The sequence below is a fragment of the Prionailurus viverrinus genome, chromosome A3, assembly GCF_022837055.1.
Source record: "Prionailurus viverrinus isolate Anna chromosome A3, UM_Priviv_1.0, whole genome shotgun sequence".
NCBI lineage: Eukaryota > Metazoa > Chordata > Mammalia > Carnivora > Felidae > Prionailurus > Prionailurus viverrinus.
The window spans coordinates 86,311,820-86,383,908 of NC_062563.1; the positions used below are offsets into that span (position 1 = coordinate 86,311,820).

Here is a 72,089-nt window from a genome sequence, read left to right on the forward strand (position 1 = left end):
ATGTTACACAAAACAACAAACACTTATTTCTCTACATTTCTGTGGCTCAGAAATCTGGGCGTGGCTTAGCTGGGAGCCTCTGGGTTAGGATCTCTCACAAGAAAAGCTGTCATATAGGGCTGGGTTTGTCTCGATGCTATCATTCGTGTGACTGGTTGCAGGCCTTAGGTCCCCACTGGCGATTGGCCAGTGACATCAGTTCCAGGAGTGGTTGGGGGTCATCATAGAAGCTGCTTACCACAGCCCTCCGTGTTCTCTTTTGAAATTGCCACAGCTATTCTCGCAGATAAACTTTAGAATCAAATTTCCAAATTCAATACAGAATCTAAAAGATTCTGTAAAAATCTGAAAGACTGTTAATTGGAGTACACCACATTATAATTCATCTTGGGGACTGCTAACATATTTACAAAATTCAGTCTCATCCAGAAACATACCAGCCCCTCTACCTATTTTGTTCTTCTTTTATGACCTTTAGTATTAGAGTTTTTCTTAATAGGCCTTGCATATTTCCTGTCACTCCTTTCTTTCTTTCTTTCTTTCTTTCTTTCTTTCTTTCTTTCTTTCTATGTTTATTTATTTTTGAGAGAGACAGAGCATGAGCATGGGAGGGGCAGAGAGAGAGGGAGACAGACACAGAATCTGAAGCAGGCTCCAGGCTTTGAGCTGTCAGCACCGAGCCCAATGCGGGGCTCAAACTCATGACCTGAGCCAAAGTGGGACACTTAACCGACTGAGCCACTCAGGTGCCCCTATTTCTAAGTACTTCATAATTATTGTTGCCTCTGTGAGTGGAATATTTTTTTTCTTTGCCTTTTCTTCATTGGTTATTGCTATCGCCATAAATATGAAAACAACTCCATTTCCTGTGCTGCTCTTTTATCAGACCAATCTAATGGACTGTCTTATTAGTTTTAATATTTCTTTCAACATATTCTAGAGATTTTCTAGTCAAACAATGATATAATCTACCAGCTATATATATTTGTATTTCATTAATTTTTCTTGCTGTATTGAATTAGCTAGAACTTCCAGGATAGAACTGGTAGTAGAAGTGACAGCCAGAATCCTTATCTTGTTCCTGATTTTTTTTTATGTTTATTTATTTTTGAGAGAGACAGAGACAGAATGGGAGTGGGTTAGGGGCAGAGAGAGAGGGAGACACAGAATCCGAAACAGGCTCCAGGCTCTGAGCTGTCAGCACAGAGCCCGACGTGGGGCTCGAACTCATGAGCTGTGAGGTCATGACGTGAGCCAAAGTCGGATGCTCAACTGACTGAGCCACCCAGGCGCCCCTCTTGTTCCTGATTTTAATGGGAGTGCTTCTAATGTTTCACCATGAGGTATGGAACCTGCTGCCATTATAGAAAAAAAAATCACAGCATTAGAATTTTACAAATGGAGCTTTTGTCTCTTATCTAAAGAATTGTACAGAGGAAGAAATGAAGCAAATAAAAACAATAGCTTGGTCCTTTATGCATTAAAACCACAGGGTCTTTTTTTATAATGTAAGCATAATCTAAGAGCTCATCAAGAATTGCCTCAAGGGACAGGAAACCATCAAAACCTTAGAGGAGAAAGCAGGAAAAGACCTCTCTGACCTCAGCCGTAGCAATTTCTTACTTGACACATCCCCAAAGGCAAGGGAATTAAAAGCAAAAATGAACTATTGGGACCTCATGAAGATAAAAAGCTTCTGCACAGCAAAGGAAGCAATCAACAAAACTAAAAGGCAACCAACGGAATGGGAAAAGCTATTTGCAAATGACATATCGGACAAAGGGCTAGTATCCAAAATCTATAAAGAGCTCACCAAACTCCACACCTGAAAAACAAATAATCCAGTGAAGAAATGGGCAGAAAACATGAATAGACACTTCTCCAAAGAAGACAACCAGATGGCCAACAGGCACATGAAAAGATGCTCAACGTCGCTCCTCATCAGGGAAATACAAATCAAAACCACACTCAGATATCACCTCACGCCAGTCAGAGTGGCCAAAATGAACAAATCAGGAGACTATAGATGCTGGAGAGGATGTGGAGAAACAGGAACCCTCTTGCATTGTTGGTGGGAATGCACACTGGTGCAGCCGCTCTGGAAAACAGTGTGGAGGTTCCTCAAAAAATTAAAAATAGACCTACCCTATGACCCAGCAGTAGCACTGCTAGGAATTTACCCAAGGGATACAGGAGTACTGATGCATAGGGGCACTTGTACCCCAATGTTTATAGCAGCACTCTCAACAATAGCCAAATTATGGTAAGAGCCTAAATGTCCATCAACTGATGAATGGATAAAGAAATTGTGGTTTATATACACAATGGAATACTACGTGGCAATGAGAAAGAATGAAATATGGCCCTTTGTAGTAATGTGGTTGGAACTGGAGAGTGTTATGCTAAGTGAAATAAGCCATACAGAGAAAGACAGATACCATGTTTTCACTCTTATGTGGATCCTGAGAAACTTAACAGAAACCCATGGGGAAGGGGAAGGGGGAAAAAAAAAAAGAGGTTAGAATGGGAGAGAGCCAAAGCATAAGAGACTGTTAAAAACTGAGAACAAACTGAGGGTTGATGGGGGGTGGGAGGGAGAGGAGGGTGGGTGATGGGTATTGAGGAGGGCACCTTTTGGGATGAGCACTGGCTGTTGTATGGAAACCAATTTGACAATAAATTTCATATATTGGAAAAATAAATAAATAAAAACTGAGAACAAACTGAGGGTTGATGGGGGGTGGGAGGGAGGGGAGGGTGGGTAATGGGTATTGAAGAGGGCATTTTTTGGGATGAGCACTGGGTGTTGTATGGAAACCAATTTAACAATAAATTTCATAAAAAAAAGAAAGATAAAATTACATAAATAGAAGCTCTCTAGAGTGCAATAAATTTTTGTTTAAACATTTTTAATTAAAAAAAAAAGAATTGCCTCAAGGTAAGCAAGGAGAAGAGGGGTCTTATGACATCAAGTGGGAAAGAGAAGACACATGGCACTCAAAGGGGGGGTGCTTGGGTGGCTCAGTTGGTTAAGCATGGGACTTCGGCTCAGGTCATAATCTCATGGTTTGTGAGTTTGAGCCCCTCATGGGGCTCTGTGCTGACAGCTCAGAGAATGGAGCCTGCTTGGGATTCTGTGTCTCCCTCTCCCTTTGCCCATCCCCAGGTCACTCTCTGTATCTCTCTCAAAAATAAATAAACATTAAAAAAAAAAAAAGGTCATTGATAACATACATGATATTTATCCAGGGAAGTATTTGAGAGGCACCACAACATCTTTTCTAAGGGAGTCAAACATGGAAGATCTATAAAGAGATCCCAGAGTTGGTCCATAGGAGTAAAATATTAAGTAATCCTTTGAGATGTTAACATTTAGAATATGTGACATGATATTTTATTGATTACTGGGTCTGCTTTCTTCTGCAAATAGGTTTCTAGTTAAATAAGTTTACTTTTATTCATACCTTATAAAGAATTTTTTTTTAAAGAATGGTTTTGAATATATCAAATTTTTTAGCATCTACAACATATATTTCTTTGCCATTCATGTGTTAATGTAATGAACTGCATAATATATTTCTAATACTGCACTATGCTTGTATTCCTGGAATAAATCCCTGCTGATGATTCTCCTGCTGCATTCTATTTTGGTAATGTTTATGAAAAGTTTTTGATCTTTGTTCATAAGGGTGATGGGCAAATATTTGGGGAGAATTCCCTCATCTGTTCCTCAACAGTTCAATGGACTTTTTGCATAAATCTGGGTTTGGCACCTTTACAAGAGGAGATCTTTAACTACTTTCTCATTTATCTATAATTACTGTGATTTACACCTCTTCTTGAGTCAATTTTTGTAATTTCCATAAAATCAGACATTTCAAATTTAGAAAAATTTACTTTCATATCATAAAAATCTCCTATACAACCATATTGACATCCTTTTTTTGATTGCTAAAGCTACTCTTTACAACTGATCTGTTTATTTCCTTCAGAGGTTTCATGCCTTTGAAACTTTGCTGTAGTAATAGTGGATGGAGTTTGTGGTGATCTGAGTATGATTGTTGTTTTTGTTTTCCTACCACTACCTGGCTATTTACTTTCTTCTTCTTCTTCTTTTTAATGTTTATTTATCTTTGAGAGAGAGGGGGCCATAGGGAGGGGCAGAGACAGAAGGAAACAGAGGATCTGAAGCAGGCTCCGTGCTGACAGTGCAGAGCCATATGCAGGGCTCGAACTCACGAACTGTGAGATCATGACCTGAGCTGAAGTGGGACGCTTAACCGACTGAACCACCCAGGTGCCCCTATTTGCTTTATTCTGTTTGCTTTGGCTACCACCCTGAATCACTGGCCACTAAAATGGCGGGTTGGAATGGGGGAAATGTTCTAATATCAAGATACCAAGATCATCCTGGTTCCAGAACTTCTAAGCCTCAAACACATATCGTGCCATGAATAGTTCACTGCTCTCAAAATGAGAATCATTACAATAGGGGCCAGTGTGGCACCAGGTGGGGAAGGTAAGCCATAATGTTATCTGGTCTCTTTTCTTCCCCTGATTCAAGGAGCACAAGTATAAAAAGCACTGTTAAGGATTGAGCTGTGTCCCCCCAAATTCATATGTTGAAATCCTAATTCCCAGTCCCTCAGAATGTGCCCTTGTTTGGAAACAGGGCCATTGCAAATGTAATTAGTTAAGATGAGGTAATGCTGGAGTAGAGTGGGCCCCTATCCAATAAGACTAATATCCTTATTAAAAGATTTCATGCTTATTAAAAAATTGGGGCACAGACAAGCACACAAGGAGACCACCATGTGAAGATGAATGCAGAGTTTGGGTGATGCTTCTACAAGCCAAAGAATGTCAAAGATTTCCAGCAAACCACCAGAAGTGGGGAGAGACATGGAACCGGTTCTTCCTCACGGCTCTCAGCAGGAACCAGCTCTAACTACACTTTGATCTTGGATTTCTAGCCTCTAAGATATAGAAGACAATATACGTTAAGACAAAAATTTCTGTGTTTTTTTTTTAATTTTTTTTCAACGTTTATTTATTTTTGGGACAGAGAGAGACAGAGCATGAACGGGGGAGGGGCAGAGAGAGAGGGAGACACAGAATCGGAAACAGGCTCCAGGCTCTGAGCCATCAGCCCAGAGCCTGACGAGGGGCTCGAACTCATGGACCGAGAGATCGTGACCTGGCTGAAGTCAGACGCTTAACCGACTGCGCCACCCAGGCCCCCCATCTGTTTTTTAAAGTACTCAGGTGGTGTTTGTTACAGCAGCCCTAGCAAACTGACACAAGCACTGAGCTCAATGGTGTCTCTAGGAGTATCTCTGGATACTCCAGCATTCCATGAGTCTGGTCTTTGTGAACCGTTACAGGCTATATTAATCAGCCTTTGCTGCAATAATGGTGCAATAACTCCAAAACTCAGCAGCTTAAACCACAAACATTTATGCTTCACTCATGGGTCTGTGGCTGTGGCTTTGTTAAATGCTGCTGAGCTGTGTTGGACTTGGCTCCAGCATGTGGGAAAGATCCAGGTCTGCTCTGTCTTCTCATTTTGGGACCAAGATTGAAAGGGTTTCCAGCACACTGTCAGGGCTTTTCTCATGGGCATTCCCATCATCCGTTAGGACAGTGGAGGAAGAGTTTAGCCACACAATCATCTTGCCTCTTTAAAACCAGGGCAGAACGGATAAAGAAGATGTGGTTTATATATATAATGGAATACTACTTGGCAATGAGAAAGAATGAAATCCATGCCATTTGCAGCAACATGGATGGAACTGGAAGGTATTATGCTGAGTGAAATAAGTCGGTCAGAGAAAGACAGATATCATATGTTTTCACTCATATGGATCTTGAGAAACTTAACAGAAGACCATGGGTGAAGGGAAGGGTGAAAAAAATAGTTACAAACAGAGAGGGAGGGAGGCAAACCATAAGAGACTCTTAAATACAGAGAACAAACTGAGGGTGGATGGGGGTGGGGTGGGGGAGAGGGGAAAATAGGTGATGGACATTGATTGAGGCAGACACTTGTTGGGATGAGCACTGGGTGTTGTTTATAAGCGATGAACCACGGGAATCTACTCCCAAAACCAAGAGCACACTTCACACACCTTATCTTAGCCAATTTGACAATAAATTGTATTAAACAACAACAACAACTAAATGGAGGAAAAAAAAGTTTGCTCTTACAAGCCTCAAAAAAATTTTAAATAAATAAAACCAGGGCAGTTCACTAGTACTACTGAATCTTCCATACAGCCTTTCTGTGCCTCCCCACCACCCATTCCAAGAAGTCCTTCCCTCCCGCAAGCCGAATGCCCATCCATTTCCTGCCTGGGTATGACTGAATTGCAGAATAACTGAATTATTGTCTTGTCCTCTTGGGTTCCGAGAGACAGTCTCCCTGGAGGGAAATAATCTGAGTTGGAAATTCTACCAAAGCACGGATTGCTCAGTTTTCCATCTAGTTTCTTTGATATGTATACATAGAGAGTATTCTAACAAACCACATATACCATTAGAATGTTAAATTAATGTCCTGGCGGGGTGCCTGGGTGGCTCAGTTGGTTGAGCGTCTGACTCTTGATTTCGGCTCAGGTCATGATCTCATGGTTTGTGGGTTTGAGCCCTGGGTCAGCTCTACGTTGGCAGTGTGGAGCCGCCTTGGGATTCTCTCTCTCCCTCTCTCTGCTCCTCTCCTGCTTGTGTGTGCGCGCTCTCTCTCTCTCTCTCTGTCAAAATAAATAAACCCTTTAAAAAAATAATGTTCAGGGGCGCCTGGGTGGCGCAGTCGGTTAAGCGTCCGACTTCAGCCAGGTCACGATCTCGCGGTCCGTGAGTTCGAGCCCCGCGTCGGGCTCTGGGCTGATGGCTCAGAGCCTGGAGCCTGTTTCCGATTCTGTGTCTCCCTCTCTCTCTGCCCCTCCCCCGTTCATGCTCTGTCTCTCTCTGTCCCAAAAATAAATAAACGTTGAAAAAAAAAATTAAAAAAAAAAAATAATGTTCTGACACTGAGGCAGGTACTTTGAACATTTGTGACTTTATAGTCTATCCTATTTGTTAAAATATACATTAACATACAGTAATATCACATTAATGATTTTGTATATGGTTATTTTAAAACACTCTATATTTAGGAAAATATCTATACCAAATTGCTAATAATGGGATTAGGGATAAAGGTAAATGTGAGAGGTTTTGCTATCTATACTTAATATGGTTTAAAAGCTTAAAAAGATTTTATTTAATGTTTATTTATTTTTGAGATAGAGACAGAGAGTGAGCGGAGGAGGGGCAGAGAGAGAGGGAAACACAGAATCTGAAGTAGGCTCCAGGCTCTGAGCTGTCAGCACAGAGCCCGGCATGGGGTTTGAACCCACAAACCATGAGATCATGACCTGAGCTGAAGTCGAACGCTTAACCGACTGAGCCACCCAGGCGCCCCAGTTTAAAAAACTTTTAATGGCAACACATGTTACATTTGTGATCAGACAGAACTTAAAGACGTTAAAAATATATACTTCATGTACTATTCCTAATTAAACATTATATATTATATATATATATATATAATCAGTAGCTGAATTTATATAAATATATATATATGTATATATATATATATATATATATATATATATATATATATATCTCCTCTTGTTATTGAGAAGAGTATTTGATTTGAGGGAGGGAGAGAGAGATTGAGACAGACAGCAGGTACAAGTGAGCACAAGCCCAAGACACATGCCTGAGCATAGGTGAGGTGATGTCATCAATGGGGAAAGGCTGATGTGGAGGCCAGGGAGTCAAAGAGAAGGTGCTGCCATACAAGGTGGCATTTCTGTCTGAGCACCTTCAACTCTTCTAAAACCCTGCTTTACTAAGTGGTAGCTTCCATTCTACTTCAGCTGCTCTACAGAAAGTCCTAGTCCCTTGTCTCCATATTTGTCCTCCTCTCATTGCCCCCTCCCCCAATGTGCTTTAGGTTAATCAACATTAAAAGTGGTTTCATTAGGTCCGTTGGGTCACCACAGTCTGGCCTTTGGCTGAGGATAAAGTGCTTCTGGGGCTTTGCCATGCATATCACTTGTCTCCCACTGTCTAACACACACACACACACACACACACACACACACACACACACACAACTTGGATATGGTCTGAATATAAGACAGTGTTGTAACTCTTTCAATAAACCATGCAAAAGATTGATCACACATTTTTAGGTGTAATTTGAGTTCAACCTTCTCCTGTGGGTTTCTCTATAGGTATAGGGGACACAGAACTCTGACACTTGACCTTACTTCGAATGACATCATCTTCTTGGCCCTGTGCCTGGGTCTGTTCCTGGCTGCAGCTCAAGTAAATGTCAGGCAGAACTAAAATCAGAAGAGGAGAAAATGGTTATGTGAGATCAACTGAATAACCCATATTTATTACAAAGCAACTTGACACAATGCAGTAGAGGCTGAGGAATCTCAGAAAGTTCAAGATTCTTCCAAAGTTAGAGAGTTTATTTCACTTTTGAAATTCAGCTACTGATTCCATTTCAATTTTTACAGTTTGCGATCTTGGCTTATTTGATAGGCAAAATGGTACCTTATTGTTTTAAGATAACATTTCTTTTTGTGAATTACCTATTTGTGTATCTGTCCATTATTCCTCTGAAGTACTGGTGTTTTTCTTATTACACCATAATAGTACTTCATATATTAAGAATGTTGACCTTTTGTTTGCAATATTTACCATAAATATTTTCCCTGGTTTGACATTTATATTTTAGCTTTGTTTATGATTTTTCGGACTTTCAAATGTTTTGAGTTTTAATGTAGAAATAAATACCTATTCATCTTTTCCTTTGGGATATCATCTATTGTGTTTTTTGTTTTGTTTTGTTTTGTTTTTGCTTAATAAAGCCTTTACTACTCTGAAATCAGATAAATTTTTATCAGTTTTTTTTAGTTTAAAATTTTTTGAATTCAACTCTTTAATTCTTCCATATTGCATTTTAGAATGTAGTATGAGATAAAGATCTAAATTAATCATTTCCCCTAAGAGTTGAATCTATTCATTATTATTGATTAATTCACTCTTTTCTCACTTATAAAATTTAAAGTGTCATGTAAATAATATAGTTTCATTCTAAAAAATCAGAAAATAAAAATAATTGAAATAAAGGGAAAAAACTTATATTTTCTTTTTACTCTGACTTGAATGTTAGCAATTTACTTTGATCCTCCAGATATTTTCTATATATTTCCCCTCCAAATGGAATCATATTGCAATATGGTTTTGTAACTTGATGTTTTTCCATTCAGTAATATATCATGACTATCTCTCCATGTCAATCAATATACTTTTACAGCACTATGTCCTAATTAACTTTTCATTGAAATGTGCTAGACATTCAGAAAAGTGCATATTTCATAAGTGTACATAAGTGTATAGCTGGATGAATTTTTACCAACTGAACACAGCCATGTATCCATCTACCAGAACAAGAAAAAGAATATCACTGGCCCCCCAAAAGCCCTCCAAATGGCTCCTTCCAGTGATATCCCTTCCCTGAGAGTAACCATTATCCTTCTATCCTGACTTCTAACAGCATAGATTCATTTCACAGCCCCATTTTTGATAGCTACCTAGTATTCTGTCACGCATAAATGTATCATAACATGCTTGTTTTGAGTTAAATTGTGACCCCCCAAAAGATAGGTTGAAATGCTAACCCCCAGTATGTGATGTAATTTGGAAGTAGGGCCTTTGCTGATGTAATCAAGTAAAGATGAAGTCAGTAGATGGGTCCTAAACCAGTATGACTAGTGTCCTTATGAGACGGACATGCTGTATGAAGACAGAGACACACAGGGAGAAGAGCATGTGAGGACAGAGGTAGAGACAGGAGCGACATGGCTTAAGCCAAAGTTACCAAGGGTTGTGGGCCGCCAGCAGAAGCTGGGGACAGGGTAGGAATGATCCCACCCATAGTCTCAGAAGAAGCTGGCCCTGTTGACACCTTGATATCAGACTTTAGCTTCTGGCACAGTGAGAGAATAAATTTCTGTTGTTTTAAGACACCTAGATTTTTGGTAGCCCTAGGAAACTCATAGACACTTAATTTTGATGGAGTTGGAGTCTTTTAACATTTTATTATTTTTATACTATTATGAATATTCCTTTAATTTTTTTCTTAGAAGAAACTACAAAAGTGAACTCTGTTTCAAAGAATATTAATAGGGATTAAAAAAAATATTTTTTTAGAGACAGAGAGAGAGTGAGTGCATGCACAAGCAGGGGAGAGGGGCAGAGGGGAGAGAGAGAGAGAGAGAGAGAGAGAGAGAGAGAGAGAGAATCTCAAACAGGCTCCATGCTCAGCATAGAGCCTGACTTGGGGCTCGATCCCATGATCCTGGAATCATGACCTGAGCCAAAATCAAGAGTAAGATGCTCAACTGACCGAGTCACACAGGCACCCCTAATAGGGAATATTAGTAAGACAGTGGCTATGAACCATCAAAGCACTCTCTTTAAGTGTTGTATTTGGTGATATGGTTGATACGGACTGCTTCCTTTGTAACGTGTTCTCATGTAACTCCAGTTTCACCAGGATTCCCTAACTTGTGGGTACAACTGGCTCACATAACAATATAACTGACTCCATCTGCATAAAGCAGAAAATCCCAGACTCTTATTTCTAGAAGTCTCTGGGGTGGGGAGGTTCTTGAATAATCCTCTCCCATGCTTCCCCTCTTGCCCAAACCCTCAACACATCCACCCATAAAGACTTTGGGGGCCTGGCTTTGCTACTCTCTTGAAAGGGCACCATGTTAATGGAAAAGACCCATTTCAGGGTCTCAGAACCTGCATGGTGTCAGGCCATTATGACATTCTATGTGGCACTCATTGCTTTAGAACCAGGCCACATTTCTCCAACAAGGAGAGAAGGCTCTTCTCCCCACTCCATATCAGGGGTCCCAAGCCAGCACTACCAAAGTCCCCTGTTTTCCAGAGTCCCATTGCCTTTAGCCCTGTCACCCTGGGGCTTAGTCAGGAAGACCAGAATCTGAGTCGGATACCATGCATCAGCTCCATCCCTGCCCTCAGCTCTCCCCTCTCCATCCCCATGTGAAATATGCCAGATTGGTGAGTCCACTGAGTTATCAGACTTCATGTCAAGACATATCCAGATCTCAAGTGGGGATTACTTATGCTCAAACCCATTGTGTGCTGTCTTCTTGAAACTCCATAGTCTTTTATTTTATTTTATTTTATTTTATTTTATTTTATTTTATTTTTTTCCATAGTATTTTAATGTTAATAAGTCAAATTTCCCCTTATTACTCTTCTTTTTTTTAAAAAAAATCCATGTATGCTATTACCTGTTTATTCTTTCAGATAAATATAGGGATAGTTTTGTCAATCATTAAGAAATTGTTAGCAAAGGTGTTAAACCAATGAAATTAATGAAAGAATTGACATCTTTGAAGTGTTTGGGTTTCCATCAAGCATGAGGTCATGTCTCTGTATCTATCTGAATCTTCCTTCACATCTCCTCCAGAGGGATTTGGGGAGGTGGAGAGGAATGGCAAAGAGCAGTCCAAATGACCCGCTGAGTGGGCTTTGGTAAGCCCATCAAACACTGCTTGGCCTGAGTGCTACAGAGGTAATTGGAAAAGGAAGCAGATGGGTTCTGAGCCAGCTCTGGCTATCTTCCAGGAATCCTTGATTTTTTTGTGTGGCGATGGATGAGAGTGTGTGCAGAGAGAACAAATCTGATGAAAGCAGAAAATAAGCTGATTTGGTAAATTTGCCAGCCAGGGGGAATTGTGACTGGAGCCAAGGACCCATGGTGCCAAGGATCATGGAGAGAGGGGCAAATGAAGACAGGTAGCAATAGGTGTTGTGAGTGTGGCTGCCAGAGATGGAGGGCGGGACTAAAAGTCAAACTTGGATTCCAGTCTGGACTCTGAAATCAGCCCTCTCTGTTCTCTTCAGTGAGTGGGCTCCCTCCTGAGCATTGCTCGACCTAAGACTGCTCACTGAGCTCACTGAGGCCTTCTTGAGCTGAGTTTCTATGTGGTATTTACTAGAGCATCACAGGAGTTGCATGACTGAAAAATGCCCCAAGATGTTACAAATGTCCACGTCTAAACCGAAGGACACAAGTATAGACGAAAATGATGAAAAATTGAGAATTCGGAGTGTGCTTGGGATGATTCCTGCCAGTGGAATAGGAAAGAAAAGAAATCTAAAGTAGCCTAAAGACATTATTTAGGGCTGAGGGTTATCTCCAAAGAAAGTGCTTTATAAATGAGTTCTTTGATCTTGTTTGGTGAGGGTCCCTGGGAAGGCAAATTCTCTCAGATATTATGGCTTCCTTTGTAGGTAGGATGAGGCCAGGTACTTTTGCCCCTCCTGACAGTAGACATCACAGGAAAAATTTTCCAGTCTATTGGCATTCTTGGGGCTAAAGTAACCCTGGTTTAACTCTGTCATAGAGATAAAATGTTAATATAGGGCATCTGGTGGATGTCTGCTTCTCAGATGGAAGGGAGATCTGTTGAAGTCTTTGGCAGAAACTGGCACGTAAGGATCCGGTTCTCCAAGAGAGTGCGAAACATGACATGCCAGACTGTATCTACTTCTGTTATTCCATTTCTTTCTGTTATTCCATTGGTCTTGGGCCAGTAAATCATCCTACTTATGCCTCCAACTTCACAGGTCTTGCAGGACCTCCCTACTCTGAAGTTCAAAAATTTCTTCATTGTGGCTAGCCTCCTTGGTTGCCTCAGGTACCATCTTTTGTCAGGTCTTTGAAAGGAAAAATTCTAAGTTCTATATGGCAGCCGGTCCCTAAACGGCCTCCAAATCAGTCCCCGGTGATCCCTCTTGATATTCACACACTTGAGTGGTCCCTTCCCATATTGTACCAGGGTTATTGTTGTTGGTGGTGAATTATATATAACAGAAGCATCGGGGAGAGTCAGCGACCACGTTGTGAGGTCACTCAGGCAGCCTACGCTAGGTTCACATGATGAGGAACCAAAGTCTCCAGCAATAGCCAGGGAAAAACTGAGGCCTGACAACAACCTCATGAGTGAGCTTGGGAGTGAATCCTCCCTGCAGCTGAGGCTTCGGATGAGACTGCAGCGTGGCTGACAGCTTGACTCCGATCTCATGAGAGACCCTGAGCCTGGATCCACCTAGCTTAAGCCATTTGGAGACTCCTGACCCTCAGAAACTCTGTGAGATAATACATGTTTGTTATTTTGTGGTGCTGAGTTTCCGGGTAATTTGCTTTGCAGCAATAGATAACTGTGGGCTTTGCTTTTTATTTTTGAGTAGAAATAAATAACATCAAGAAGACATTTGCTTATATGGAATGACCGCATATGCTGTGTGGAATGACAAATCAATATTTGTCTATCTTGTACCAGGCTCTCTTCTGGGTCCCTAGATCCCCAAATTTATTTGATAGTAAGAATCACCTAATTTGTAGAATTATCTGGGTTTGGGGTGTGACCAAAGAATCAGTATGTTTAGCACCCCACATAATTCTACATCAGGCAAGTCTGAGAAGTATTGCAGGAAAGGATTCAAAAATGAACAAGACATAGCCCTTCTTCAGGTAACAGTGTAAGGTGGAAAGCAAATTGGTTGGTTAAGATCTCATGGAGCAAGGTACAGAAAGAATCACAGAGTGATAGTAACAGCTGACATTTATCAGGAGCCTGCTAAGCATCAGGCATTGTGCCAAATACTTTACCTGTTTTATCTTATTTACTCTTCACAACAACCTTATGCAATAGGAGCTATTGTCATCTGTAATTTACAAATGGGAGAACTAAGCTTTGGTTACCACACTGCCCAGGGTCACACAGCTCCTCTGTACAGAGCTAGGTGGAAAAAAAGCAGCTGATTCCATATGCGATGCTCTTAACAGCTATCATGTTCCGTGTCCCAGGGGACAGGAGACTTGGAGTTGTGAAAGGGCTGTGACATCTTTGTGAATGATAGGAGTTTTGTGCAAATGATAGGAGAAGGTGTTCAGAGAGGGATATATAGGCCAGGGGAAGATACCGCATGAAGTGCTGGAACCTGCTAGTGACTTCCTGGTGTAAGCTCAACTCATTTTGTAAATGGAGAAAGGTACCCTCAGAAAGGTTTTGTGACTTGCCTGAGGTTTGAAAGTAGCAAAGAGGAGTAGAGATCCAGAACCTGAACTCCCCCTTTCCATTGTGGATAATTGGAGGCCAAACTGGGATTGACCTTAGATGCCTTGCTAAGGAGGTCTGAACTATTCTGTAGATCATTTTAACCATTTTAAGTGGATAGTTCAATGACATTAAGCACATCCATACTCAAAACTTTTTCATCATCTCAAACAAAAACTCTGTATCCACTAAACAATAACTGCCCATTCCTCCTCCCCTGGTACATAACATTCTACTTTCTGACTCTATGGATTTGCCTGTTTGAGCTACCTCATATACGTGGAATCATATAATATTTGTGTTTTTTTGTGTGTCTGGCTTATTTCATGTAACATGTTTTCAAGATTCCCCCATACTGTAGCATGAATTGATACTTTATTCCTTTCTCCTCATTTTTTATTGTGGTAAAATACACGTAGTACTTACTATCTTAACCATTTTGAAGTGTACAGTTCAGTGAATTAAGCACATTCACATTATTGTGCAACCATCACCACCATCCATCTACAGAACTCTTTTCGTCTTGCAAAACGGAAACTCTGTGTCCATTTAGTGATAGTTACCCCTTCCCTTATCCCTCCCACCCCTGGCGACCAACTGCCATTCTTCTTTCTGTCTCTATGATTTTGACTACTCTAGGTACCTGATATAAGTGGAATGATACAGTATTTGTCTTTTTGTGCCTGGCTTATTTCACTTAGCACAATGTCATCAAGATTCATCCATGTTGTAGCATGTGTCAGGACTTCCTTCCTTTTGAAGGCTGACTTATATCCCACTGTATGTATATATCACATTTTGTTTATGCATTCATCTGTTGATGCATATTTGAATAATGCTGCTATAAACGTAGGTGTACAAATAGTTCTTTGAGAGACTGCTTTCAATGACTTTGGGTATATATCCAGAAGTGAAATTGCTGATGACATAATTCTATTTTTTAACTTTTGAGGAACTGCCATAATGTTTTCCACAGTGGCTCTATCGTTTTGCATTCCCACCAACAGTGCACCAGGGGTCCAATTCTTCCACATCCTCACCAACACTTGTACTTCTTTCCTTTTTTGAAGGATGAGAACTATTCTAAGTTGTGTATATATCACGTTTAAAAAGACCTGTTCATCAGTTGATGAACCTTGGGGTCTTTTGGGTATTGTGAATAATACTGCTATGAACATTGGTGTGCAAGTATCTGGGTTCCTGCTTTCAATTTTTTTTTTTAAGTGGAATTGCTGGATCATAGGGTAATTCTATATTTAACTTATTGAGAAATCTAGACTTGAGGGAGATCTGTGCTCTGTTAAGTTGGTTCTGGTCATCCTAGCCTTCCTCTGAACAGATATCCCTGGTGGGCGGGGGACTTCTCCTTCTCTCTAGCATCCACACTGTCCCCATCCCCTCACTTCATTGCTTTCTGGAAGTTCGTTCTCTGAGCTTCTTTTACACAAAGGTCCAAGCTGCTGAAATGAAGCTGACCCTGGCGTCCAGCTGGGCTTGCCCGAGGGAGCGGGGTTTGGGTCGGTCCCAGCGTGGGGAGCGAGGGCGGTGCTGTGGGCGGGAGGGGAGCCTCCTCTGGGTTCTTTGAAATCCCACCAGCTAAGCCGGCCGTGTCCGCCCTCCGGCGGCGGCCGGGGCTGACCAGGTGAGCCGGCGGACAAGTCCCGTGCCCCGGGGGCGGGCACAGCGGGCGGGTGGTACTTCGCTCGGACTCGCGCTGAGCCCAGCTTTGAGCGCCAGCGCCCCCGTTCCTGCCCGCGGCGGTCGTTCTGGAGCCTGAGCCTGGGGAGCGCGCGCCGCCCGGCGCCCGGCTCCCTCCCGCGTGTCCTCGCTGCCGGCTGCCGCCTCTGCTTCCCCGACACTCCGGCCCGGCCGCGACTCCAGGGTCGCCAGCCGCGCGCCCGCGCAGCGACCCCGACGTGTCCGGCTCCCCGGCCCGAGCACGCCTCTTCTAATCAGCCGCCGGTGCCCAGGGCGCCCCGCGGCCACCGGGGGCGGGGAGCGCCAGTGCGGGGCGGGCCCGGGCCGGGGGTGGCCCTGCCGCGGGGCTTGCGTTCCTGGGGTCTGCGGCGGCGCGCGAGCGTAACTCCCGCCCGGGCAGGGAGCGAACCCGGAGAAGAGGAGGAAGAGCGGGGACCGCTCCGGTGTCTGCGGGCCTCTGGGCGCAGGGGCTCTTGTCTTCGTCCCCGGATAAAAAACCGCACCTGGTCCGCCCGCCGGGATGCCGCAGGTAGGGAGCGCGCCCTCCCGGAGAGATGCTCTGAGGACCCCACGCGGCTAGCGCGGCCACCGGGTGCGGGGGGTGGGGCGCTTTTTGAGTGGGGAGGAGGCTTTTCCAGAGACTCGCTTTCGCGCTCATTTCCTCAGGGGAGCCGGGCGGGTTACCCATCCCTCTGCCCTTGGAGTAGCCTCCGCGACTCCGAGGAGAAAGCTGGGAGCCCCAGCGGGCTTCTCGGCAGGGGCTGCAGAGAGGCTTCCAGCCTTGGGCAGGGTCTGGCCGCGGGGCGAGCGCTAAACCACAGGGCCCCCAGAGGACACTGGGTGGGAACGGAAGGGAATTCGTCTTTGAGAGGTGAGAACACAAGAAAAAAGAGCGCTGGACAATTTCTCCCCTAGTGTTAAATTTCCCAACACCCCCGGTGCCCCAAGAAGTTTTTATTACCTTTTGTTTTGAAAACCTGACTTGGAGCCTTCCAGGTACATGCTCGGAGGGTACCCCTCCGGGAGCAGGCGTGGGGGGAGGGGGGGCGTGCCTCCGAGATACACAGGGCCTGCAAGGAGTGAGGACTGTCTCACCAGGATTGCAGCTGTACCTGTCCAGACCCCAAGACTTGGCCCCCTCTGACCTTTCAGACCACGGTTGTGCTTCTCACACCTGACAGGGACAAAGGGCAGGGACTGAGAAGGACAGAACTGATGGCTCAGAGGAAGGGATACAAGGGGGAGAAAAATGGGGGTGAGGAGTTGGGGGAGAGAGGCAGGTAGTGGCTGGGCCTCATCGGGGTGCAGAGGGATTTTAATGCGGGTTCCCCAAAGACAAGCTCTGGCTACGTTGCTGCTGAGGAGTGCGGGCAGCAAGATGTCCTGAGGGGTGCAGGGGGCTGCTATGTGTCTTTTGTTCCAGGAACCTCAGGTTTTCCATACTTTCCTGCCCTCTCCAGACTCCAGCCCTCTTATATCCCAGCAACTTGGTCTGATGTTTTCAGGCTCTGGGAGGGAGTAGGACTGCAGGGAGAGGGCAAGGGTCCCTCTTGGGCTTTGGTCTCCAGCAGTGCAGCTAACCACACTCCCACCCCCTTTATGTGATGTGGTGGGGTCATCTGGGTCAGGATTTCCCTCCCCTTCCTTGAAGCTGACTGAGGAGGCCTGAGCACTCCAGAGTAATTCTTTGCAGTCCTAGGGTGTAACAGCCTCCCTCTCTAGGGAGCTCTGCACTTTACAGATGTTATTGATCTGCTGCCTGGAGGATGTTGAAACTCTGAGTGTTTAAGCTCTTTACCTCAGGACACACAACCAGCCAAGGAAGGATTTTGCTCCAAAGCCCCCTTTCTAAGCCACTCAGCGACTAGGCTGTGACTTCAACCCTGCAGCCTCTGCCTGGGGACAAGCCTTGGTAAATGCTGTGCCTGTCTGCCAGGGTCATAGCAGACTTGGATGTGGGGACAGGAAACCTAGTGAGGAGAGGGAAAGGGGGCTACTAGATAGGTTCTGGGATTTTGCCAGAGGAAGTGTTCTGCCAGAGGAGGGAGACCAGCTCGTGGGGAGCAGACAGGGTTGTCTCAGACAGGGTTGCTGATACTCAGAATAATTTCTTTTAAGTCACAGAATGGGACAATTTCACAAAGTTCAAGCTATTAGGACAGGGAGTGACATTTGGAGCAGGTCACTTGCATTCTCTATAGCTTCCCCACCCTCAACTTAGGTCCTTGAGCAAAATTGCAACATTTCAGATCTTCAGTGGAAATGAAATAAACTGAACCAGTGCCTGGTTGTCTCTATAGCAATCCAGCCTTCCCTGTATGAGTGAGTATGTGGTTTTTATTCATTTGTTCTCTCTCCCTGGTTCCTTTATTTCCACTCCATCACTCAATGTTCATTCTGAGCAGGTGGCTAATGGGTCTGCTTGGGTTACAGGATGGCTTTACATTTGGCCAAGTTCACTCATATATGTAGCCAACTGTTTGTATGTCTTTCAAAGGCTTAGGATGGAGCTTGGATACTGTACCCCAAGGATGCTGGCAAAGACACTCTGACTCATTAAGGGAGAACTGAGTGTGAGCAGAGAGGGGAGACAGCCTCCCACACATCATCCCAGAGGAATTCTAAGCAGTGTTGTTCAGAGCACTACTTGGCCAGATGGAGATCACCACGGGGGTCATGGATGAGAACACCACCAACACCTCCACCAACTTCCTTTCTGTGCTTCCCCCCCACGGAGCCCAAGCTGCTTCCTTCCCATTCAACTTCAGCTATGGTGACTATGATATGCCTTTGGATGAAGATGAGGATGTGACCAATTCCAGGACTTTCTTTGCTGCCAAGATCGTCATTGGCATGGCCCTAGTGGGCATCATGCTGGTCTGTGGCATTGGCAACTTCATCTTCATTGCCGCCCTGGCCCGCTATAAGAAGCTGCGCAACCTTACCAACCTGCTCATTGCCAACCTGGCCATTTCTGATTTCCTGGTGGCCATTGTCTGCTGCCCCTTTGAGATGGATTACTATGTGGTGCGCCAGCTGTCCTGGGAACATGGCCATGTCATGTGTGCCTCTGTCAACTACCTGCGCACCGTTTCTCTCTACGTCTCCACCAATGCCCTGCTGGCCATCGCCATTGACAGGTGAGTAAGAGGGTGCTGGAGACAACAAGGAAAGGAACATCGGAATTGTGCTTTCCTTTACTGTAGGTGTGGGTTGAAGAGAGGTGTCTGTATTCCTATAGGTGTGGATGCGTGGAGGTTCAAAAGTTGGTCCATTGACTGTAAGGAGAGTTCTAGTTTTCCAGCTGTGAGCAGGCACAGGTAGCAGAGCTCCCTAGAGTTGGGCAGGGGGAAGGGCCTGTGGTCCCTCTGCTATGGACGTGCTCCTAGATGTATCCTAGATATTCAAGGTCTAGAGGTACATAGGTAAGAAGAAATGTGGAGGCTCAAGTTTAAGTTCCAGGCAAGTACTTCTTGAGTCAAGTTGGGAATTTTGAGGAAGATTGTCTCTACTAAACCGTGAGCACCCTCGACCACAACCCCAAACACCAATTTTTCTTTCTTTTTTTTTTAATTTAAATCCAAGTTAGTTAACATATAGTGTAATAATTATTTCAGGACTAGAACTTAGTGATTCATCACGTACATATAACACCCAGTGCTCATCCCAACAAGTGCCCTCCTTAATGTCCATCACCCATTTAGCCCATCCCCCACCCAACACCCCACCAGCAACTCCACACATGGTTTGTTCTCTGTATTTTAGAGCCTCTTACGGTTTGTCTCCTTCTCTGTTTTTATCTTATTTTTGCTTTTCTTCTCTTAGGTTCATCTGTTTTGTTTCTTAAATTCCACATATGAGTGAAATCATACGGTACTTGTCTTTCTCTGACTGACTTATTTCACTTAGCATAATACACTCTAGTTCCATCCATGTTGTTGCAAACCGGTTTATTTTAAAATAAGATTGACAGATTTGATTTGAAAAAAAAAAGGAAAGAAAGAAAAAGAGAACAAATGTCTACTTGTTCTTTTTGGTTGTTGCATTAATCACTTTGCTCCTTTACATATGTTTGCATGCGACAATGTAGAAGATCTATTTCTAATGATGGGAAATAAACGCAATAAGAGCAGTCTATGAAAATCTTTCTTCTGTTATGTTCAGTCTTTTCATTTAGGACAATCATCTGTGCCAATGAACCAGGGTAGTTTTTGTTCCCTCAGGAAAAACTTTGCAAGCTCCTCTGCCCAAAGTTGACTCTCATTCCAGAGCACCTTGGTACAGTCCAGAGCCAGTTACCTGGAGGGTCAGGGCCTCCGTGTACTTGGATCTGAACAGCACGTCTCTCTCCCTTAACCCAGAGAGCCTGGAGCACAGATGCTTAACCTGTTTCATGGCCTCAGGGCTCTGGTGGAGTCTAGCCTGCCCCCGCAATCAGGACATCCCAGGCAGTGTTCCTGGGAGGAACACAGCAGATAGAACCTGTTTTCTGAAGCCAAAGTCAGAATAACCAGAGATTGGATAACCTGGAAACAGGCCACTCTCCAGGGGAGATTGAGAAGGAACCTGGCTTTAAAAGCATTGTGAGCTGGGGCCTCAGCCTCTTTTCTCCCAGGAGGAATGTCAAGGAGTTAGCAGCTTAAAGAGCCCTGGCTCTGTCACCTGTAGAAGGTACTCAGAGTTGTCACCCCTGCAGAGGGCTACTTTGGCCAGGGTCCTCCACAGCAGTCTGGAAGCCCCACGGTATTTTATCCACCCAGGGACAGACCTTGGGTGAATCAGGAGGGGCCCAGTCAAACAGCTCTAAGTGCCCTTTAGAGCTGTCAAGGAAGAGCTCCAGGAACCCTGTCTCTGACCTTTCTGAAAGTAGAAGCTGAAAGCATAGAGGACCCTTTCCTGAAGTTTCACTCCGGCAAGACATATTTGCAGAGCGGGTGCTCTCAGCCACTAAAAATGGGGTATGGTAGTGTTTGTTCCCTGGGCAGGGCAGGCTCCCACTCCTGGGTGCCATCCATTTTACGATGTATGGTGCCACTTGTCAAAAGGGGTAACACTGCAGAAGGGAGTAGCTTCAAGGGGGACAGGAGCCAGGATAAATTAAGGGGTACTAGGTTCTTCTGAACATGTAAGAGGTAATATCTGTGTGAATCAATCAACCTTGTTCTATTGAACTTTTTCACATTAATACACTACTTTTATATCAAACTCAGCTGTCTGGAATCCTACAGGCACTTCTCGTGCACTGTGAGTTTATGTAATGTAATTTAGATACAATAAGAAAGATTAATTGGAGAACATGCTTTGTATCTTGGGACTGCGATGGTTTACAGTGGGGTTGTGATTAGAAACTTGAACCCAGACACTGGGGGAAAGCAGTGTTGCCTGCACAGGCCATCCAGTGGCCTTGACCAACTAACCAGCTGCTCCAAGGTGTGAAGTTCCCTTACTGATGTTTTGATCTTTGCTTCCCACTATTTTTATGTGTTTTTACCATTTAATTTCAGTTTTGCAGTGCAGGACTTCACTGATTTTTGTCTGGCCTCATGTGTTGTTCAGGATTTGATCAGTGATTTTCATGTTCTATTTGGTTAGTTTTGGGTAACTCGTTTTTTTAAAAGTATTTTTCAGTGTTTAGTTATTTTTGAGAGAGAGAGAGAGAGAGAGACAGAGTGCGAACTGGGTAGGGGCAGAGAGAGAGAGAGAGAGAGAGAGAGAGAGAGACGTAGAATCCGAAGCAGGCTCCAGGCTCCGAGCTGTCAGCACAGGGCCCGACGCGGGGCTGGAACTCACGAACCATGACATCATGACCTGAGCCAAAGTTGGACATTTAATCGACTGAGCCACTCAGGCACCCCCTTGAGCAACTCATATTTATCTCGATATACCAAATACACTACAGTTATAAAAATACCTTTGTTTTTATTTAATGAAATTACAGGGGTAGCGTTAGTGGTTATTTTGCTGGGTTTAAACTCCTGCTGCAGCACCTATTAACCCTAGAACCTCATGTTAGCTCTTTAACATCTCTCTGCCTCAATTTTCTCACGTATACAAAGGGAATAATAAGAAAACCTAATGTATTGGGTTGCTTTGAGGATTAAGTGAAATAATATATAATTGTTTAGAACAAGGCATAAGCCAGAGTAAGCACCAAATAAACAGTGGATAGTATAATTCTTAAATTAATCCTTAAAGGAACAACAACAACAAAACAAACCCAGGTAAACTAATGAATATTTTCGATTGGCTGACCTCTTCATTTTCACTGAAGTGGTTGTTTTATGACGTGATATTAAAAAACATGATAAAAGTTTCTAAGACATGCAGCTATGAAGATATGGCACAACAGAACTATTTATCTTCTATCTTCTCTATGTCTGTGACTAGCTCCATGGCTCTCCCTCTGCGCTAGCACAGCTTCTTTATAGGACCTGCTAATGCTCGTGGCTACCTCCTCCCTGTTCACTCAGGCCTGGCTGTCAGAGCCTCCTCTTGGGCTCCTTGCCTCAGTGTCTCTCAGCTCTGCCCCTCTGCCAAAGCTCCACCCCTCACAATCCATGCTAAACATTCATTCATTCAAATGGAGCATTGTTGTAGAGCAGCTATGATGTGACAGATACCATTCCAAGCACTGGGGATATGACAGTGCATAAGAAAAATAAGCCCCTTGCCTTGGAGAGAGGTAACAGTCAGGCACACAAAGAAGGCAATTTCAGAGCGTTACAAATACTCCGAACAAAAAAGACAAACATGAGAACATCGAGAATGATGCAGGGTGGGAGTTACTCCAGGTACGTAGGAAATGTGTCTCTGAGGAGAAGACATTTGAAGGGAACTCTGGAAGAAAAAGAAAAAAAAAAAAAAGCCAGCCTTGGGAAGATAGGGAAAACGCATTCCAGACAAAGGAAATTATCAGTGCAAAGGCCCCAAGACAGGAACAAACATGAAGTGTTCTAAGAACAGAGAAAAGGCTCCTGTGGCCTGAGGGAAGAAAGCAAGACTGCAGCTAAATTAATCTTGTGCTTGTCTCCCCACTCTTGCTCGAAAGACCTCTCCTAACTCCATTGTCTGCAAAATGTGGCTCGAACCTCTTCACCTGCACTTTCAACCTTTTATTATTGAGCCTCAGACGGCCTCCCAGTCTCAGGCTAGGTAAACACATTTGTGTCCTGTTTCCAAAAGAGGTTGCAGTCTTTTTGAGAATTGTCACGATGACTCATTCCATTCCTATTCATCCGGTGCCAAGCACTTGCTGAGAGTGAAGTTTTACTGGAATCCTTGGTGCCCGAATTCACTGACATCAAAAAGTTACAACAAAAGTAAGAGGTGATCCCTGCTCTCGAGGAGCTTGCCATCTGGAGGGGGTGGGGGACGGTGGATAACACTTAGGAAACAACATAAAGTAAGGGACAAATTTTAAATAAGATTTACCTGGGTGCCTGGGTGGCTCAGTCGGGTAAGTATCCGACCTTGGTTCAGGTCATGACCTCATCATTTGTGAGTTCCAGCCCCGTGTTGGGCTCTGTGCTGACAGCTCAGAGCCTGGAGCCTGCCTCAGATTCTGTGTTTCCCTCTGTCTCTGCCCCTCCCCTGCTCATGCTCTCTCTCTCTCTCTTAAAAATAAACGTTAAAAAAAATTTTTTTTAATGGGATTTACAGAAGCATGAGGTCATTGTATACTGGAGTAGGTGGCGGAGGCTTCCAGGAGGAGGTGAACATTTAACTGGCCTTAAACAAGTGGTAATCAGCAAAGGACAGGAAAAGTTTTCCAGGAGGGTAGTGGGGCAGTGTTTGCAAAAGATAAGGTGGGAATGCTTGAGGTATGAGGTCCCTTGGGGAGATCTAAGGGACCCTTGGGGACAAGGAATATAAGCCGAGTAGAGATCACAAAAGATAGGTTCAAATTTCAGAAGATCTCAAAATCTACATATAGGAAGTCAAACCTGATAAAGCAGGGAGCTGAAAAAGATTATCAGAGGACTGTGTCCCCCAAGGTCTGGGTTTCCCCTTAGATGTGGAGACACATGCACTGGCCTTGATGTGAACCCATAGATCTCAGAGCATGTGGGATACTGGGTGACACTCCCTTCTTTATCCAAAATCCAGGGGAAATGGCCGGTCAGCCTGCCCACTGACCACTCTTCTGTTCTGCTGCCTGGGGCCAGCTAAGGCTTGAGTACTTGTGCTCAGCTTTAGGAAATCACAAAGCCTCCCCAGTGAGTTCACTGATGGGGCTGACCAGCCCGAGGAGTGGGTCCTGAATTCCCTGACCGTTTCATGACTGGCCTAGAAGCTGCTGTAAATACCATTTCTGTGTTTGATCTGGGGTTGGGTCCTGGGCACAGAGGGAGCCCAAATATTCTTTGCTTAATCACCAAGCTCACCATCATCACACAATCACTGCCTGGATATTTCTTTGTCCAGCAGCCTTTATTCTTTGTTCTCTGGGAAATGTTGGCTCTAAGTGGATCTGGACCTGAGCCATTATAATGGTAGACACAGGGCAAGCCAAGGGCATATGCATAAGCAGAGAAAGTAGCTGCCAGTTGCCTGACTTCTTCTTGGAACATCAATAAGCAGAAACCAACTGTGATGGAGAGAAAAGAGGAAAAGGATGCGACGATTCTGCTAGGATGCTAGGAAAAAGGGGTATTGCTTGCTCTGATTGGAAAGGGAGGGGACAAATGTCATATTAGAGACCCTCCTGGATTTGGAGCAAGATATGGATGAGCCTGGACCATGGTTCTGTCAATTTCTAGCTCTGTGGCCTTTGGCAGGTTATTTAACTTCTGCAAACTTCAGTTTGCTCATCTGTGAAATGGCCATCTTTGCTGTATTACCTGTTCAATAGACTTGGGGATATGTAATGAGAAAGTTGATTTGAAAATGCTCTGTAAATTACAAGCTGTTTTACAAACATAAGCAAGTATTACTAATGTTAGAGTTCTGGAGTTCTGATCCTAGCACAAGCCAAGACTGGTGGCAATCCTTGAAACAGTTTTTTTGCAATTTTCCTTTTGGTAAATGTATTTGGAAGGACTCTTGCACAGCTCCTGGTTCTAACCCTGGGAATGGAGTTGGGGCGAAGGCAGGGAAAGCCAAGATGAAATAAACATCTGATGGGGAGTCACAGATTACCCTGAAGATTAATTTTTATGTAAAAATAGATTCAATGAAATAAAAAGTAGCAGAGAACTTGAAAATGAAGTATTTGCCAATAACAGGTAAAAAAAGTTGCTGTGTATACAGAATAGCTTTGAAAAAATACATTTTATTTTATTTTTTTAAGTTTATTTATTTATTTTGAGAGCGAGAGCGAGCGAGCCAGCGTGCTCACGCGCACACGCCAGTATGTGGAGGAGAGGTGGAGAGAGGAGAGAGAGAATTCCCAGGCAGGCTCTGTGCTGACAGCATGGGCTTGTACCTACAAACTATGAGATCATGATCTGAGCCAAAATCAAGAGTTGGACGCTTAATTGACTGAGCCACCAGGTGCCCCTGAAAAAATACATTTTTTAGGCTGCTAACCATCTCTTGTATGTTAGTAGCCTGTGGTTGTTTATGTGCAGTTAATGCCAGCAGACCAAGTCTGAGGACCCAGAAGGGGTCCTGCAGTACCAGCCAAGGGGGTCCCTGGCTGCACATGGGACAGGAAGCAAATGTGAGCCAGAAGGAGGTGAAAGAGTTTACTGAAGGTTTACAGAGAATGCAGGTACAGAGTGGGAGACTCAGAAAGGAAAGGAAAGAGAGTCTTTCCTTTGTTTAGGGTCTGGGGTTTTTACTGGGGATGGTGGTCTGCTGGACGTGCCCTGTCAGGCATCATGGAACTGGTTAGAACAAAGACCAAGGCCCAGGTGTTATTCGAATGATGCATCGGGATGTTTAGAGCCAGTGGTCTGGAATATGTATATGATGGCTTCGCCAGGTCATTCTCACCTGGTCCTTCCTTAGGTGCTATCTAGTCTGAAGAAATCATTAATTCCTTGTCCCTTACAAGGAGGACATGCACTCTTTGCATTCTGAGGCACATGTAAAGTGGGGGTGCAGTGTCTAGCAAGAATAGAAGCAAGAAAAGGAGCAAAAAGCAGATTTTTATGGAGTCTTTCAATTTCCCTACCTCATAGTGTCTAATTAGAGCCTCGTAGTATCCCTGTGAGGTTGGCAAGGCCGGTGATATTTCCATATTACAGATGAGGAAATTGAGCCCACAGAGCTAAGAAAAAGGACTCAAATCACATAAAAAGTTTGTGGCAAAGCTGGGACTGGATTCATGGTCTTCTGCTAGATCGGCATTCTTTCCTATTTGTTCATTGAAAAAAACACTCTGACCTTGAAACATCACAAAGACTTAGGAAATTGTTATTGGGAAAGGAAGGAATAGAATTAATATAGTGAAAATTCATATGGTTAACAAGTATAAATATGGAAATATTCTTTGACAAAGTAATCAATAGAACATGGCAGGGCAGATAAAGAGGGAGAGAGTGAGTGAGAGCAAAGGTGCTAAACTCTTAGTTTTTGTCATGAGTCTGAGCAAGTTTGGTGCACTTAATATAGCAGGAGCACTGTGGTCTTTATGAAGGGTCCATGCATGTGCATTGACAGAAGCATTGCCAACACCCTGCAGACATTCGCATTCCACCCTTCAGCACCTGGGAGATCGGCAAGAGGCCAGAGATTTCTGTTGGTGGCACAGCATGTCAGGCAGCCCACTAGGTGTCCAGAGGGTGGACACAACCCATCCAACTTCATCTGACATCTCTTGAAGAGAGCAGGAATCTCACTCCTGTAAACTCTCCAAATGACACTCAATGGAGTTGGCTGCCTATGTTGGGGGGAGGAGGGACAGACACATCAGGAATATAATCAGGAAAAAAATAGGAATGAACCTCCTCTTCCAATCAAAATCCTAAGAATGATGACCTAAAAGGGATTAGTTTCAAAGGAAATAAAGTTGGTCTGGCTTTCCTTCAGCCTTCTCTCACATTTGCTCTTGGCTCTACCTGGGATAAGCTATGGACACGTGAGAATGTGTTTATTTCCAGCATTATTTATCACTCCCTCCCACTTCACTCCTCATCTTTCTCCTTCTCCAACTGCTACCCCCTGCCAGACAGGGAAAGCCTTCCAGGAAACCAGAGCTCTCTGCATAAGTATGTGCTCTCTCTCTGGGAAGGAGGCTTTCATACCACACAAATGACTCACATCCCCCAGAAAGTGCTCTTTCTTCGTTCCTGGACCACTGTGGCAACAGCAGTGTGGTTTTTTGGGAAAGAACAAAAGCAATATCTTTCACTGTCTAGTGCTTTGTGGTTGAAAAAAAAAAACAACATTCATGTATATTCTTGATTGATTTTTCACATCTACCATGAGATAGGGTTAAATGTTTTCTATCAAGGGTCCTGTGGTATATGACCTTGAGAGAGTCAGTCATCTGTCTCCAGGCTCCATTTTTACACCTGGAAAATAAGGTAAATGGTCACATGCTTTTCTTTTACCTTTGAAGCAAAATTTTTAAAAATGTAGGTTGAAGACTTTGCCCACTGCTTCCACTGGAAAGGGCAAGATCTCCCGACAACTCTTTGGAATTATCAGGCCCTCTTAGCTCTAAAAACTATGGGCTAATTAGGAGGAGTAATCTTGGAAACAAGAAAGACCTGGGAATAGTGCCAGGCCAGAAACCAACGGGAGGCATTATTACTACTTTGAATAATAGTTAGTATTTATTGAGTATATATCATGTCTAAACCTGTGCCAAAAATTGTGCATCTATTAGCACAAACAAAAGCTTTTGTAGGTAATGAAACCGAGACTCAGAATGATTGAACAAAATTTGCCCAAGGTTGTGATAGCTAGTAAGGGGGTAGAACCGGGGTTTGCACTCAAGTCTGCCTTTCTGGAAAAGCTCACATGGTTGTTTTTCCTCCACATGTGCCATTCGGTGGCACCTTCTCATGTTGCAAAAACAATATCACCACCCAGCACTACCTCATTACAGTGGTTGAACCCATTTGTGTTCTTGTACTAGATATCTGGCCATCGTCCACCCGCTGAGACCCAGGATGAAGTATCAAACAGCCACTGGCTTGATTGCCCTGGTGTGGATGGTGTCCATCCTCATCGCCATCCCTTCAGCCTACTTCACAACCGAAACGGTCCTCATCATTGTCAAGAGCCAAGAGAAGATCTTCTGTGGCCAGATCTGGCCGGTGGACCAGCAGATCTACTACAAGTCCTACTTCCTCTTCATCTTTGGCATCGAGTTTGTGGGCCCCGTGGTCACGATGACCCTGTGCTACGCCAGGATCTCCCGGGAGCTCTGGTTCAAGGAGGTCCCAGGCTTCCAGACGGAGCAGATCCGGAAGCGGCTGCGCTGCCGCAGGAAGACGGTGCTGGTGCTCATGTGCATCCTCACTGCCTACGTGCTGTGCTGGGCTCCCTTCTATGGCTTCACCATCGTGCGCGACTTTTTCCCCACCGTGTTCGTCAAGGAGAAGCACTACCTCACGGCCTTCTACGTCGTGGAGTGCATCGCCATGAGCAACAGCATGATCAACACCCTGTGCTTCGTGACCGTCAAGAACAACACCATCAAGTACTTCAAGAAGATCATGCTGCTCCATTGGAAGTCTTCTTACAATGGGAGTAAGTCCAGCGCGGATCTTGATCTTAAAACCACAGGGGTGCCGGCAACTGAAGAGGTGGACTGCATCAGACTAAAATAACTGGATGGACCTTTCAAAGTTTAAACAAAGACAGACCTTTGGGACACTGACCAGTGCTAGATACAGACTATCAACCAAGAACTCTTGGTTTTCGGCAGAAGGCAGAGGTAACGGACAGCTTAGTGAACACTGTGTTCAAGGAGCTCAGAATTTATAAAACTGATGTGACTAGATACCATCTCCAGTGGCCAACAGTAACTGAATGTCTAATGTATGCAAAGAGTAGGCACTGGTGAAATGCATATATGTTGACAACATTTAATTGGCAAAAAGAAATAAGGATTCAGCCAAGACAAATGTTGGGGCATAGCCTGAAATGAGAGGCTTTCCAGAAGGGAACCCAATTAGGCATCTAGGACTGTGGTACACGTGTTTGTAGGGTGAGGGTCTCTCTGACCATCTTGAGTACTCATCAGATGCTGATGTAGTCCATCTCTAGGACTGTTCTTGGTCTTGAGTTCACTCCTAATATTTGAATACAAACACAGGCTCCTAGTTCTTTCTTCATCCCTTCTTTTCTCATCCCTGGTCCCTATTCTCACTGTGAGGAACTTTATGTGCACGTACATGGACACCTCAATATGCATGACCAAGTTCTGTCCAAGCCCTCCTCCCCAACACTGCTCCATGGCTATCCCTCAACTGTGCCCACACATGGTGAGGCTCATCATCAGGAGAAGCCACACACCCTGAAAGCCTTTTGGCCAGGCTATTAAAGGGTTCTGGGTATTTTGACTTGCTCCAGGGAAGGCCTGGGCTCAGGATGAGTGTGTTCCCTTGGCTCCATGGACTTCTCACTCCATGGGGAGGAGTGCAGCTGAAGGACCACTGAAAGCCTGTTGGGTTCAGGGAAGGAGCTCAGGTTTTCTGGGTCTAAAGATGATACTGCTTCTACCTCTTAGTTATACTGGCTTGGACCAATTAGGCTTCTCCTTAAGTCCTTCTCTTCCTTCTCATGTATCCATGCTTGTGAAGCATAGAATCTTTGAAAGTAGACACACCTCATGGATGTGGCTGTCAGCCATTTTTCCATTTCCACCAGCTGTCACCCTCATTATTATGGTTTGAGGGCAAGATGTATTTGTCACTGGTGCTTGAAGCCCATCATAGTTATTAATTCTTCGGATTAAGACTTGTTTCTCTTTTAAAACGGATGTACTCTTGGGACAGATGACCTGCGCATTTCTACCCCTCGGTATAAACGAAGCCATGTGATCCAGTGGCAGATGGTGAAGGTTGGTGGTACAGCCCTGGGCACCCAGGAAAGAAAGGGATGTACAAATGGTTGGTGGGGGGCCAACAAGGAGATTCAGTGGCTCCACAGGCTATTGAGGGCTCATCCTACTTTCCAACATACCCTCATTGTTTGGTATTCTGAATTTTGGAATTTGGACTTTTGGAACCAGAAGATTTGATCCAGCCTTGGCTCTGTCACCTGTGTGACCCTGGGTAAAGCTTCTCAGAGGGGACAAAGATAATACTTGTGATAACTACTGATGAGGTGGTTGTGAAGAACCAATGAACTAACATGTGGGTAAAGTCTTTTCAGCCACACCAGTAATCAGAAGAATGGACCAACAACTGTGTATAGTGTGCCTGACAAAGAAAAACTTGTCACTTTGGCTTATGTATCTGGAAACCTTACCATCTCCCCTTTTCATTACTCTTTGTGTGAATTATTCCTTTACCTCTCTTAGCCGTGCTATATGAGTTAGGTTCCTAACAACACCCTTGGTACAACAAGGCAGTGAAACTTGATGGTGAAAGTGTAACAGGAAATGGCAGAGTGTCTGCAGTCAGATGAGCTCAGGGTTTTAGAAACTTCAGAATCAGAACATCTTTGTAATTGTGGAAGTATTGTGACCATGTTCCTATGCCTGTTCCCAGCCAGCATGAATCTGGGCAACGTGATATTTGTTTCTCAACCTTTTGTTAGTCTCGTGAGTGTATATAGCTAAAGAGTAAACTTGTCTTTTCCCTCTCAAATAATTCTAGAGCAGCACATCTATGAGGCTATTTAACTGACACTTGTATGGCATTTCCTTCCAAATATAGTCAACTCTTCATTTTTGCCAGCAAAGTTCATTTTTTTAATAGTTACCTTATTTCCCTGGAAGACATATTTCAAAACCCTCTTTATTTTTTTCCTATTTGTCATCCAGCAGACTCACTCTACAGCTGAATCAGAGTACTCTCAGAGAATAAAAACTAAAACATTAGCCTAAATCCAACATACCTTGGAAGGCAATTTTTATTTCTTACAAAATTACATATTACACTCTAAAATCAGGAAAGTTAGCTTTGGACCAAAAAATAATAAAATGACATAATTAGTTGTGGTTATGTTCACCTTTTCCATTAGGATTGCTAAATAAGAGTTGACAATAAAATAAGAGTTTTTTGGGGCACCTGGGTGGCTCAGTCGGTTAAGTGTCCAACTTTGGCTCAGGTCATGATCTCGCAGTTCGTGAGTTTAAGCCCCACATCGAGCTCCGTGTTGATAGCTCAGAGCCTGGAGCCTGCTTTGGATTCTGTGTCTCCCTCTCTGCCCCTCCCCCACTCAAGCTCTGTCTCTCTTTCAAAAATAAATAAGCATTAAAATTTTTTTTTAAAAATAGGAGCTTTTTATATGTTAAAACCAAACCTCTTTTTGCTTTTCAGCCTCAAATGTGTCAATTTTTCATTTGTTTAACTATCTGTAGTATTTCTAGATGTTGTGTCTGCTTGTGACTTTATGGTGAGTGGAAGCGTTGTGCTGTGATCAAGTGAAATAAAAAAAAAAAAACCCGTACATATATAATCATCGACCATAGTGTGCCTGTAATTTTCATCCCTCTTCCTCCTCCTTTTCTGAATCATACTGTGATGTTTCTTTGAGCACTGAATAGATGCTGATTCCGTGATCACAGGAATTGTGAGAACAGTGCTAACTCATACTCTTTTTGCCTTTGAACTTCTCTGTCCTAAAGAAATTTCACTGATTTATATCTTCTTCCTATAAGTCTGCTCTGGTAAAACCATTAATGCTTTCCAGCATCTGAATGCCAAGACTTGAAATCTGAGGACCTGTTTATGCCTGTTACATAAGCTAAGGCTAACCCTTTGGGTAGCCTTAATGTCTGCACATGCAAAATGAACCAGGAGATGAAAGTGAGACTCCACACCATGTTCACATCAGTGGCTGAGTGGTAGCCTGTTCAGCTGGTGGTGTCTCCAAAACCTGGTGGTGAGCCCAACAAGGTGACGCTGGTGTTTATGTGTTTTTTTTGCTGTTCTTTACACACTTTCGATATGCGAAGAGATGGGCACATTGTCATATACAGAAGGATAAAGACATGATTTTGTAAAATCAAACCATTTCCTTAACTAAAGCAAAGGAGAAAGGCAGATTTACAACAGAGCTTTTGGAAATTTTGCCTAATGATTACACATTTGAAAAGTAATTTCTTAAATCAAAGGCATTAGAACACAGCAATGTGGCAGTCACCACAGCAAGCCCTCAAGCGTGAAACAAGTTCCATGCTTATGGAAAGGAATGCTAAAGAATTTGTGAGAAGGCCAGAAAATCCTAAACATGAGTCCTGTTTCTTGAAAAATCGCATACATTTTGGAATATACCCACAAAAATGAGTCCAGTTCTCCTTCATAGAGTGTGAGAATATTAAATTCACATAATTCATTTCATGATGGATGAAATTGAAAGCCAGAATGGGAAAGAGATGTTCAAAGTCTCATAACTGGTCACCGTGACAGCCAGGGTTAAACCCCAAAGTCCCTAAAGCTTGGTCCAGGATTCTTCTACCGCAGAATTCATGTGTGTAGGGAGCATCAGTTTTGGAAGGAGAAAGATCTTTCCCAAGAATCCTTCAGGTGACTATTCAGCTCCAGACAAGCCTTCTCTGGAGACCTTTAAGGAGTTAAGCAGAAGTACTCCTGGTTCCTTTCCAAGCCAAGTTTAGCTCATCTTATCCCTGGGAACTCACAGCACAGACATGGAGACCAGGGGGTTTAAGGGAAGACTGCTAAAAAAAGGCTAATCACTGCTTTTTCTTCACCTCGCCTAGTTGGGGGTGCCTAGGAATATAAAAGGAAAGCCACAAGGCTGTTCATGAGAAGGCTATCCTGCCCTAGCAAAGCAGGAGAGAGAGAAAGAAGCCATGCTTGGTTGAATGTCCACACTAGAGTGAAGGCCTATGTGTTCAGAGTTTGGTGGCGTCAGAAGCCTGCCTCCTACCACCAGTGAAGAGAGAGGTGTGGTGGCTTTTTGGGTGAGGTGAGGCTTGAACTGAACAAATGAGGTGTAGAGAAGCAAGAGGGAGAATACTTCACATAAGAGAAATGGCTGTTTTACCTGCGCCCGGAAACAGAAATTGATTTTATTTCTGGGGGGAAAGACTTCTCCCACAGCAAAGGGATGGTCATCCCTGGAGCAGGTGACCGAAAAACTGAAAAGCACAGAGAGGTAAGGAGAGACAGAAACTAACCTCATGAAGCAGGTCTGTACAATGGAGGTGAGGGATGCAGCTCAAAACTAGGAAGAAAATCAGTGAAAGGCTGTGGAAGAGGACGCTGTTGAAAACAAACTTGGCTAACTGGAATACTGACACGAGGAGCACATATCCTGTGTTGGGGCTGAGCCGAGCACCCACCGCACAGGAATGTCTTGCTCCATCCCCACAGTGGTCCTCTAAGATGGGGCAGGGGTGGGGAGGAGGGGGCAGCCTCACTTTACAGATGAGGAAACTGAGTCTCAACTCAGAGGAGTTGCCCAGGGACACACGAGGATTGAATGGTTCTCTGTGATTTGAACCCAGACTCATGCTTTTGATCCCACTGTGCCGCAGCCTCAGAATGTTTTTTCCTCAGCCTTCCTTATTCTTTCTAGAAAACCAAATCATGAAGTGATAAATCACCTCCTATGCTAACTAGATTTTTCTCAAAAGCTGAAAATAGCACACTCCCACCTTTATTTTTCCTTCTATGAAAAGTTTTATTCATCCTCAGCAGCTGACCCTAATGTGGAGGTCCTTCACATTTGGGGGTGTTGGGTGCTTCCAGTATCAAGTGGTTTGTAAGCCTCTTCTCAGAATAATGTTTTCAAATAATGTTCAGTTCAATTCAGTTGAACAATGTTCAATTCAATTCAAATAATTTCAAATAATGTTTTCAAATTTATTAAGTAAAATCCATAGGAATGCCAAAGAAAGAATATAATTTAAAATGTGATTAAAATATTTTTAAAGTTTATGATATAGCTGTATAAATCTTTATATTACATTTCTTTATATGAAATCTTTATTTAATGCCTTAAAAACAGGGTTTAGCATCAGGGCCAACAACTACCATAATTTGGAAGCAGTGATGAATGTGAATGAGTTTTTAGGTCTTTCCCCAGACTGCAAGGTGACATAAAATATCTGTGATGTCTCTTGGGAACAGTTTCAGGGGTTGTTACGTAGTAATACATAGACTTGTTGTCTATGTCATAATGGTGGGAAATGCTCAAGTTTAGTTACTGGTTAGTGAGAATAACAGTGAATTTTTCTTCATCCATGTTCATAGCCTTGAACTGGTGAAGAAGACCTTCCTTGAGGGAAGGTGTTGCCTAGGCAAACACACCCCCGAGTGGGCACTGGTGGAGATGGAGATCACAGGAAGAGGCACACACATTCAAATGGAATTAAATCAGTAGATCCTCATGGGGCATTCTTGTGAGGACACCTCCAAAGGCATTGTGGTTCACTGACTCTCTGCCCTGTACCTTCTTGGTGGCCCCAATCCTTATCTGTGTGGCAAAGATTCATCTGAGAAGCCAGCTAGGATCTTTTTATAACCTGGAGATTCAAGACTATTTCACATCATTATTTAACAAACATTTATGGTCCTAGGCTGTGATGTTACAAAGATGAATGGCACAATTCTTGCTCTTGTCCGTTAATGATCCGGCTTAAGGAGATGGGACATTTTGGTTGTTGGGAAGCACAAGAAAAAAATCCTATAAAAGGAGCATTGCAGATTCACTTATCAAGTCAACTGCTTTGCTCTCTTTTCGTTTGTTACTTTATGTTGTTATATTAATTATTTTGTTGCTGTTTTCCTCGCTTTAATTTTGTTGGTCTTTCATATCTTCTTGAGTTGAACATAAACTTGTTTTTATTATTTTTTGTGTCACTGATTAAGGGAGTGAGTTTCCTTCGAACAGAGCTTTACTCTTGGGTGGACATATAGAACATCTTTAGCCCTGAAATACGTCTTTTTATTTCATTATATTTGATATATGTATCTCTTGGTTCATATTCTCTTTATGCATTTAAAATTTCCAGCGTTTGTTGTATTATTTTCTTTTCTTTCCCATGATATTTATTTCTTCCAGAGTAGAACTTTGGAGGTTCTAGTCTTTTCATATTTCTTTTTCCTTCCTTCCTTCCTTCCTTCCTTCCTTCCTTCCTTCCTCTCTTTCTCTCCACCCCCTTTCCTTTTTGCATAACCGTATACAGTTTTCCTATTGCTCCTTTCCATTTTACTCACCTTGGATAATACACTTGATATTACATCTGGTTCTTTCCAAAGTGAGTATCTATCTATCTATCTATCTATCTATCTATCTATCTATCTATATCTATACGCAGTTGACCCTTGAACAACATGAGTTTGGACTATGTGGGTCTACTTATATGCAGATTTTTTTGATAAATACAGTACAGTAGTATAAATGTACTCTTTCTTCCTTATTTTGTAATAACATTTTTTCTCTAGCTTACTTTATTATAAGAATACAGTATATAATACATACAGCATACCAAGTATGTGTTAACTGATTATTTATGTTATTGGTAAGGCTTCTAGTCAACAGTAGGCTATTAGTAGTTAAGTTTTTGGGGAGTCAAATTTATACTTGGATTCTTGAATGTGTGGATAGTAAGGAGGTTAGGGTCGGCTTCCCTAACTGTGGGTTATTCAAGGGTCAACTGTGTATGTTACTGTTGTTTATTTCATTAGGTTTCATGACCATGTATGTGTCTTCTTCACTGTATTTCCCCAGAAGTCTATTGTGTTTGTGTAGAGGAGTGTTATGGGGAGATTAACATAATGGACGGATTAGTGGCCAGAAGAACTGGAATCAGAAAGACTAATAAGGAGGGAATAAAAATACAAAGGAAAAGATGGATGGAGTGAAGGTTTTTTAGTGTTACTAGAGATAAGGAAGGAGGAATAAGAAGGGAGGACGCTGACTGAAAATTCAGGAGCAGGAACTTATTTAGAGCAGATAAGAAGTTTATTATTAGACATGTTGATTTTGAGGTGCTGATAAAATATTTAGGAATAGCCAGCAAGTAGTTAGAAATACTGAAGAGGAATTTAGCAGGAAATTGGAAGTTAGATAGATGTGGCTACCATCCACATCAAACTATCATAAAGGGTCAGATGTCAGATTAGCCTTACAAGTTAGAGCTCTTATTCAGTGTCAAGCTTTGCTAATAATCTCAAATTTCAAGAAATCAAGAACAGGGTTGCCTAATACAACTCAGTGACTATGCAAGTCCTTCCTTTCTGTGTGAGACATAGTCTTTGCCCCCAAATGAAAGATGAGGTCTCTAAATGAGGTTTGCAGACCCTACACTGGGTAGAGAACACTTAAGCTATGAAACATCTCAATTTTTTTTTAAGCACAAATCATCACAGGAGATTTTATGACATTTTTTGTTAGAGATCATGACTTAAATCCACAGATCCTAGGGTTTTTTTTTCCTGAATTATAATTAACATATAGTATTATATTAGTTTCAGGTGTACAGTATAATGATTTAACAATTCTATAGATTTCTCATTGTTCATCAAGTTAAGTGTACTCTTAATCTCCTTTATCCATTTCATTCATTCCCCACCTACCTCCTCTCTGGCACAGATTCTAGTTTTATTTACTGTAAATGATCCTGAAATACGAATATCCTGCTAAAGAAATTTTACAGATAAGGACTCTTTTCATATAAAATCTCTAGTCAATTCCAGGAAATCCAGTAATCAACAGGTTTACATGGACATTAGACAGGGCCATCTACCTTCTCACCTTGGGAATCTCCCCCTGGTTATAGTGAGAGAAATGGACCACAGACCAGCCCTTTTGACACCTTCTTCTTCTCACATAAACTCAGTAATTGAGGTTTGGAATGGATGAAAAATTGAAAGGATGGAATCTATAGGGAAAAGTAAAATAGTCATTGAGAAAAAGGAGAGAGAGAAGAGCCAGGAATGAAAAGAGAGAGAGATAAAGAATATTCAGAGAAGAAGAATGAGTTGGGTGTGGCTGGGGAGTTTAGTTTCTTCTCACTCTCCAGTACCCTCTTTTTCCTCAGTAAGAGAACCAAATTATTATTTCAGAGTAAAGACTATATTTCACAGGCTCCCTTGCTGCTAAAGATGATCATGTGACCAAGTACCTGCCAATAAAACCCTAGGAGGAAACTTATGAAAGTATGGAACTTACTTTGCTAAAAAAAAGAGAAATACCTTTCTCTTCGCCTTTCAAAATCCTGTAGTTTAGAATGCAGATGTAATGGCTCCAGCAGCCATCTTGGACAATGAAAATAAGGCTTGCACCGTAGGGATGGTCGGCCTGAGAGCTGGAAGAATAATGGGCCCATGGTAGCTCTGGGCATACATACCAGCATTGGATTGACTATCTCTACACTTCTCCTAAATGAGATAAACATAAACTTCCATCTGATTTAAGTCACTGTTTAAGGAGTTCTGCTCCTACGTAACTGGGTACCGAGAATGGCTCAATATCAGCTAGCTCTAAGTACATTTTGTCTTCTACCTTATGCCCATCTTTTCAAGACAAGTTACATTGTCAAACTGCATGAACGAGATATCAGTATTCTTTGGTATATTAGTACCTTAGTACATCTCATCTGAACAATTCTAATTTAGTCTCTACCACACTTCTGAGGATTTTTTTTTACTTGACTTTCAAAGTGCATCCTCTGTATCATAGGCAAGGTTTTCTTTTTATGGATAAAACTTGCTTAAATGTTTTTTCTGGCTACTGTGACATGGAATATAATAATAATATACTACGCTATTAGTTCTAGGTAATCAAGTATTTCTGTATACTGTAATAAGTAGTTTAGAAGTGTGATTTTATTTAATCCTCATAACCCTATGAGGATTGTGGTAATATTGTTCCTGAGGGATACTTGTGTAGTGAGTAGTCAGCATGCTACTCAAAACCAGGCTGGTTTGATTTCAGAGCATGGGGTCAGTACGCTACACTTACGCGATCTCTTCCACCTTTGTATTTAAAGTGACAAAGTCATGGATTGAAGGGATACCTCTGAGTGATATCAAGATGTAACAACCCTATCTGGTCTTTTCTTTATCCCCTCTATGTGTACTAATGTACAGAGGAGTATTTGAGGACAAGGACTCCACCTTTCAGCTCCATCATAATGAGAATTCTATCTAGGCTCACAAAGTGTCTGCGTTTTTGCCCTTGTCCCCAGTGCTAAAAGGCAACAGGTAGGATAGTGGATCCAATGGATCTGTTAGCTTCCATACACTGCTAATTAGAAAAACCCCAAACAGGCCACCATGATGGGAGTTCTGAGGCTATGGATAGTAGAGAAGTGAGCACTGACAACTCTTTCAAAATTAGGGTCTCTGAAATGTTTATATCAGAGATCTAAAATTAATAGATGGTTTGTTTGGAGTAGGCTTGCAGAAACACAGGGTTAGAACAGTTCTCAGTATATGGCATTAATATGTATTTCTACAGCTCTTTGGCCTTTTTATTTAAGAGGTGGGCCAACCAAAGTCTTCCATGAATTTCAAGGAATAATATTTGGAGCATCAGTAAGGAGTAAATAACAAAATGAGTACATTTTGCTTTTTAACAGCATTGAAAACATATGGGACAAAGATAGGTCATCTTCTTCTGGAGATACCCAGAAATTTACAGAATCCTTGAATTGGAACAGGCATTTGAATTTTTGTTTCATTATTTTTGGAATCCATCAAGGTATAATGTCTAAAGACTCTTAAAATGGCAGTTTGTAAAACAAATCATACCTCATCCTAGGTGTACCTCCAGACGTTTAAAGGAACTTTTTGAGCCCTAGGAGGAGGCCAGGCCTTCAGATGAATGTCCTCAGGAGTCAGTCAGTGTATCCATTGCAACATATCACCAAACCAGGTAAGAACACCATCCCCCACCCAATAGTTAGAGTGCAGTGACATTACATTTGCTTAATGTAATTGGCATTCATTGCATTGTCACCTGTTTATAACTTAGCAGAAAGCCCCAACACATGATCTTCTTTCCAAGTATTACTGCGGCTCCCTGAGGAAGGTCTAGGTTTCATGAATCTCTTCTTGGTTTTTGCCCATCTCGTCAGCCGGGTGTCTCACTTCCATAGTCTTTATCAGCTGTTGCTAGAGTCTGTGGGCTGTGCCTCCCCACAAGGGGGCTCCAAATGGCCAGCATGTTGTACGGCTTGTCGGCCTTTCAGAGTCCCTCACAGGGGAGAGAGAGAAAGCCCTCCCTCCTCAGTCTGAGACCAGGCTGCATGCATTTTCTTTGGCAGAATTCCCTCCTTTGACCCACTTATACTGCTTCACTAATATTTCTGAAAACCTGAGTTTTTTCAGTCTTTAATGAGTGGGATACCAGTAGTCCACCTTATGCTCAGGAAACCCAATTTCTCCTTTTATCCAACATGAGGTAAAGAGCAGCTGGTCCTAATGTGTGCTGTTGATTATGTGCTCTTCAGTAAGGAAATACATGGGCAGAAGTATACACACACACATCTACTAAAAATAAACACCTGTTTTTCAGGGATTGTTCATAATCCACATTTAGGGTATGTCTGTTGTGAGAGGAGAGGACACTGACTGGAAGGACACAAAGATATGTCAAACTACATTATGAAAACCAAATTAATCTCAGTCCAGAGCATTAGCAGTAGGGTAGTGTCTTCTCCATGAGCAATGGACAAGAGTGGGTATTATATATATTTTATATAAATATATATGATATATATACTGAAATAAATCATATATGTACTTTATATACATCATATATAATTTATTTTATATACTGTGATAGGTTGAATAATGGCCCCAAAGATAACGAGGTCCAAATCCCAGGAACCTGTGAATTCTACGTTAATAAGAAAAGGGATCTTGCTGATGTGATTAAGTCAAGGCTCTTGAGATAGGAGATGCCCTTGGATTATCCAGGTGGGCCCTAAATGTAATCACAAGTGTCCTTATAAGTGGGAAGCAGAGGGAAAAAAGATGATGTGACCATGGAAGCCAAGATTGGAGTGATATGCTTTAAAGATGGAGAGGGGGTAACAAGCCAAGGCCTCTAGAAGCTGAAAAAGTCAAGGAGATTAATTCTCCCCTCAGAGCCCCCAGAGGGAACCAGCCCTGCCAACACCTTGACTTTAGCCCAGTGAAACTGATTTTTGGATTTCTGACCTCCAGAACTATAAGATGCCACCAAACTCTCCTTAGGGTTGCTGCTTTGAGTCCACCCTGGAGACATTATATTCTACTCCAACTCGCATATGCTTCTAGAATCAGCTTAGGATAACTCCAGTGTAGGTCTTGCTGCCTCTCAATCCCAGGCTTTCGACTCTGGACTCCCTCTCCTGTTGGAATCCTGGCTCCAGTTGCCAACCCTGTACGGTCACGCTAAAGATGCCTGCCAAGTTTTCCTTGGGGGACGTGGCATTTTTGGGGAATGAGATCATTATTATTTGCGGTAAAATGAGATATTTGGATTACCACTGGATTTCTTTACATTGTCCTCTCCATACCGCTTACTACAATGGAGATATTCCACAGCAATTGACAGCCTAAGTCCTCTTCTCAGAAAAGTCTCCTTCATGGTTTAAAGAAAATCCATCTCTTCCGCATCCTTTATGGCTTGGAACTGGAAGAAACCAGCTGGGGAAAGGCAGATCAGCACTGCTGACCCCTTCTTCCAAATTCTCTCTGAGCCATCATCAAGAATCACTTTCCTGGAGAACTTAGCTCATTTGGACTGAGAATACTTCTGCTTGGTGTGTCCCTCTGGAAGCATTTTATTCATGCAGATAATGAGCAGAGGCAGCCGCTGGCTTGTTTCCGTGCTTAGCTAATACAAGTGCTGTGTTGCTCCCCTTCCATGCTTAAGCTTCTGCCAGAAGGGCGGTATCTCTGGGGCTCACAGAAGAAATGTCAAGAGCTGTTCAGCCCAGATACTGTGTTTGCAGCTACCCTCTCCAGGGCTTATGGGTGTTACAAAAATTAAACCAATTTCTTTTGTTTTTTGTACAAACTTCTACTTTATTTTGCAGATTTAAAATCCAGGGATTCTATAAAAATAGTCACTGCAGTTGGTATCATTGTTTTTACCATGTACCATTACTCATTCATTATTTATTTACCAAATATCTATGTAATGTTTACTATGTACTAGTACCATGTAGGTGTTGGGGATTCAACAGTGAATGAGGCAAAATTCTAGCCCTCATGGGGCTTATTATGGTCTAGACAAATCCATCAAACCAGCAAATAAGAGCATATGCATAAACATGCAATTTCTGACAGTGGTAAATATTATGGAAAATATAGAGAAGAATAAAGGTCCAGCAAGTGACAATTCATGGAATGAGGCAGAAAGGGATTGGAGGTAGTTAGGTTGGGGGATCAGGGACTGCTTGGCTTCCTAGAGACTTGAAATGAAAAGCCAGCTTGGCAAAGAACTGGGAGAAGAGCTTTACCAGTGAGGATCCAGCAAGTGCAAAGGCCCTGATGTAGGAGCAAGTTTGGTGCGATGAGAAACAGCAAGAAGCTAGCATGCCTGGAATGAGTAAGGAGGAAACGACCAGGGTTGACTGGTGAGGAGGCCATACACCATATCATACAGCACCTTGTAACAGTGTGAATTTTATCCTAAATGTGAGGGGAGTTTGCTGAAGAGTTTTGAGCAAGGAATTCATGTGGCTTTAAATTAGGATTTCAAATTAGCCACTTTGCCCACTGCACTGAGAAAAGTCTAGGGAAGTGGGCCAAGTTTGGAAGCCAGGAGACAAGCTACAAAGCTATCACTTGCTCTACTTTCTGGAAGACTTCCATTCCACAGATTCCATTTTCACTTACGTTCCCATATTTGTAATTGCTAAGAAGATTCTTTTGGTTCTCTTCATATTCCATTTTATAGAACTCTTTTCTTTTCTTTTTTTTAAAACATATATTTATTTTTGAGAGAGAGAGAGTACAAGCAAATGGGGATGGGGCAGAAAGAGAGGGAGACTGATGATCTGAGGCAGGCTCTGACAGTGCAGAGCCCGATGTGGGACTCGAACTCACCAACCAGAACCATGAGATCATGATCTGAGTGGAAGTCAGACGCTTAACCAACTGAGCTACCCAGGAGACCCCCTTTCCTTGTTTCTGACATGAAATTCTTTCTCTTATATTTCAGAGGATATTAATGTTATTTTTTGAGGTCCTATTTTCTCTGAATTGTCTCTGTTACTAACAAGTGTGTTTTATTTTATTTACTTACTATTGCTTTTTTTTAGTGGTTAACAGCATAGATTCAAGTTAGATTGCCTGGTTAAAATAACAGCGTCCTCACATACTAGATGTGTGAACTTGGGCAAGTAACGTAATGTCTTCATGCTTCAGCTTCTTCATCTTTTCAGTGGAGATAATAATAGCATTAATACAAATGCTGGTGTCAGGGTTAAATGAGTAAATGCATATGAAGTACTTAGAACAGTGCCTAGCTCCTAGACGGGCTCAATTAGGGTCAGCCCTCACTTTTTCTGTTTGGTTTGCTCTATCTGTTATATTGGATGTTTTCCTCGCATGTCTGAAGGTTCTTGCCTCTCTGTTCAAACTCAAGACTCTGAGCAGCCCCAGGAGACCTGATTTGATAAAGTCAAGCAGATTTTCTTTGTGATTTCAACCGCTCAGGGCAAGCAGCCCACTTGGGCCTCCAGCTTGTCATTAAAGCCTGGGAGAGCTTGGAAAGTTCTATTCCTTATCTTTCCCACCTTCTTACTCATGAGGCTGCCATCTCTCTGTGGGAGAGCAAGTCAAGTTTCTTATTTTCTCTCACAGTAAGCTACTACCTGAGGGAGGCACCTCATTCTAATAAGTCAATTTTCATAAAGAAGATAAAATTCACCTATCTATCATGTTTGTTCCTTGTTGAACAATCATGATAGTTTCTCTCAGGAAGAAAACACAACCAGATGTTGTGAATAAGACAAAGCGATAGGATGAAATACAGAAGATGAGTTTGGGGACATGGACTCAGTGGTAACCCAACCTGTGCCAGGATCAAATAAAGCACATTAAGAAGAGAAGGCGAGTGATGTAGCAGGATGGGCCAGGGGTGAGGTGGTGAAGGAGAAATTATTTGGAAAGTTTTATTTGCTGAAAATTTTGTAAATTTGGATTGTGAATATCCTAACTGTGAAAGAGAAGACCTTGCAATAATATGTCTCAAAAGGCTTAACTCTTGATTTTGCTGTAATTCAGAGTAATAGACACCTACAAAGCTTGATGTCTTATCAATATCTACCTGCCAGACCAAAAAACTTGGGCACAACCCTAGCCAAGATCACTCCTGGTCCATGATGACCTGTAAGACGCCAACCATCAAATGGTTACTTGAACAACTGAACACTTCAATGGCAAAAAATGAACATCAACACATCAACTCTTATCTCTCTATGTGAACAAAAATTAATTTCAGATGGATCAAAGACTTAAAAATATTAGCAAGAACTATAAGGATTCTAGAAGAAACAGAATATCTTCAGAATCTTGGGGCAGAAACAGATTTACTAGGACATGAAAACTATAACATAAAATAAAAATTTAAATTCAGCTCATCAAAATTAAATATTTATGCACATTTGAAGGCACCTTTACAAAAATAAACAGGCAAGCAAGCACAGACTGGGAGAAAATATTTGAAATACGTATATCAGCAAAGGACTTGGGTAAAAATATATAAAGAGCCCCTAAAAATTAACAATAAAATGACAAACAGCCCAGTAAAAAATGACAAAAGACTTGAACAGATACTTCACAAAAGAAAATATACAAATGGCTAATAGGCACATGACAAGGTTCTCAACATCATTATCATTTAGATATCAGGAAAATGTAAAATAAAACCAGATGATGCTAATTCCCACCAACTAGAATGGCTAAGATAAAAAATTGGCAAAATGATACATTAGCAAGAATGTGGAGAGACTGCAAATCTCATACATTGCTAGTAGGAATGTGAGATGAAACAACCTCCCCCAACCCAAGATGCTGACTTCTGGGACCTTATCTATAGTTTCCCATAGAAATGATCCCTCTAAATACCTCCACTGTCACATTCTGGACCATCAAGCATGTATAAGCACACAGCTGTATATGAGTGTTGTGCCCCTATGCTACACACACAGAAGGAAGTATGTCTTAGTTACTGTGTGTTTGCAGAAAAATACAAAATTTCCGTAAAAATTTAACCAAATTTATGGTGTCAATTTCAAGTAAAGCTGACTATGACTGCATTGCCTTTCACCATTTACTCTATTTTCTCCCCTTCAAACTAGATCGTGATCTCTTCATTTCTGAACCTACCATAGTTCCCAGATTATAATGAGGCACAATAATTATGGGTTTGGTCACTTTCCTGTGGAACCCACATAAATGGCAGGAAATAAATTGGTTAGAAATGTCACCTGCTTGTATTATTCACTTATTCAAAAATATTCATTGAATTGTTATTTTCTGCATGTTAATTTAATAAGACCTCGGGCTGTTGGAAGAAAGACCACATATCCACCATCTCTTAACTACCAAGAAGAACAGAAATCAGTAATTAGAAGAAATGTGTTTTAAGTGCAATTTTAAACTCAAATGGACACTGTAACTGTAGCTGGAATTGACATCATATTCTAAATAAGGGACTAGGTAATTTCTGTATGAAATGTAAGACTGGTGTGAAAATTAAGTGCTCATCAATAACACTTCTAGGGAACCATTTCCTTCCAAGGGGCCATTTGGTTTGCATTCTGGGTCACTGCTGAGTTCAAAGCTTGAGAAATTTAGGTCATAAATTCCTGTATTCCATATGACTTGTTTTACTTCAAGTTTCAGAGTTGGAAGGGATCTTAGAGACCACCTGGTCCAATCCCCCCCTTTTTCGATTGAGGAAACGCTCCAGGGAGGTTAAACACAGACAAAGACCACACAGCTAGTTAGACTTGGGAAACGAATCTGGTCTTGCAACTTTTGGTTCATTCTTTTTCCTCTGCTTCAAGCAGGTAAGATGAGAAATCCTGGGAACAGCTTATTTTGGGGGGCTTTGGGGGACAGAGTGTCAGCTTTGGGGAGAGTAGTTTTATTACAAAGCTTCCCAGAAGCCCTATTCCTCAGAAGCAAACTGCACGTGTTCTTTCCTCCTGCCATGGACTCCAGTCTCCTGGGCACGTTTAGGTCAAGTGGTGGCAAGGGGGTGTTGGATACTTGGGGGTCTAGAGAAAATGAAGTTCAGCAATTTATTTCACAGAAGAGGAACTGAAACCAGAGAGGTTAAGCAACCTTATTCTTTTTTTTTTATTTTTAAAGCAATCCTTCTTCACCCTTCTTCTTAGTGAGAACTAATTCTGTTGAAGCTGATTTTGACAATTGCATTTAATCATGATCTCTGGACTATGTGCCTTATTGTCATGAGGCCCTCATTTTACTGATTGATAAAGCAGAAAAACAGAGAAGTGGTGTGCTCTGATGAGAATTCTGGCAGGAAATGAGATGGCCATTACCACTTGTGGTTCTCCTCTTTCCCCTCTCTGCAAGGCTCCTTTTGAAATCTTCTTGCATTGCCTTCCCATGGAGTAATTTAGCAGAGCTTCATTTAAATTGTGCTCATTTGCATTAACTTTCATAACGAAGAAGCATATTCCCAACTGGACTGGAACAAAGCCTGTGGTTACTTTGTGCCTTCTGCACTGTGTCCATTCCCTGGGGGCCCTGGGGGGTCTGAATCCATCATCAGTCAGAGTTAGAGCAGAGGAAGGAGGTTACTGGCAGGAGCAGGCCATGGATTCAATAGAATAACACAATATGTGCCCTGATGCCTAGTATTCAATGTTTGCAAGCGCCTGGTTTCATTGCAATATTATCACGAAGCATAATACAGCAAGTCATTTGGTTCAAAGGTGTCAAAAGGCCTTGTAACTATTAGCCAATCTAATGAGCTAATGTTTTAGTCTGTTCTTTTGTTTTAAAATGTGAATATTTCGTATTAATTCCAAACAGATATTTGGTCATTTGTGGGAATGTTATAGGAGTAGAACCTTCTGCAATTGACATCGGACTGACTAAATGAAAGGCCCTTTGAGTCACGCATCCTAACTAGTAGTAATTACTAGTAATTACAAGCTCAAGGTCAGTAAGACATGCTTCTCAGCCTCCAATGGGGGTACAAGTAGGTATTCAGCAGGGAACTATGCTGTTCCCAGCACACCTGACCTGGCCTGGGCTCTGTTATGCAGGTAAAGGGTCATTTACTGTACTGAGACCCTCAGGGGTAGAACATCTGGGGAAAGAAGCCAGTTCTGTAATGTTGCTGAGTTTGGGGAAGGTCTCTAATTGATTCAGGTGCTTAGCTGAGGACAAAGCTTTCCATAAAGTGATGTCCTCTCTGCAGCTGACCTGTGAGTCTTTAGTGTGGCTTTAACCAGCATGAGCAAATTAGTGAGCCTGACTCCCTGTTGGGGCAGGAGGGTCTCACTCTTGTTTCTCATGAGGACCTGGCCTGAAAATTTTTGTCTGGGTGGACATAATAGCTCTGGACTGTTGTATAAATATGCTATTGAAATTTGAGGGGCCAGGAGCAAATAACAGAGGAGACCAGACCTTCCTGGGTCATTGGTATGTATGATTCAGGCCACTGAAGGTCTCTGGGACCCCATGATCAGTAATTTCACTTCAGTCCTCACAGTTTTAAGAATTCTCATACTCTAGGTTAAAGCTTTCATTAATATGGACCCTTCTATTATTTTTCAATAAAGCCCCTTCCTTAACAGATTTAAAAGAAATGTTTACTCCCTATTAAAAAAAATTGCACCTTGATCCTTTCCAAGAGATCCCATTTTCCTTGTACAATACAGATGAAATCAAATAATACATATGCACTCATAACCTCTGACCCTCCCTCTGAGCCTCCCCTTGCCCATAAGGAAAATTCTGGAAATTCTAGCATGATTAACTTGGTACTTTTCCTTTGATCATGCTCCTCCCACTCTCCTTATCCTCCTTTCTTCTTGCTCCCTCCCCTTCTCCTCATGGTCATTTTTATTCATATGAGGATCTAGTTTATGAGAGAACAGAAGAAATGTTAGCTAGAGAATTTATAATGGAAATGAAAGGAAAAAGCCAATAAATCTAAGAATGAGGTGAAGTACCAGAAGAACCCAGTAGGGCAGATATCAGAGTTTTAAGTTGGGAGCTGAGTGTGGGAGACAAAAATATTCCCAGGGAGAATGTTGCATCTATATGGAAGATACTGAGGATGGAAGAACTGAAGAGAGAGGAGGCTTAAGATGTTTGAGTCTGGGGTACCCCGGGTGGCTCAGTCGATTGAGCGTCCGACTCTTGATTTTGACTCATGATCCCAAGGTCATGGGATTGAGCTCCGCATTGGGCTCTGTGCTGAGTGCGAAGCCTGCTTAAGATTCTCTCTCTCCCTCTGCCCCCTCCCCTGCTCTGCTCTCTCTGTCTCTAAAAAACAAAACAAAACAAAACAAAACAAAACAAAAAAGATGTTTGAGTCTGGACTAAGAAGGTGGCTCCTCAAGAATTGGAACAATGTTTGAATTAACTTGAATTGTTTTTAATGACTATTTAGTTGTCTAACTGTTTTTCTTTGAATTTGGTGCTATTTTTGGAGTTTGGTTCACTGGTTGGGAGAAATTATATTCATGTTCTTTAAAAAAGAAAAGCATAGTGAACCTATCTTTGCCCCAAGTGCAGAAACTCTCTCTGAAGAGAGAAAAGACATGTCTTCCAATAAACAATCAGAAGTGTGGCCAGTGCCATTGTGTGCAGGGACACCCTGCTTCACGGCTGCTGCTGATACTTCTTTGAGTGTGCAGAGGTGCAGTTCCTGGCCAAGAACCAACGCATGCCATTGTCAACCTGCCCCTCCTCACCTAACTCCTCTCCTGATGGTGCTCCAAAGACTGCTCCAAAAGAGTCAGTTAATCTAATACAATGTAGAAAAAGAAAAATATCAAAGAAAATTTACAAAATTTTTCAAAATATGTTTTAAAAACCTGGTACTTGGGTGCACTTGGGCACTTGGGTGGCTCAGTTGGTTAAGTGACCAACTCTTGTTTTCGGCTCAGGTCATGATCTCATGGTTCGTGAGTTGGAGCTCTGTGCCAGGCTCCGTACTGACAACATGGAGCTTGCTTGGGATTCTCTCTCCCTCTCTCTGCCCCTCCCCTGCTCATGCTCTCTCTCTCTCAAAATAAATAAACATTAAAAAAAAATCCAAACATCGTACACTGAAAAAGAGACATAGGGAAACCCACAATTATAGTTGAATATTTCAACACTTCACCTGTAGGAATAAATAGAACAAGTGAGTAAGGATATAGAATACCTGAACAGTGATATCACCTAATTTTACCTTGTAGGAACGCCTGGGTGGCTCAGTTGGTTGGGTGTCCGACTTCGGCTCAGGTCATGACCTCACAGTTCGTGGGTTCGAGCCCCGTGTCGGGCTCTGTGCTGACAGCTCAGAGCCTGGAGCCTGTTTCGGATTCTGTGTCTCCCTCTCTCTCTGCCCCTCCCCTGTTCACACTCTGTCTCTGTCTCAAGAATAAATAAACATTAAAAAAATTAAAATAAATTTTACCTTGTAAATAACCATGGAAAAATCCCTCACAAAAACAAAATACACATTCAGCTGTATATTGATCATTCATCAAAATAGACAATATTCACAAGAAACTTAAAAAATTCTAATTATACAAAGCATACTCTCTGAACAAGTTGAACTTAAGCTAGAAATAAAAAAGTAGAAACATGCCTGAAACATCTGCAAATAATTGAAAATTAAACAATACATTTAAATAACCCGTGGATGAAAGAATCACAAGGGAAATTAGAAAATGTTTTGCATTGAATGAAAATAAAAACACAACAGTAAAAGCAGTGCTTAGAGGGACTATATAGCATTAAATATTTATTTTGGAAAGAAGATAAAAAGTCTTAAATAGATGATTTAAATTTCCATCTTAAGAGACCGAAAAAGAAGAGCAAAAGTAAGAATAATAGGAAAAAATAAAAAATAGGAAATAACAACATTAAGAGCAGCAGTTAATAAAACAGAAAACAAAATACAATAGAGAAAAATCACTGAGAATCAAAAAAACAGTATCTTGTTGCTGTGAAAAGGCACATAAGTCACCCTGACATTCTCATCGGGGCTCTGATTTGCATGGGTCCATCATAAGCGGATTTTGACAGATGTTTAATTTTGTTACCATTCCTCTTACAGGTTCTATTCTTAGGGGATCTGTCACACCCATGCAACTAATTGAGTTGTTGAAAGGCTATCCCTTTTCTCTGTGTGCCAATCAGTTCAGTATTAGCGTCCCTCTATAATACTGGCCAAGAGGAATCAGACGTGGACAAATCTTAACCACTTTATTGACCTGAGAGATGGTCTTGGATGATCATATATAGTGAACAGCTTTAGAAGTTACCAAATACCCAAACTTAGTTTTTAAAGGACTTCCTTTTGAAGGGATTACATGTAAAACCTGACCGTTCTATATTCTACTAATGACTTCACAGACATTTCTTTTTTTTATTTGCCCAACATTATTTAATCAATTTAATTTGCCAATCACAATAGCAATTTAGGCACATCCAAAGTCTGTTGCTGGTAAATAACAATTTTAATGAGAAAGTGTGCTAAATGAATTTATATAATTATAAAAATAGTACAGTTAATTTTTCCAAGTCAGTCTATAGCTATGCTTACTTACATGGCTATTGAGAATTCTGTGGACTTTTCATCTATTAAATTTTTATTGTTATTAATAATTATTGATATTTAAATATGTGTGTATTTCACAGACATTTCAAACTTCTCACGTCCAGATGGATCTTTGGATGTCCTCTCTCCCCACTCCCAATTTGTTTGGCTCCCTGTCTTCATTATCTCAGTAAAGGACATTAGTAAACACCTACTACACTGTGAGAAAGAGGACACCAACTTGCTTTCTCCTTCTTTTTCTCCCTCCTTAAGTCCAACAGCAAGGCTTGTGTCTCCCATTTCCAATATAGGTCTGGGATCTCTCTCTCTGTTCCCACAGCCGTGGCTGTGATCCAAGCCACCATGATCTCCCCCCTGAGCTAGGACAATAGCTTCCTTAGTGGACTTCTCATATCTCTCCTTGTCTTCTTCCAGTCTATTTCCTTTAAACACACAAATCAGGTCATGGTACTCTCTGCTTAAATCTCCACATGGCTATACAATGCACTTAAAAATACTTGAAACTCCTAATTATGGCCTACAAAGCCCTGAATGGTCTGACATCTACTCATATCTCCAAACTGATCTCAATCTGCTTTTCCTTTAGCCAAGTGTGTGCAGGTATCATTGGCTTTTGCTTCTCTTCCTGGAGCATGTCAAGTGATCTTCCAGGGACTTTGGCAATACTATTCTCTGCCAGGAAAATGCTCTTGGCCATACCACTGTTCTTGATAATATCATCTTCCAGGTGAATGTGTCAGCTCTCCCAAAGAGCAGTCCTGACCATTTTAGGTATGTTCATTTCACTCCCACTCTCGTAAGTACCCTTTCATATCACTCTGTGGGCCCCCTCCTCACACGGTTGATAAATGCCATGACAGTGGAAGTTCACACCCATTTTGCTCATTATTGTATGTGTAGCATCTGGCCAAGTATCTGGAAACCAGCAGTTGTTTAGTAAAGACTTTAGTGTCTTCATGCCTATTGTTTCCTGTATTGAAGAACTCTTCCTCCATCTTCAGAAATCCTGCTCCTTCACAACAGTCCCCTGGACTCTGCTCACCAGTCACTTACCCAGAGAGGTCTTCCCTGACCACCCTGTAAGCCTTCCCATCATACCTACCCATCACTCTCTTTTGCCTCATTAGCCTTCATTATCTTTGTTCTTACCACTTGATATTTTGTGAATTCTCTTGTTTATTGTTGATTATCCATATTCCCCTAGGGAATGTGACTCCACAAAAGCAGTGACTTTGTTTAATGCTGTATCTCAGCACTGAAAATAGTGCCTAGAACACAGTAGAGACTTGATAGATATTTATTGAGTGAATGAATATACAAAGCCAGGCAAGGCCATGCTAAATTCCATAATGAAATGATTTTGAAGAGTAGAAGATGAGTTGGCATTGAGACCCAGTTAAACCATAAGCATTTGGGGATTTAAACCCCTTTCCTTTGCTTCCTGGCTTCACCCCTGTGCTGTAAGAGGAACAAAGGAAATCATCCAGAGTATCCGTCTCCTCAATTCTTTCTGTATCCAGTGTATTTTCACTTTACTTTGGCAGCTCTGTGTGAGTGTGAGTTTTGCATTCATCTTTTAGCTGCTGGGAAGAAAATATAAAGTGAATGAAAGAATGAACATTTAAATGAGTAAATAGGAACGTTCTCAGTGGATGCTTGAAGATGTGTATCAGTCATCCCCTTGGAGAGTCACAAATGGCCTGCAAAGCATTGTTGAAATTATAAACAAGATTCTCCCAAATCTGGCACATGACAGATCTATAGTATATCTGTAATAAAAATACATGTTTTAAAAAAGATATGTCTTTGAAAAACCCAGAGATCCTTATCTATATTTGTCTCAGGACTCCTTCTCCCATATAGAACCTAGATCATTTCAATGTATTGCTATTGGTATTTTTCAGAAGGTCACTCACAGGGGATTAAGCTTGAGTGCTTGTGCATTGTGCCATTGAGTCCGTACAGATATTTTGGGTTACTATTTGTCAAAACTGAAAGCTTATTTTCAATAATCAAGAAGCTTATCTTAAAAATATTAATGTTTTTCAAAAAAATTCCTGATTTAAAAGTTATATGAATATATATAAAATGCATGTTTAAGAATACATATATACATATATACACATATACACACAGAGAGACACACACAAATCAATTATAAAAAGCTGTTGTAACAAATCAACATGTATTTGTGGTTGTGAAACTTGATTGTAAAACACATATTAACTTGCTTTGTAAAGAAAGAAGGGTGGTCAGAGGGAAACAAAATGGCAGCGCCAAAGGGGAGCCTCTGGGTCAGGGCCCAATTGGGGTTCCTGCCACTGCTGCTGCTGACCATGGCCCTGGCGGGAGGCTCGAGGACCACTTGGGCTGAAGTGTTTGACTCGGCCTTGGGTGATACGGCATCTTATCACTGGGCCTGTCAGTTGACCTTCCTCTTACATACCTACCCCAAGGAAGAGGAGTTGTACGCATGTCAGAAAGGTCGCAGGCTGTTTTCAATTTGTCAATTTGTGGATGATGGAATTGGTTTAAATTGGACCAAAATGGAATGTTGAATCTGCATGTAGAGAAGCACATTCTCAATCTGGTAAGCAATATGCTTGACATCTTGGTTGCCAGGACCAGCTGCCATTCGCTGAACTGAGACAAGAACAGCTCATGCTCCTGATGCCAAAAATGCATCTATTCTTCCCTCTAACTCTGGTAAGGTCATTCTGGAGTGACATGATGGACTCTGAACAGAGCTTCATAACCTCTCCGTGGACGTTTTATCTTCAAGGTGATGATGGAAAAATAGTTATATTCCAGTCTAAGCCAGAAATCCAGTATGCACCACAGTTGGAGCAGGAGCCTACAAATTTGAAAGAATTGTGCCTACGCAAAATGTCCTATCTGCAAACGAGAAGTTCACAAACACATAGGAAGTGTCTTGAAGATGGAGAAAGTGATGGCTTTTTAAGATGTTTCCCTCTTAACTTTGGGTGGATTTTAACCACAACTCCTGTCCTCTCGGTGATGGTATTGCTCTGGACTTGTTGCGCAACTGTTGCTACAGCTGTGGAGCAGTATGTTCCCTCTGAGGAGCTGAGTATCTATGTTGACTTGGAATTTGTGAACGCACAAAAGCTAAACAGATATCCAGCTTCTTCTCTTGTGGTTGTTAGATGGAAAGCTGGACTATGAAGAAGCAGGGCCTCTACCTACAAAAGTGAATCTTGCTCATTCAGAAATTTAAGTGTTTTTTTTTTCTTTTTTAAAGTAAAGGGTAATAGACATCTAAATTTCCATTCCTCATAGAGCTTTTAAAAATGGTTTCATTGGTGGGGTGCCTGGGTGGCCTAGTTGGCTAAGCATCCGACTTCTGCTCAGGTCATGATCTCACGGCTTGGGTTTGAACCCTGTCAGGCTCTGTGCTGACAGCTTGGAACCTGGAGCCTGCTTCAGATTCTGTGTCTTTTTCTCTCTCTGTCCCTCCCCAGCTCATGCTCTTTCTTTCTCTTTCTCAAAAATAAATACACATTAAAAATTTCTTAAATAAAAAAACAAATAAAAAATGGTTTCATTGGATATAGGGCTTAGACATCACTATAAAATGCAAGTAAATTATCCAAATCTGTGAAGACTGTATTTGCTGTAACTTTATCTGTAAGTTTTTTTTCTAGTAATTTAAGAGATGGGTATTTGAGATCACATTTTTATTTTACTTATAGCTGTGGCTATTCTATTATTTACATTGTTTTTGTTTGTTATCTTTCTTAGCCAAATTCTGTGAGCTGATCATTGCTCTTTCCCATCTCCTAGACCATGATACTGTCACTTTAGTTAATAAATTGAACACTCAGTAGCATTTGATGCTTCTGCTGAGAAATGGCCCACAAGCTGTATTTTGAAATTTAGCAGGAAATGCCCTTTTATGACACTAGATTTTCAGTTGTACTGATGGAAATCATTAAAATTTTATTTGAAAAAAAAAAGAGAACAAAAGGTTATAGGAAGGTATTATATTATGTGTGCATAATATTTTCCTAGATAGAAGAAACTACATAAGTGTTTTGTTCTGTTGTCTTGCATGTACTTTGACCCATGATTATTTGGACAGATTTTGAGTTATTTCCCTTGGTAGGAAATAACCAAGGCTACGCATCTGCAAGGTTTCAGGCCAAGGTCATGGATATAGCCTAGAGCCCTGAAAGCTTTTTCTTGGGGCAGCTCCCCTGAGGTATAAAGAATTTGAGTGTAAATCATGCCCTGGCCAGCAAGAAGCCATCTCTTAGTCACTGAGCTGACGTGCCAAGACCTCTTCTCTTGACAGGGATAGGTTTGATGTGTAGACCTCAGGACTGTGGGTTCAGTATGCTGTGTGTGTCATTCAACACCATGCCATATCTTCCCTGTCATCATGCAAAATGAATAGCATGAACATTTTGGGAGCTGTGACCCTTCTGTCATTGAATGGTTGCTCACCAGCTTCAGAAGGAATGCACTGACATTAGCAAAATCCTTAAGGAGAAGAAATGAGGAAACCAAAGATGAGAAAACAGCAAGGCTGCAGAATGTGAGTGCACACAATGCTAAGTGTCTCTCTGGATTGCTATTATTTGTTCCTGAGGATCTTTCAAGAGGATAGAAACTGCGATAAAAAAATAAGGGAATTTGGGGTTTTTAGCCTGAATAAGCAAGGCTATAGGTGCCATTTAGATGGCCATTTAAATAGGTCAGGTTAAATGCGGATTCTTCCCTGCTCCCAAAGCCTGTAGAATAGATATAAACTTAAACTGTAGCAGCCAGAATACACATTAACTATAAAACATAACTTTTAGGACCTGTAGTTCCCAACCAGGAGGTGCAACAGAATCATCTGGGATTCTTTTTCAGAATAAACGTGCCTGGACCTCATCTCAGGTTAACTTTTTTGTAAGGTGGACTGGAGAATCAGCATTTTAGTTTGGATTTACCATTGGGTTGACCCCTCTTCCGTTTTCATCTTTTGAAGCACTTGGTTCCTTGACAAGATTTTCCCAGTCAATGTGGACCTAACTTCCTTATTGGCTCACATGTGGCAGGAAGTTGGCCCACTACATATACCCAGCACAGGACCTGGTAGTGAGGGGAGAGATGATTTTTTTTGAAAGGCCAGCAGAGGGAGCTGAGAAACAAGTTTTCCTCTTGCCTCGTATTCCTATGGTTGTGGATGTCGACAGGTAATTTTTCTCTCCCAGATTATAATTTGGAACAGATTAAATCAAGATCCGAATATTCTGGAATTTGGCAAGTGAGTGTGCCAGGTATTTCAGTCTCACTTTGCCTCCTTGAGCCAGCCATGTTGTCCTTGTCTCTGAGGGATACAAGCACAAATGTAATACACTGTGCCACTGTGGATGTCTGCTCTGCCTCATGACCCTCTTCGGGAGGGAGAAAGACAGCAGAATCAAATTGGACTCTGGATTACAAGACAAAATGGCCAATACGTTTCTTTTCTCTTCAGGTTTTTTCCCTAATAAGTTAAAGAATGACTTTCTTTTTTTTTTTTTTAATTTTTTTTTTCAACGTTTATTTATTTTTGGGACAGAGAGAGACAGAGCATGAGCGGGGGAGGGGCAGAGAGAGAGGGAGACACAGAATCGGAAACAGGCTCCAGGCTCTGAGCCATCAGCGCAGAGCCTGACGCTGGGGCTCGAACTCATGGACCGCGAGATCGTGACCTGGCTGAAGTCGGACGCTTAACCGACTGCGCCACCCAGGCGCCCCAAGAATGACTCTCTTAGGGTGATAGTGTTATTCTTTTTTGAGAGATGCCTTGTTGACGATCCTGACTACAAGCTCCTCCATTTGACCCAAAAAGGAAACAACAGCTAATTACTCGAGACAGAGAGTAGGTTGCATTTTTGCTAGGTCTGAAGATAAGTGAAATAGGTAATTTATAAATGAAAAGGAGAATCAGCCACAGAATGGGAGCAAAAAAAGATAATAATTCAACCTAGCCTTACAATTGCAAAGAGAAATGAAGAAACTTAAAAAAAAAAAGATAAAACCTGAATTGCAAAATTCAGGTTGTGCTGAATGTGCTGATGAATAGAATCCATTCAATTCCTGAGCAAATGGAATAATAACAGTAAGCTTGTACTCATGGGGATCTTCAGATTATTTCCTGGGTATTAGTGGGAAATGACCAGAACTAAATGGAACATAAGTATTATTTGAATCAGCATCCCTATTCTTTGGATGGTGAATGCAACAGTGATTTTAGAGTGAATCAGGCTAAAAATAGCTATAGGACTTTTTTTTAAATATGAAATTTACTGTCAAATTGGTTTCCATACAACACCCAGTGCTCATCCCAACAGGTGCCCTCCTCAATACCCATCACCCACCCTCCCCTCCCTCCCACCAACCATCAACCCTCAGTTTGTTCTCAGGTTTTTTTTTTCTTTTTTTTTTCTTCTCAGTTTTTAAGAGTCTCTTATGTTTTGGCTCCCTCCCTCTCTAACCTTTTTTTTTTTCCCTTCCCCAATGGTCTTCTGTTAAGTTTCTCAGGATCCACATAAGAGTGAAAACATATGGTATCTGTGTTTCTCTGTATGACTTATTTCACTTAGCATAACACTCTCCGGTTCCATCCATGTTGCTACAAAAGGCCATATTTCATTCTTTCTCATTGCCACGTAGTATTCCATTGTGTATATAAACTACAATTTCTTTTTTTTTTTTTAACCACAATTTCTTTTTCCATTCATCAGTTGATGGACATTTAGGCTCTTTCCATAATTTGGCTATTGTTAAAAGTGCTGCTATAAACATTGGGGTACAAGTTCCCCCATGCATCAGCACTCCTGTATCCCTTGGGTAAATTCCTAGCAGTGCTATTGCTGGGTCATAGGGTAGGTCTATTTTTAATTTTTTGAGGAACCTCCACATTGTTTTCCAGAGCGGCTGCACCAGTGTGCATTCCCACCAACAGTACAAGAGTGTCCCCGTTTCTCCACATCCTCTCCAGCATCTATAGTCTCCTGATTTGTTCATTTTGGCCACTCTGACTGGCGTGAGGTGATATCTGAGTGTGGTTTTAGATTTGTATTTCCCTGATGAGGAGCGACGTTGGGCATCTTTTCATGTGCCTGTTGGCCATCTGGATGTCTTCTTTGGAGAAGTGTCTATTCATGTTTTCTGCCCATTTCTTCACTGGATTATTTGTTTTTCAGGTGTGGAGTTTGGTGAGTTCTTTATATATTTTGGGTACTAGCCCTTTGTTCAATGTGTCATTTGCAAATATCTTTTCCCATTCCGTTGGTTGCCTTTTAGTTTTGTTGCCTTTAGCTTAGTTTTGTTGCCTTTTAGTTTGTTGTTGCCTTTTAGTTTAGTCCTTTGCAGTGCAGAAGCTTTTTATCTTCATGAGGTCCCAATAGTTCATTTTTGCTTTTAATTCCCTTGCCTTTGGGGATGTGTCACGTAAGAAATTGCTGCGGCTGAGGTCAGGGAGGTTTTTTCCTGCTTTCTCCTCTAGGGTTTTGATGGTTTCCTGTCTCACATTCAGGTCCTTTATCCATTTTGAGTTTGTTTTTGTGAATGGTGTGAGAAAGTAGTCTAGTGTCATCCTTCTACATGTTGATGTCCAGTTCTCCCAGCACCATTTGTTAAAGAGACTGTCTTTTTTCCACTGGATATTCTTTCCCGCTTTGTCAAAGATTAGTTGGCTATACATTTGTGGGTCTAATTCTGGGGTTTCTATTCTATTTCATTGGTCTATGTGTCTGTTTTTGTGCCAATACCATACTGCCTTGATGATTACAGCTTTGTAGTAGAGGCTAAAGCCTGGGATTGTGATGCCTCCTGCTTCAGTCTTCTTCTTCAAAACTACTTTCGGTATTCAGGCCTATTGTGGTTCCATACAAATTTTAGGATTGCTTGTTCTAGCTTCAAGAAGAATGCTGGTGCAATTTTGATTGGGATTGCATTGAATGTGTAGATAGCTTTGGGTAGTATTGACATTTTAACAATATTTATTCTTCTAATCCATGAGCACAGAACGTTTTTCCATTTCTTTATATCTTCTTCAATTTCCTTCGTAAGCTGTCTATAGTTTTCAGCATACAGATCTTTTACATCTTGGGTTAGGTTTATTCCCAGGTATTTTATGCTTCGTGGTGCAATTGTGAATGGGGTAAGTTTCTTTATTTGTCTTTCTGTTGCTTCATTATTAGTGTATAAGAATGCAACTGATTTCTGTACATTGATTTTGTATCCTGCGACTTTGCTAAATTCATGTATCAGTTCTAGCAGACTTTTCGTGGAGTCTATCGGTTTTTCCACGTATAATATCATGTCATCTGCAAAAAGTGAAAGATTGACTTCATCATTGGCAATTTTGATGCCTTTGATTTCCTTTTGTTGTCTAATTGCTGATGCTAACACTTCCAATACTATGTTAAACAACAGCGGTGAGAGTGGACATCCCTGTCGTGTTCCTGATCGCAGGGGGAAAGCTCTCAGTTTTTCCCCCATTGAGGATGATATTAGCTGTGGGCTTTTCATAAATGGTTTTTATGATGTTTAAGTATGTTCCTTCTATCCCGACTTTCTCGAGGGTTTTTATTAAGAAAGGATGCTGAATTTTGTCAAATGCTTTTTCTGCATTGATTGACAGGATCATATGGTTCTTATCTTTTCTTTTATTAATGTAATGTATCACATTGATTGATTTGCAAATGTTGAACCAGCCCTGCAGCCCAGGAATGAATCTCACTTGATCATGGTGTATAACTCTTTTTATATGCTGTTGAATTTGATTTGCTAGTATCTTATTGAGAATTTTTGCATCCATATTCATCAGGGATATTGGCCTGTAATTTTCTTTTTTTGCTGGGTCTCTGTCTGGTTTAGGAATCAAAGTAATGCTGACTTCATAGAATAAGTCTGGAACTTTTCCTTCCCTTTCTATTTTTTGGAATAGCTTGAGAAGGATAGGTATTATCTCTGCTTTAAATGTCTGGTAGAATTCCCCTGGAAGCCATCTGGTCCTGGACTCTTATTTGTTGGGAGATTTTTGATAACTGATTCAATTTCTTTGCTGGTTATGGGTCTGTTCAAGTTTTCTATTTCTTCCTGCTTGAGTTTTGGAAGCATGTGGGTGCTTAGGAATTTGTCCATTTCTTCCAGGTTGTCCAGTTTGTTGGCATATAATTTTTCATAGTATTCCCTGATAGTTGCTTCTATTTCTGAGGGATTGGTTGTAATAATTCCATTTTCATTCATGATTTTATCTATTTGGGTCATCTCCCTTTTCTTTTTGAGAAGCCTGGCTACAGGTTCATCAATTTTGATTATTTTTTCAAAAAACCAACTCTTGGTTTCGTTGATCTGCTCTACAGTTATTTTAGATTCTATATTGTTTATTTCTGCTCTTATCTTTATTATTTCTCTTATTCTGCTGGGTTTGGGGTGTCTTTGCTGTTTTGCTTCTATTTCCTTTAGGTATGCTGTTAGATTTTGTATTTGGGATTTTTCTTGTTTCTTGAGATAGGCCTGGATCGCAATGTATTTTCCTCTCAGGACTGCCTTTGATGCATCCCAAAGTGTTTGGATTGTTGTATTTTCATTTTAATTTGTTTCCATATATTTTTAAATTTCTCCTCTAATTGCCTGGTTGACCCATTCATTCTTTAGTAGGGTGTTCTTTAACCTCCATGCTTTTGGAGGTTTTCCAGACTTTTTCCTATGGTTGATTTCAAGCTTCATAGCACTGTGGTCTGAAAGTATGCATGGTATGATCTCAATTCTTTTATACCTATGAAGGGCTGTTTTGTGACCCAGTATGTGATCTATCTTAGAGAATGTTCCATGTGCACTCGAGAAGAAAGTATATTCTGTTGCTCTGGGATGAAAAGTTCTAAATATATCTGTCAAGTCCATCTGATCCAATGTATCATTCAGGGCCCTTGTTTCTTTATCGATCCTGTGTCTAGATGATCTATCCATTGTTGTAAGTGGAGTATTAAAGTCCCCTGCAACTACCACATTCTTATCAATAAGGTTGCTTATATTTGTGATTAATTGTTTTATATATTTGGGGGCTCCCGTATTCAGCACATAGACATTTATAATTGTTAGCTCTTCCTGATGGATAGACCCTGTAATTATTATATAATGCCCTTCTTCATCTCTTGTTACAGCCATTAATTTAAAGTCTAATTTGTCTGATATAAGTATGACTACTGCAGCTTTCTTTTGACTTCAAATAGCATGATATATAGTTCTCCATCCCCTCACTTTCAGTCTGAAGGTGTCCTCAGGTCTAAAATGAGTCTCTTTTAGACAGCAAATAGATGGGTCTTGTTTTTTTTATCCATTCTGATACCCTATGTCTTTTGGTTGGAGCATTTAGTCCATTTACATTCAGTGTTATTATAGAAAGATATGGGTTTAGAGTCATTGTGATATCTGTAGGTTTCATGCTTGTAGTGATGTCTCTGGTACTTTGTGGTCCTTGCAACATGTCACTCACAGAATCCCCCTTAGGGTCTCTTGTAGGGCTCGATTTGTGGTGATGAATTCCTTCAGTTTTTGTTTGTTTGGGAAGACCTTTATCTCTCCTTCTATTCTGAACGACAGACTTGCTGGATAAAGGATTCTCGGCTGCATATTTTTTTCTGTTCATCACATTGAAGATTTCCTGCCATTCCTTTCTGGCCTGCCAAGTTTTAGTAGATAGATCTGTCATTAGTCTTACTGGTCTCCCTTTATATGTTAGAGCGTGTTTATCCCTAGCTGGTTTCAGAACTTTCTCTTTATCCTTGTATTTTGCCAGTTTCATTATGATATGTCATGCAGAAGAGTGATTCAAGTTACGTCTGAAGGGAGTTCTCTGTGCCTCTTGGATTTCAATGCCTTTTTCCTTCCCCAGATCAGGGAAGTTCTCAGCTATGATTTGTTCAAGTACACCTTCAGCCCCTTTCTCTTTCTCTTCCTCTTCTGGAATTCCTATTATACGGATATTGTTGCGCTTCATTGCATCACTTAGTTCTCTAATTCTCCCCTCATACTCTTGGATTTTTTTATCTCTCTTTTTCTCAGCTTCCTCTTTTAGCATAATTTTATCTTCTAATTCACCTATTCTCTCCTCTGCCTCTTCAATCCAAGCTGTGGTTGCCTCCATTTTATTTTGAACCTCATTTATAGCATTTTTAGCTCCTCGTGACTGTTTCTTAGTCTCTTGATCTCTGTAGCAATAGATTCTCTGCTGTCCCCTATACTTTTTTCAAGCCCAGCGATTAATTTATGTCATTAATTATGTCATTAATAAATTATGTCATTAATAATGACTATTATTTTAAATTCATGCTCCGTTATATTGCTTAAACCATTTTTGATCAATTCGTTAGCTGTCGCTACTTCCTGGAGTTTCTTTTGAGGAGAAATCTTCTGATTCGTCATTTTGGATAGTCCCTGGAGTGGCGCTGAACTGCAGGGCACTTCCCCTGTGATGTCTGGAGTAACTTGTGTTGGTGGGCAGGGCCGCAGTCAGACCTGATATCTGCCCCCAGCCCACCACTGGGGCCACAATCAGACTAGTGTGTACCTTATCTTCCCCTCTCCCAGGGGCAGGACTCACTGTGGAGTGGTGTGGCCCTTGTCTGGGCTACTTGCACACTGCCAGGCTTGTGGTGCTTCTTCTATGGGATCTGGCATATTAGCGGGGGTGGATCCTCAAGGTGTACGGGGCGGAAGGGGCAAGCTTAGCTCGCTTTGCCGCCAGTGGTCCCCTGTGGGAGGGGCCCTGCGGCACCTGGACGGAGGCAGACAGACCTGTTGGAGGGATGGATCCACAGAAGCACAGAATTGGGGGTTTGCGTGGTGCAAGCAAGTTCGGTGACAGAAACTGGTTCCCTTTGGGATTTCAGCTGGGGGATGGGTGAAGGAGATGGCGCTGGCCAGTGCCTTTGTTCCCCACCGGGCTGAGCTCCATCTTCCAGGGCTCAACAACTCTCCCTCCCCGTGTCCTCTCGCCCTCCCGCTCTCTGAGCAGAGCTGTTAACTTATAACATGCCAGATGTTAAGTCCCGCTGGCTGTCAGAACTCATGCAGTCCGGCCCCTCTGCTTTTGTAAGCCAGACTTGGGGATTTTGCCTTGCCGGGCTGGCTGCCCCTCCACCGCCCTGGCTTCCTCCCACCAGTCCGTGTAGCACACTGCCTCTCCGCCCTTCCTACCCTCTTCTGTGGGCCTCTTGTCTACACTTGGCTCTGGAGAGTCTGTTCTGGTAGTCTTCTGGCGGTTTTTTGGGTGATTCAGGCAGATGTGGGTGGAATCTAAGTGATCAGCAGGAAGTGGTGAGCCCAGCATCCTCCTAGGCCACCATCTTCCTCATGATCGATGATCATCTGTCATGGATGCTGTCTGCAGGGCCCTTTTCACCGCCAGGCCTGGGCTCCGGACGGTGGGCGCCTAGTCCCCCGAGTGGTCCGGGAGAAACCCGAGGGCCCCCGAGGGCGCCCACGGCCCCTCAGCATGCAGACCCGGAGGGCGTGCAGAATCCCCCTCCTCCCTGAGCCTTGAGGGCCCAAAGCCTGGACGCCGTGGGAGCCCCTGCGGCCCCGGAGAAGTGCCCTCCGAGGCCCTTGTGCGGCTCGTGTAGGCCAAGGGCCGCCCATGCACGCGCCCATCTCCTTGCTGCCCACACAACCCAGGGCTTTTATTTATTTATCTACTTATTTATTTACACAGAAAGACCTCTGTGATGGGTCAGATTTCACTTCTCTGTGGTTTCTGTGTAGATAAATGCCAGCTGAGGAACTCTCGGAGTTGTTCTATCTAAAGGACACACTCAGTTTTTGGCCTAAAGTTTCCCGCACAGGTAACTCTGGACACTGGCAGCCCACCACCTCTTCCAGGAAGATGTCTCTGAGTGACAGCTCCTTCTCAGGATGTCAGGACCCTCAGGCACCTGGAAGCTTCATAGGGTTGAAATATTTGCTCCCTGATGTGAGCTTGGTGGCCTTTTCTAGAAATATAATATATTATATTACATATAATATATTATATTATATAATATAATCTTATATAACAGGGTGACAACTGGGGGCTGATGTGCTCTTTGAGATGTAGGTGAAATACCTTCTCTGAGTCTCCTTGGCCTTCTATTCCTTCTTAGGTGGTCTGGGGCATCCCATGTCAAATGTGAAACAGAGATGCTTTAGTTTCCACCACAAAATATCACTCACACAGCATGGATAAGACTCTTAGCTGAAGAGGGTCCTGGGAAAGTGATGAAGGATGTCCATGCGAGCTCAAAATGCAGCCCATTCCTCCCATGGTACCCATTTTTCTCTCTTCCTCCTCTCTGTTCTCCACTGGATTTCCTGGGGAGGTCTGACAGCTTCTCCCCTTGTTTGCAGAGTGTTTTAGCCTTTTTCTCTTGATCCTGGGTGCTGGCCTTCATGGAGGTAAGTGGTGGTGGTGGTGATGGTAGTGGCCTGGGAGGAGTGGAGGTGAACTTCTCCCTAGGTTCTTTTCAAATTATTTTTCCAAGAGAAAGAGTGCCATTCTTTATTTTTTTCTTTTAAATTTATTTATTTATATTTAGAGAGAGAGGGTGGGTTGGGGAGGGGCAGAGAAAGAGGGAGAGAGAGACAGGGAGAATCCCAAGCAGGCTCCTCACTGTCAGTGCACAGCCTGACTTGGGCTCGAACCCAGGAACCACGAGATCATGACCTAAGTTGAAGTCAGATGCTCAACGGACTGAGCCACCCAGGGGCCCCAAAAGAGCACCATTCTTAAGACAAATTTTGATACAAACCATAGGTTAATAGTTTGTCAATCTCATTATGATGATTTTAACTCAATAACTGGTATCCTTGAAAGATAACTACCCCCACATACATTAAGCTGGATTCACAACCTTGATCTCGATATGTACATACAAATGGCTGGTTGAAACTCCCCACTCATGCCCTCTCTCTCAAAATAAATAAATAAACTTAAAAAAAATGGCACTCTTTCTCTTTGGAAAAATAATTTGAAAAGAACCTAGGGAGAAGTTCACCCCCACTCCTCCCAGGTCACTACCACCACCACCACCACAGACTTCCATGAAGGCCAGTTCCCAGGCTCAAGAAAGTTGAGACTATTTAGTAGGAAAAATGTGCACTACAAAAGTATTCTTATTAAGGAATTAGTATTCAATAACACTGATGAAAAGAAAAAGCCAATCAGTTCAGATGGGCACATAATCATAATAAAATATGTCATCACTTCCCCCCCCCCCCCACCTGCTTTCCTGAGGTAGCCACTTGTGACCATTTCTGCTTTTAGTTCTTCTGATGGTTACAATCATAACTTCCCTGAATGAGAGAGATGACTAAGCTTTGAGCATGAGGGCGGGCAGTGTGCATGCGAAGGCTTCACTTGAAACATGTGGGCAGGAAGTCACATTAGAACCACTCAAAATCCTGTAACAGAATGAGCCCTTTCATTGTTGGTTGTCTCCTAAGTCCAGGGATTCTTAAACCAACACCATCGGCATCATCTGGGGACTGGCAAAAAATGCAAACTCTCCAGCCCCACCCCGAGACTCACTGAACCAGAACCTTTGGGAGTGGTGCCCAGAAAGTGGTGTTTTCACAAGATCCCCAGGCCATTCTGAAGCCCACTCAAGTTTGAGAAGCGCTGCTCTGAGTCAACCACAGAAATTCCATTCCTCTTGCTCGTGACTGGTATAGGGGCAGCCACGTGACCCAGTCCTGGCTAATGAGATGCGGCAGGAGGTCTGTTGGGGAGGCTTCTGGGAAAAGAGCTCTTGCTCTTAGAAGGGGGGCGTGGAAGAGTGGGAGCCGTCCTCCGTCCTTAGCCCGGAAGTTGTCACATCTTGCGGTGGGGAGGAAGGGACTGCTGCCGGCAACTTGTGGTCGTGGGTGAGCTGACGCGCTGAGCAGGGCGCCTGAGAGTTGGGAAGAATCTGCAGGCCTGATGATATCCCAGGGCCCTGAAATTAACCATCCTGGAATCATCCTGCCTTGGACTCGTCATGTGAGTGGGTGCAGAGAATGTACAGGAAAATGAATCTACTCCACCATTTATTCCACAGGCATCTGTTCTGTTCATTTTCATACCTGCCGTCCCTGAGTTCCTGGGCCTTGTCCTTTGCAGCTTTGTCTTGGGCATGTCCTGAAGCTGATGTCCCTTTTGCCAGTGTTCATCCCTCAGTATAATTCTACCCAATGACTGGCTTCCAGAGATTCACGAAAAGCCCTGGTGCTGATCCTCTTGCACCTTCCATTCTTCCTGGTCCCTCTAATACTGTCATGTAGATGCGATTTGGGGAGGGCAGAGAAAGGAATATGCATAATTTGCCAACTTGAATCAGAAGGCCCTTTGTTTGTTTGTTTGCTCTTATTGAGATTTGGCACCCATTTCAAAAGAAGCAAAGATGAAGTTTATAAAGAGAAGAGTTGTTCAGTGAGGTCACTTCTGGAACATCCATGCAACCCTTGTGGCACACACACTGATGCTATGGAAATTATTCTTAACTCTTAAATGCTGTGGCTTCTCCCAAATGTAGATTCTACAAAATAAACAGGGATGCTGCAGTGAGGCAGCAAGGCAGTGAAGAAGGCCAGCTTTTCCTGGACCTTGGGTCAACATCCTTCCCTCCCAAGAAGTAACTCAGAAGATGTGGAATATGGGTTCTTTTACCTTCATAATTCTGTGAAACTGACGTTTCAGTTGTCCAGCACGTGATGATTGACAGTGTATATATAGTTTTATTCAAATCCTCACCCACATGATGTAATCTTGAGGTAGCACTTACATTGGTGAGAAACCACCATGGGGTCTCTAGGGCCATCTCAGATAGGCATCTGCATTCTACTTATAGTTTTCTGACATAAACTTCCTTCAACCTGATGTGGTTTTGCCACAGCTGCTATTTCACTGTATTCTTTGACCCTCGTTCATCGAACAATACGTGCGATTCTCTCTCTCTTTAAATGTCAGAATGTGACATTCTGTTTACAAGTATTTGTTTTATGTGTATTCCTTACTGCTTCTCTTATCGTTAAGTATATGTTAAACAATTGGTCTTTTGCTGTTTCTCATCAGGGACCCCTTTAAAAGGTAAGGCTTGGCAGAGGCGTCAGATCTGGGATGATCACGTTAAGGCTTTTACTGGTTCTAGAACCGAGTCATTTCACTCCTTTCTGTTTGAGCTTCAAATTCTTCCTCTGCAAAAGACAGAGATTAATCACAGCCTCTGACAGGTTTGTGGTGCTGAGGCTTGACAGCGGTGGTAGGTAATAACTGCAGTGTTGTGCAAGGAAAACCAAAGGTCTAAAGTGTAAGCGAGTACATCACCACCACCACTGAGAATGGCAGCAGTCATTTGACCTTTAATTGTTCACTTAAAACCCAAGTGCATATCCTTAAAGCCTTTCTTGTCTAAGTGTTTGTTATCTGTAATGCACTCACAGGGAAATTTTGGTTTCTTTAAAATGGGAGTGAAAAGGCGCCTGGTGGCTCAGTTGGTTAAGCGTTGACTTTGGCTCAGGTCATGATCACATGGGTTTGTGGGCTCGAGCCCCGCATTGGGCTCTGTGCTGACAGCTTGGAGCCTGGAGCCTGCTTCGGATTCTGTGCCCCCCCCCCCCGCCCCTCCCCCACTTGTGCTCATTCTCTCTCTCTCTCTTGAAATTAAATAAACATTAACAAAATAAAAAATAAACAAATGAAATGGGAGTGAAAATTTGAAGGCATATTTTAAAGCATTCTAAGTGTAAAGAGTTTTATAATTCCCCCTCCACTTATCCATGTGTGACTTGACATGTTTTATAGTCTTTCCAAATCTATTAACATAGAACCTTTTTCTTTGCACTCATATTTCATTGGTTTAAATAATCAGCGTCGTCATATAATTAAAAAGGTAAGTACAGCTTATATTACATTGGGATGCATCTGCTTGGGGACGGATCCAACTGAGAGAATATGTACAATTCGCTTGGTGGGAGTGGCAGTGAATGATGTTCTACCAGACATAAGCCTCTGCAGACCCTCAGCATCCCTCAAGGAATTTTACAAAGGACTGGGATAGAGTTGGGAAACTGGTTAAGAGTAAGTCCATTAATGGAGGCTCTTCAGAGTGTGTTCCTTCAGAGTGGTCTTCTAGAGCCTGACTAATCAAAGTGTGGTGTGGGGACAAGCCACATAGTGTCATCTGGAACGTGTTAGAAATGCAGAATCTCAGGCCTCACCCCAGGCCTCCTGAGTCAGAATCTTCCTTTAAACAAAAACATAAATGTTTCAAAATCACAGGGAAGTCTAAGAATCACTGCTTTAGGGTCTGCTTTAGGACCTCTGTACTTCTTGCTCCATAAATTGTCCTCAGTGAGTTCATCTACTTTTGAATCTGGTATGAGATAGATATGTCAGAAATATGTGATACTCTTGTTCTGAAAAAGTGAGAAAGGTTGTTCTGTTGGAAATTGCCTCCAGATCCAGCTTATGGACTACACAAGAAAATACATTTTATAATTTTTGTCTGAGTTTCTGCTGGCTATTGTAATAAATTACCACAATCTCAGTGGCTTGAAACAACACAGATTGATTCTTAGAGAGTACTGGAGGTCAGAACTCCAAAATTGGTCTCACTGGGCTGAAGTTAAGGTTGTCAGCAGGGTGATTTCCCTCTAAAGGCTCTGAGGGGAAATCTACCTCCTTACCTCTTCCAGCTTCTAGAGGTCATCTGTGTTCCTTGGCTTGTGGGCCTTTTTTCACCTCCTTCCATACTCACATCCATCTCTCTTTGCTTCCTTCTTAGGAGGCCTGTGTGGTAACACTGGACCCACCTGGACAATCCAAGATGGTGTCCTCATCTCAAGATCTTTGACTTAATCGTATCTGCAAAGTCCCTTTACACATTCTCAAGTTCTGGGGATTAGGATGTGAACATTTTTAGACAGCCATTATTCAGCCTTTCACAACCTTGTTGTCAAATACTGTTTAAAGAAAACTTAGCATTGTTATTATTACTATTTAACTATGACTGCTATGTCTGTAGAGCTTTCCACATACATGGATCCTAATCCTCACAAGTATAGCCCACGGTAGCTATCATCACCCTGCCCTTGTAGACGAGAAGCCTGGGGTTCAGAAATCGTAGTGGGACAGGACAGGGACTGGCACCCAAACCCTGATGAATCCAGGTTTACTGAGCACCTCTTGGCCCCTGGCTCATGTCACCAACATAGTCACCTGATTTATTTCCAAACTTAGCATGCGTGATGTCAAATAGGCCAGGGTTGTCCAGTTACCTGTTAATGTCCACGGATCCGAAGTCCATGCTTATTTTGAGAAGGAACCTTTAAATGTTGTGCAGAGACCAAAGTGATAGTTTTGGTGAAAAGCCCTAGCAACTTCCTGTACACTATCAGCTGACTGATCAGGACTCATTTCTAGAAATCACACACCCAGACAAGACAGGAAGGGTCCCCATCTTTAAAATCACAGGAGCCAGACAGAAATGCTGTCCCTTGGCAAGAGGTGACTTGGGAGATGCCACTTTGATGAGCTTCCGTAATAAATTGTGGCTCAAACTTTTGGTGGAGCAGAGGAATGAAGCTGGGTCAGAATAGAGATCACAGACATGGAAATATTTCAGAAAGCTTTTTTTCTTTTTCTTTTTCTTTTTCTTTTTTTTTTTTTTTTTAAATCATAGCTCCTGTACTTGCTCTGGGAACTTTGCTATGGGCAGAGACCAAATTCCCCTCAGTTATGTGGCTATAATCACTTTGTTATTGGAATCCTCCAAAAGAGCACGTTCTTGGTGCATAAGGAACACAGTGTGCTTTCAGTATTTCCCCATCTCCCAGATTCAAGTGTCCTTTAGTAAGGTGGACAAAATCTATATGGCTTTAAACTATGAAGGTGAGGGGTGCCTGGGTGGCTCAGTCGGTTAAACATTTGACTCTTGGGGCACCTAGGTGGCTCAGTCGGTTAAGTGGCCGACTTCGGCTCAGGTCATGATCTCGCAGTCTGTGGGTTCGAGCCCTGCGTTGGGCTCTGTGCTGACAGCTCAGAGCCTGGAGCCTGTTTCAGATTCTGTGTCTCCCTCTCTCTCTGACCCTCCCCCGTTCATGCTGTGTCTCTCTCTGTCTCAAAAATAAATAAATGTTTAAAAAAAATAAAAACAAAACAAAAACATTCAACTCTTGATATTGGCCCAGGTAATGACCTCATGGTTCAGTTCATGAGTTCAAGCCCCTCATCGGGCTCTGCACTGAGAGTGCAGAGGGTGCAAAGTGAGAGTGCAGAGAGAGCCTGACTGGGATTCTCTTTCTCCCTCTCTTTGCCTCCCCCCGCCCCCAGCTTGTGTGTGTGTGTGTGCACAGTCTCTCTCTCTCTCTCTCTAAAGAAATAAACATTTAAAAAAAATAATAAAATGTGTAGGCTATTTTCTTATAAACCATCTCCCAGCCCCTGCCAGTGTTTTGGAATATTTGTAGGTGATCTTAATTGACTCTTCTGCTTGATCAATATCTTTCTAAAAGGAAATAAATTTTTATAGAAATCAAGTTATGCTCACAGATGTGATTGAATGCAGAAATGCTTGAGATACCCCCAGACTCCAAAGCCTTAGTCTTTTTTCCTCATTCTTTTTTCCTTCCCTCTGGGTCTGGAACCACACATGACGTTTCTTGGTAATGACTCTAATACCAATGTTGCATTAATACCACAAGCAGTTATGTTCCAGGTGAAAATGTGTACAAATTTTAATTGCATGCGCTACTCAAAATTCCATAAACAAAGCTTTTTTTGAACAGACAAAGCATGACAACTCCTTTATGAAACCGACCAAAACTTATTTCCTCTTTTTACCACAAGAACTAACAATCAGAAATCAATTCCTTGCTTTATTTTGAATTTTATACTTTATTTCAAGGGTTCTATTGTATATTTTCTGACCATCAAGGTTTGCAACAACTCTTGGACATAATATAGGATTCTGACTTGGCCCTTAAGCAAATTACCTCTCCTGTCCATGCCTCAGTTTTTTCTTTTTAATCTGTAAAATGGATGAATAATATTTGCTGTATTTACATGAGGGGAAAATGGGTTTGCAATGGGTATGGAAATCAAAGTGTTCTCTTTGCCGATGCATGGAATTAGGTTAAAGTGAAGTTACACACTTACAATGACTCTTCTCTTACCCCCGTGGGGTCTGGCTGTTCTTTGTGTAATTTATTGAACATGAACTGTGGGTTTCATATCTTTGGCGAAATCAGCCGCCTTTGTCACTTCCTGTTCTGGCAGCGCCCTGCTGAGCATCTTGTGATCTCAGGAGTGGAGAAGCAGGCTGGCGGAGCAGTCCAGGCGCGGCTTAAAAATACAGTTCTCGGACTATTGGTTCAGATTTCCTCCCAGCGAATCCCTAGGTAGACAGATTACAAGTTTGCTTGTCTGCAGCTTGGATCCCATTCCCTGCTCTGGTTGTCAGGATTACAACTCTTCCTTCCTACCTGCCTCTCCCCACAGTACCATTTCCTTCCCCCCTGTATGTCCAAGCTGACAAAATTGGGTGTGTCATCATTTGCACATGTGCCGGCTGCTGGGCGTGTGAGAAGGGGATGTTTAAACCACACCATGGGTTTGTGGTCCAGAATCAGTCTCCATCCTCGGCATCTCAGCACTGCAGAGCTTTGTGGACAGACAGCGGCCTCCCTCACACCCTTCCACACCCCTCCCCAACTGGCCTAAGTTGGCTTTGCAACTTGATAAGCCTTTTAAACAAGAAAGGGCAGGTCCTTCCTGTTCCCCAAGTTGGAGCAGATATAGCATATTTTGACTTGTTAGTGATCAGCTTACTTTCTTATTAAGTCACATGAAATGCAACTTCAAGCGTTCTTCAGGACACATAATGTCACCAGTGGAAATGATCTTCTTTTCTAACGTTTATTAAGAGCTTGCTACATGTCGGACACTCTGTTGAGTGCTTCCATGGTGTTATTTAGTCTGATCTCCTCATCAGTTCTATGAGATAGATATAACTCCCTTCATTTAACATTGAGAAGAGTAAAGCCCAGAGAGGTTAGTCAGCATGCACACTGTCACACAGGTAGATAGTGAAGAAGTAGGATTCAAACCCAGGAGGCTGGCTCTGGGGCCTCTGCTCCCAGTATGCTTCTCACCCTCGCTCAGGCTCCTGAACTCCCTGAGACTTCCCCATCATGGTGGGCACATGAGTGCTCAGAGACAGATTTGTAAAGCACTGTGCAAAGGACTTAGGGGAAACACGAGCAAGTGCCACTAAGTGCCGACACCCCCGGGCAGGTGGTGAAGAGGCCCATGGTTTTTTTTCTGGTCTCCAGATTGGGGGGGTGAGCTTGGCCTGGGCTCAGCTGGATGCACATGGGTCTGCACTCCAACAGAGGGGCATTACCTCCTCTTTGCTCTATCTTCTTATGGGGCAACTGTGACAGTGGCTAAGTTTACTCTTGGGCTGGCCATTCCCATGCTCATTTAGATGCATTGGCTGTGGTTGGTAAAGAGTGTGGAATAATCAGCAAATTCTATGATGCTGGGCCCACTGGGAGGCAGTGGCCATAAGTGGAGTTTCTGTAGTCAGAGATTCCCAGCAAGTGACAAAGGAGGTCATTTATAATCTAACAATCTGTGGCCATCCACTTGGGAGAGGCGACAAATTCCTGCCCTGAGAATGTGTTCAAGAAAGTGAGGCCCCTGTTAGGAGCAGGGAGCCAAAATTAATCTGCTAGCTGTGGGCCAGGCTCAAGCATCAGGGGATTAATCCCTGCTCACATAGCTGGGCAAACAGTGCTTCTCAGTGTCCAATAGACTCCTTGTGGGTCCTTCCAGCCCTTGGTGGCTGTCTCATCACTGTGCTGGGTCTGAGCAGGCATCCTGCAGGCCTTTGTGGTCTGCTGTGGGTCTGCTGTGGGTATACTCAAATGGCTGCTGCATCCAAAGCCTCCTTGGGGTTTTTCATTCCAAATGCTTTTTTTCAGAAGTGGTCCCTTCTGTAGAGCACAACCCTACACTTGTAGCTGAGAGGAGGGAGACCCTGGGTAGCTGCTGACCCCTCCTGCTGTGGTCCCAGCCTTCTATGGCAGAATGTGCTGATGAGGAATGAACGCTGCCCAGCTAGGCAGGTGTGAGGGATTGATGGAGTCCTCCAGGGTGGAAGATATCTCCCCCAAGGGTGACCGTAGAACAGAGGAGAGCGCTCACAGGGTGACCACAATGTCCGTGAGCACAAAAACCTCTAAGAAGGCAGGTCACTGGCAGTAAGGAGGGTTGTGGTCTGGTGGCCATGTTGTCGGCTGTGGACCAAGCGAGACCTAGAAGGAGGGCCCCTCAGAACC

At 42.5% G+C, this 72,089-nt stretch overlaps 1 protein-coding gene and 1 pseudogene across 1 annotated transcript; both read left to right on the top strand.

The window, feature by feature from the left end:
• The first annotated feature begins 16,423 nt into the window (after positions 1-16,423).
• PROKR1 (prokineticin receptor 1) lies at positions 16,424-31,151 on the top strand. The gene is made up of 3 exons (XM_047851703.1): positions 16,424-16,455; positions 18,424-19,066; positions 27,955-31,151. Exons 2-3 carry the CDS (start codon positions 18,582-18,584, stop codon positions 28,649-28,651), a joined length of 1,182 nt encoding a protein of 393 aa, XP_047707659.1. The 5' UTR covers positions 16,424-16,455; positions 18,424-18,581; the 3' UTR covers positions 28,652-31,151.
• Positions 31,152-51,997: 20,846 nt separating this feature from the next.
• LOC125161732 (transmembrane protein 59-like) lies at positions 51,998-53,349 on the top strand (annotated as a pseudogene).
• Positions 53,350-72,089: the final 18,740 nt, after the last annotated feature.

Coding starts and splice junctions, on each gene's coding strand:
- PROKR1 (XM_047851703.1), top strand. CDS start 18,582: ATGGAGATCACCACGGGGGTCATGGATGAGAACACCACCAACACCTCC. Junction 19,067..27,954: donor CTGGCCATCGCCATTGACAG/GTGAGTAAGAGG, acceptor TTCTTGTACTAG/ATATCTGGCCATCGTCCACC.